Source organism: Bactrocera tryoni, chromosome 4 (genome assembly GCF_016617805.1).
Source record: "Bactrocera tryoni isolate S06 chromosome 4, CSIRO_BtryS06_freeze2, whole genome shotgun sequence".
NCBI classification, from domain to species: Eukaryota; Metazoa; Arthropoda; class Insecta; order Diptera; family Tephritidae; genus Bactrocera; species Bactrocera tryoni.
Genome location: NC_052502.1, coordinates 30,898,738 through 30,970,826, shown reverse-complemented (window position 1 = coordinate 30,970,826; position 72,089 = coordinate 30,898,738). Strand labels below are relative to the sequence as shown.

Sequence of the window (72,089 nt, the reverse complement as noted above, 5' to 3'; positions counted from 1 at the left end):
ACGGCAAAGTAGTTTTGTTATACGACAATGCAAATGCATACATTCAAAATTGGCTCCGGTTTGTCCGGAAAGTAATAGGACTGAGTCAATTAAAAAAAATAAAAATTGAACCAATCGTTACAATTTTTTAAAAACTTTCAAAATAGGCTCCTTCTGCGTCGATGCAGCGCTGCCAGCGGCCTTTTCAGGCAAAGAAACAAAAAAAGTCTGGAGGCCACATCTGGGCTAGAGGGCGGCTTCGGAAGCATTGGGATACCTCCCTTGGTTAGGTAGCTGTTCACAAGACAGGCGGTGCGAGCCGAGTTTTGTCGTAGTGCAACTTCCAATCGGCTGCGATGTCTTGTCGGTCTTTATCAGCGACTTTTTCCCAGCCCTACAAAAAGGTCTGGTGCCACTGAAACACACCACTTCTTCCTAAAGCAACATCTGGGTAAGCCTGCTTGATCATATCAAACGTCTCTGTTGCAGATTTACTGAGTTTCACACAGAATTTAATATCGTACATCTGCTCTAATGAACGCTGCTTTTTCGGCATGCACCATTCACAGAAATACGTCGGACGAAAATGTTTGTCCTTACTCTCCAGGTGCTCGGAGACAACTGATCAGCCGCTCAGTCGGTGCGCGCACGCTCCGAAGTACAGTCGAGGTGGAAGAAAATCAGTCCTACTACTTTCCGGATAAAATCCTATATAATAAAAGTTCTTGGCTGAGAGCTGCCACTCCACCCGCCGTATTCACCAGCAGACCACACGTGTAAACAACAATAAATGCCATATTCTTATATAATGGGTTGTCAAAAAAGTATTGCGGTATTTTTATTGAATTTTTTTTTTTTTATTGAAATTGAAATGAATTTTTGATGACTCATGCCCAGCTCTTGACCGATGCTACGGCTGCTACTATGCCCGTATCTTTCGACCAATTCAGCGATTTTGTCGCAATTTTCGACGATAGGCCTTCCAAAGCGTGGCGCATCTTCGACCACCTCTACACCAGAACGAAAACGTTGAAACCATCGTTGTGCGGTGGAAATGGAAACTGTATCGGGTCCATAAACGGCACAAATTTTATTGGCGGTTTGAGATGCATTTTTGCCTTTATCGTAGTAGTACTGTAAAATATGCCGTATTTTGTCTTTATTTTGCTCCATGTTTGCGACGCTATAACTCACGAACGACTTAAAAGAAACGACAATCAATCAAACACGTGTTAGCGCGTGAAATGAGCTTTCCGAAAAGGTATAGCATGACCCGATGCGACGAATAAAACTAGAACTACGCGCTTTCAGCGCCAACTAGCGAAAATACCGGAAGACTTTTTTGACAACCTAATATAAGACAAGGGTTTGATTTTACCAGACGAGTTTAAATGCTGCTTAACAAATTTACTTAACCATTTGATATGCACAAACGCGAAAGGAAATGGAAATTAGCAAAATACCTTAGTGGTAGCTTGCTGATTCAGCAGTACGTGGTTCCCCAATGGAGTTTCACATGAGTGTGTATGTCAATGGCGAGAACATAACACGAGTTTTATTGCTTTCTTTCAGCAAGCAACATACAAATTAGCTGTAATTCCACTTGCAAAATGTGGAAAATGTCACTTACGGTTGTGCAGCTGCTAAGTGAAAACTGGGAAAATTGCCATTGGCGACCCTAGGGAACTGTGAACTTACGTAATCATATATTCAAACAGCTAGTACACGAACATAACGGTGTAGAGTGGTTAGTTAGCGCATCAAAAGCTTAGTCATCGAAGTCACACAAAAATTGAGCGCGAAATTGTGAGCAATTGCTGTTAAGCAATAACAAATGAGCGCTGCTGCAAATTCTTGCTACGACTTTTCGGTAATGTATTTGGCTATGTACGCGTATGGTGCGCCAATTTAGAAAAACATGTAGACATATATCGACATACATATGTATATATAAGTCTCTATTACCAAATGTGTGCAATTACTGGCTGCAGTGTTTGAATGCCCCAAAAAGGAGGCGGCAGCAGCCAGTGTACACCGTTAACTTAATTGCTTTATCATCAACTCAATCGGCAACTGAGTTAATCAACATCATCAGCAATCTCATAAAATACTGCAGCAACAGCAACAACATCGTCATCAGCATCATCACCATTAACAGTGCTCGCGCTCGATAATCACCATTATTTCAGTTAATAAGCGTTTGATGCCATCGTCGTTAATGTTGTTGTCAGCGAATGGCACACTAAAACGCCCACCAATACAATACTTTTATACAAATGAGGGTTTACATATGTACGATACACACACATATACACATTTGCGTAAGTAGATTGTATTGTCACTTAGTGAAATTGGACTGAATGCTGCTCGCCTTAATTAGTGCAAATTTGCGAAGAAGGCGACGACATTTAACGAAAAAAAGCCAATTAAGTTTTTGCGTACAGTGTGATTTTTAAGTATGCATGTACATTTGTACACATTTACTGTATATGATATATACTCACAGCAGTGATATTTTTCTTTAGCAATTAAGTATGTTTTATGCTCAGTAATGTATGTGAATGTGCAGCTGCATTCGAATATAACTGGAAAGTTGACTTAAATGCTAACGAGGGCAGTTCAACAGATCAATGAAACTTTTCAAGGGTTACATGGGTTTACGGGTTTCAAAAAATCGATTTTTTTAGTGTCTTGTTAAATTGTACAACATCACTAGAATATTCAACCAAATTTTTAAGTTGATCAGAGTTATATTTTCAGAGACACAGTCTTGAGAACTTGTGCGCTCGAGGCTAGCTAGGCTAAGTGCGCCGTCTTTAATCGGGTTTTTCTCGAAACTGCATTTTTGAAGTCGGTTTGGCAAGATTTCTTGAACACTACTCAACCGATCTTCATGGAATTTAACAAAGGTCTTTAAGATACAATTTTTAAAGACTTGAACCATTTGAAAAAAAAAATTAGCAAAAGTTTCCCTGAAATTTTAATTTTTTTGTAAAAATGTCTGCCAAAAATTCAAATTTCAGTTTTTTCCTTGTCCAATTTCTTAGTTAAGGTTTTAACTAAAATATGTATTTTTCCACATTAGAACTTACGTGGGGAGTTTGACAGGTCGGTGAAAACTTTTTAATGACAGAAAATTTCGATTATAGGTCTGTACATTATTATAATCGATATTTACGTAAAAATCTATAAATTTTTTAAAAAGCTGCTGAAAGTTGACGAAAAGTGAGTCACTTTCAACAAGGTCAAGCGAAAACATTCGTGGTTGACTCGATCTGGCGAGCGAGAGCAAATTGTGGCCAAGCCAGAATTGATGAACAGAAAAGTTTTTTTTTTTAGCGTCCTCCTTGTAGTGTGGACCTCTACTATGAGGTGTTTCTCTGTGACTGAACGCTTAATTCGAAGGTGTACCCATTGGACCGTCTGAAAATAGACCAAAAGTGGCCAATAGAAGCGGAATTGTGAAGCGTCAGGCCACTCACATCGATAGTGACCGGGCAGAATCTCCGGGGGCTTGGTTGGCTTCTTTAGCATCCATTTTAGTGTGGACCTGACACCAAGTGTTTACTTGCAGTTGCTGGTTATGACGAATGATTTTGTTGGTGAAAAATTTGACTCAAGAGAAGCTTGTGAAAATCGACTGAAATTATTGAGCAAAACGGTGCATATTTGACCTAAATTAGATCATTCTAACAATGCTCGAGAGCTCACCAATTTAACCATGTAAGTGAAGCAAGTTGGTATATACATATATCCATATAACCGATACAACCACGATTTTAACTAGAACCTTGGAACGACACTGCCTAGCGATAGCTCAACCCTGAAGCTGGACTAGACTCTAGAAATTGTTGCACTGCGACACAAAAAACGATTGAAGATAAATATTTGAAATATCCACATTTTGCATTTTGAGGATATGAGGGTGTTGAGTTCCTTTAAGCCTTTCCTGATAATTAAGGAACCGATTCAATGCATTTTAATTTCATTCAAAATTTCATTTTCTTCACATAACAACCCGTGGTCTGTGTGACTTTGTAACCAATAACTTTCATATACAAGTAGCTGGTTGAACGTCAAAGTATTTTGGAGAATACAAAAGATAGTATGACAGACTGTGGATGTTTCTCTTTTGGAGAATTAATCTGTGCGTAAAATTATCACATTTGAAAATTGATGATAATTATTGGAGGTTATGAATTATTTCGTCAGTGTGGTTACTTGTTTGACTTTGAATAATTGACACGGTGGTAAACTAATTGAGTTAAATAAAGAAGGCATAGCGTTCTAATAATATTTCTTCTTCTTCTTAATTGGCGTAGACACCGCTTACGCGATTATAGCCGAGTTAACAACAGCGCGCCAGTCTCTTCTTCTTTTCGCTACGTGGGCCCAATTGGATATTCCAAGCGTAGCCAGGTCCTTCTCCACTTGGTCCTTCCAACGGAGTGGAGGTCTTCCTCTGCTTCCCCCGGCACTGCGTCGAAAACTTTTAGAGCTGGAGTGTTTTCGTCCATTCGGACAACATGACCTAGCCAGCGTAGCCACTGTCTTTTAATTCGCTGAACTATGTCAATGTCGTCGTATATCTCGTACAGCTCATCGTTCCATCGAATACGATATTCCCCGTGGCCAACGCGCAAAGGACCATAAATCTTTCGCAGAACTTTTCTCTCGAAAACTCGCAACGTCGACTCATCAGTTGAAGTTATCGTCCAAGCCTCTGAACCATATAGCAGGACGGGAATTATGAGCGACTTATAGAGTTTGACTTTTGTTCGTCGAGAGCGGACTTTACTTTTCAATTGCCTACTCAGCTCGAAGTAGCACCTGTCGGCAAGAGCAATCCTGCATTGGATATGTATGGATGAATAATATTTGCTTTAAAAAAATCGTCGTCTTCTCGCACTCAAATTAACACTTAAATTTTTCCAGAGTTTCATGTCGCACAGATAAATCACTTTAAGATTTTTCTTTACTCTTAATCGTATTAAATCGCGTTCGCGCAGCATTATCCCCTCACATGGTTGGCTTGAATCGTTAATTAAATTGAAAAGCGGAAGCAAAATGCTTAAGAAGGCTGGCAACGCTGTAAATTATGTTGACAGTGAAATCATTAAAGCAGTTTACTTTCTTATGCACACATACATATGTATCTGTAAGGAAGGAGCATATTATTTTTTACCCTATGCTATAAGTGAAAACTGGTTTCTTAACTGGGTTCAAAGTGGTTACAAATAAAAAGTTATGAATGGATTTTGTATCCTTTATTTATCTCTAAAGTGTATGCTTGTTTTATTCAATAAATCAAAGTCGAGGTTAACATCTCTTCTATAGAAGACTACATAATCCTATAAACATTGTCATAAATATGTAAATCAGATGAAGGATAAAAAATGTTGCTAGTTGCCGTTTGTTGAAAATAATGATATCGTTCTGAAAAGAACGTGGTTGGAGTAATTCCAACCAATGTATTATACTTCAACTTTACCTTGGTTGGCTGGGTATAATTAAATTTGTGATAGGATACGATTGCGTACAAGAATTTCTTTGGGCGGTTGCAAAGGAATTAACAGAATTTAATTTGATGTCATTCATTGTTAAATAATAGATAAAGAAATTATCTGCTCATTTTAAGAAGAAAACAAATTAAAAACACTTTTTAATTAATTAATCTTTTAATCCTTTCTGAAGGATTTAAATAAGTCAAATTAATACAATTATAATTAATTTTGTTAACCAACACATTTAAGTTTCATGTACATACTCTCGTGTACAAATTGAGTGTCTACAAAAATCTTAATAGTAGAGAGATACAAATTTATGTATGCATATTTTTGTTGTATTTTGAAAACAAACTTAAATTAGAATCGTTTTGAAAAGTACGCAGATGATCACAAGTGATTGACAAGGCTGCATGAAGACAGCTCATATTGCTAAGGGCCTAAATAGGTTTCATGGCTTTAAAAAATCGAGTTTTTTATTGGGTAATTAAGTTTCGCTAAACCTCTGGAATATTATGGAGACATAGCCATAAAGAATTGAGAGCTCTAAGCCAGCTTTGTTGTCATAAAAAAGTTTTATTAATATTATTGAAACTGTATTTTCAAAGACAACGGTCAAGATCTGTCAAGACCTACTTTACTTACTTCGATGAGATTTTATACAGCTGTGTAACAAAGTACTATAAATCAATTATGTTATTTCAAAAATATTTTGAAAACACAGGGTTTGTCCGGAAAGTAATAGGACTGAGTCGATTTAAAAAAATTTATTGAACCAATCGTTACAATTCTTTAAAAACTTTCAAAATAGGCTCCTTCTGCGACTATGGAGCGCTGACAGCGCGATTTCCAGGCATTGAAGGCGACACGGAAGACATTTTCTGGAATAGCCCTGAGAGCCGAGGTGCATGCTGCTTGGATCCCCTCTGTCGTCTCAAAATGCTTGCCTTTCATCGGCCTTTTCAGGCAAGGAGCGTTTGCGTGGTGCAACTTCCAATTGGCTACAATATCTTGTCGGACCCGATCGATCCTTCGTTTGAGCCTCTTAAGGACTTCCACGTAATACTTGGCATTGACGGTTTGTTCAGGAGAAACAAATTCATGGTGGACGGATGCCTTTGATGTCAAAAAAGACAATGAGCATCGTTTTCATTTTAGAATTACCCGTTCTTCCGGTCTTCATCAGCGACCTCTTACCGGCCCTCCAAAAAGGCCTGGCGCCACCGATACACACCACTTCTTGCTAAAGCAACATCTAGGTAAGCCTGGTTGATCATAACGAACATCTCTGTCGCAGATTTACGGAGTTCAAACAGAATTTAATCGGGTACCTCTGCTCTAACGAACGCTGCATTTTTGGCTTGCACCACTCACAGAAATACGGACACGAAAATGTTTGTCCTTACTCTCCTGGTGCTCGGAGACAATTGACCAGCAGCTTGTTCGTTAGCTAGGAACGCCCTCTGCCGAATCCAGTCGGTGCACACACACTCCGAAGTCGCGGCGAAAAAAAAAACGGTCCCATTACTTTCCGGACAAACCCTGTATATTGTTTTTCCGATGAAACCCGTTCAACCCTTAAAGCAATTAAATAAATACATATTTAGAAAAGAAAACTATTCTTTTCGAGTACCTTATAAAGATGTTATCTGCTTTTCTTGACAAAATGCTTACTAAGAATTTCTCTGTAACGAAACTGTGTAAAAATTCAGCGAAATGTGGCTACACGACTTTATTAGCTTCTCAGTTTTCAAATATGCTGCTTGACGAAATAATATTGATCAATGCTGATTGTCATACGAGGTTAAAAAGGGAAATCTGAATAATAATACAATAATACTATTTATTTTAATTAACAGCTTGAACGAAATCTTGTACTAGAAATCGCACCTTTTATAAAGTACTTCGACTCATAGCAGGAACTTTCACTGCTGAAAACTTTTTCGTTAACTTCCAGTTTACGGAAGCAATGTGGTTTATGGCATAAAACAAATAAGGATAATGTCAACAACTTGCTTTGAGATACATATATAAATTTGTGGTAATTGTGTTCAAATAACTCACGTGTTAATATTATACATACATATTTATATAACTAACTCAAAGCCAGACGCTGCAATAAAAAAATGAAGGATAACCAAAAGCAAAAGATTTAATTTCTGCAAAACAGCAGCGAACTCTTTGAAGTGAAACCAAACTTTCTGAGGTAAACAGAAATCGCGCTATTTACAAAAAAAAACAACAACGTTTTCGCCAAGAGCAATTTGCAAACATTTTATTAATGTTCGCAAATCGTGGAAGCAGCGAGCAGAAATCGTTGACTGCTTGAAATAAAACAGTTTTTATTTATTTTGACTGCAGTTTTTCAGCAAGAATTTAAATAACGTCAATTTGTTGTGAAAATTTGACATATCAACTTTCGCTGACAAAGGTTGATAAAGCGCACAGTTGAAATATAAAATAATGGCATTATTGTGATGGAAACTTTTGCACAGGGTGGTGCATATGGAAGTTTAATTGAACTTTACGCTCAAAAAAAGTATAATGCTCGAAAATTCAACGAAAAGATATGCGGCGACTAAACTCCCAGAGGTGCTCTAGTGACTGATGCTCGGAAGCATAACAACAGGAGATTGCGAGGCCGATTCCCCAATCGATGAAGATGGAGCAGACGTTCCATCTGAAGAACAACAAGCATTGCGAAGGAGCATTCATCAGCTTCTTTTTAGGATATTGTCGGACGAAAGCATACCTGACGATTGGAATTTAAGGGCGCTCTGTCCAATTCACAAAACGGGAGACCCCACAATCTGCGCCAACTACCATAGGATAAGCCTACTCAACATCGCATATAAGGTTCAATCGAGCGTATTACTCATCGGACCTTATCAGCGTGGCTTTAGACCAGGAAAACAACAGACTACATTTCCACGGATGTACACCTGCTGGCGTATGGCCGATGATTATTGATATCATCGGCCTCAACACCCGCGCCGTTAGTTCTCCAGGATGGACAAGGAAGCACAGAAAATGGGTCTGGCAGTGAACGAGAGCAAGACGAAATATCTCCTGTCATCAAACAAACAGTCGTCGCACTCGCGACTTGGCTCTCACGTCACGGTTGACAGTCATAACTTCGAAGTCGTAAATAGTTTCGTCTATCTTAGAATCAGTATTAACACCAACAACAACGTCAGCCTCAAAATCCAACGCAGAATATCTCTTGCCAACAGGTGCTACTTCGGACTAAGTAGGCAATTAAGAAGTAAAGTCCTCAGTCGACGAACAAACACAGAACTGTATAAGTTACTAATTATTCTCGTGGTGCTATGTATATGGTGCACAGACATGGACTATGACAACATCTGATGAGTCGACGTTTCAAGAGAAAAGCTCAGCGGAAGATTTATGGTATATTTGCGCACTGGCAATGGCGAATACTGTAGTCGATGGGACGATGAACTGTACGATATACACTACGATATTGGAATAGTTCAGCGAATTAAGAGACAGTGTTTACGATGGCTAAGTCATGTCGTCCGATTGGATGAAAATACTCCAGCTCTGAGAGTATTCGACGCAGTATCCGCTGGGGGAAGTAGAGCAAGAAGAAAACCTACGTTAGAAAGACCAGGTGGAGAAAGTCAAGGCTACACTTAGAATCTGCAATTGGTGCCAAGCCGTTAAGAGGAAAAACAACTGACGCGCTGTTTACGCCAATAAAGAAGAAGAAAAAATGTCTAATCATTCTCGTCCTACTAGATGGCACAGAAATATGAACGATGACGAACCGAGATGAGCAAGCGCTTGTAGCATTCGAGAGAACCACGAATTGTATGAGCTCTACCGCGACATGGATACAGTTAAGTACATAAAAATTCAACTATTCAAGATCCATGGCTGGACGCATCCAATGAAAGCACCAAGTTTAAACAGATCTGTCTCCTCTTGAGATGTACAATTGGCAAAGGTTTGTGTTATCGGCTTTGTTCGAACTACGGTCCAAAAACTTAAACTTACTATTGCCTAGGCTTTGATGATGGTTTAAGATTTTTCCTACACTGGCATACCCAATATTGGCTCAGAACTTTAAAATTCAAAATCATTCATATTTCATAAGAGTCGACAAAAAGTTTCCTTTGTAATTTTCGTTTACACGTCATCTTTTTTATATCGAAAACAGAAAAATAAAGAGACATAAATATGACAGAGAATGGTTAAGAGTATTATTTTTTGCTTATATGACACACTTGCACTTTCAAATACCCATTTACAGTCATGCTTTTGGTATCGCATGTGAATTCGTAAATATTTGAGTTCACGCCTGTTATTTATGCCTTAAAAAAGACAAAAAATGTACACATGCATGTATGTATGTAATTAAACGAGTCCTTAAAGTCGTGTCTAAACACGTGCCTGAATTTTGGAATTTACTTTTCAACTATCGATTTCGCTTATCAACAATTTTTCAGTTTCATTCATTCATATACATATTTGCATTGCTTCAGTGTTTTACTGGTTCTATGCCTTTCCGTTTGTCTGTATTTTCAAGTCAAAGTAGACAATTTAAATTGCTTTTGTCCTCCACTAATCGCCTTGTCTTCGGGCAAATGAGCCATATCTTAATTACGCCCGAATTGCTTCTTGTTGCATTTGAAGATTTTGCTTTGTGCTGTTTTTTTGGTATTATGTTTTTCAGTTGTGTTTCTGTTTTTTGCAGTAAAAATTTGGCTTTCACTGATATTTATTTGCGTTCAGGATTTGTGACCGCAATCGGCTCATGATGAATTGCTTGGCGATGGGTTCTATAAGATAGCTGCAGTAATGTGATACCTACTTTTTTGTTTAAACTAAAGTTACTGAACCAGTGGCTATTTTTTATTGCTTACTGTATTGGTATTAATGACCAGAAGAATTATTATGTCTGCATTTTTTCAAGTTGTGTTGGTAATTGTAATTATTTTGGCATATATCATTTGGAATCAGAGGGATTAAAGTGTCTTTTGGTAAAATCTTTAAACACAAAACAGTTTAAAATGAAGAGAACAAGCAAATTCGTGTACAGCAAAACATTTTATATCATTCTTGTTTGTTATCATTCTTGAATCGAAGCCGGATTGTTCGCATAGACTTTAGAATTTATATATCCCTACAGGTAAAAGTCATGGCCTGTCGACCGTTCTGCTTACCGAAGTATTCTCTCAATAAATCCATTGATTGATACGATGTGTGGGAGTTGGCACCGTCTCACTGAGCTCACGAGCTTCAATTTCAAGCATCAAATAGTCGGCTATAATGGCGCGATAAAGGTCGCCATTAACAGTTAGCAACTCACCGGCATCATTTTGGAAGAAATATAGACCGATGATTACACCGGCTCACAAACCACACAAAAACGTTGATTTTCTGGATGAAATGGAAACTCCTGAGTCTCTTCAGATTGCTCTTCGTTCCCAATGCGGCGATTTTGCTTGTTTACATAGCCATAGAAAACGTCGGATCTTCTTGGAACTTTTCAAGAGCCCATAGAGCGAAACGATGTTTTTGTGAAGGTCGAGTGACTTCAGTCCTCGCACAAGCTATATTTTGTACGCTTTCAATTGAAGCTAAAATGCGCTAAGTCAATCCATACGTCAGTCCGAGTTGCTGCGAACGGTGCCAAATCAACACTCCACGCTCTTCGGGTACATTTTCAGATACGGCTGCAATATTTTCTTCAATGCGTGCCGGACGTGGCATTATCGGTCGAATATTTCCCAATAGTGAATGCTGGCTCTCAAGAAGGGTGATGATGTTGCGAATAGTACACTCAGTAAATAGTATAACTTCTTGGAGACCATTGAATGTTACAATTTCTTCAAAAAATCGAACCTCCAAGCTTTTCTCGCAATAAATCCGTTATTGCACATGCTGTGTGGCACATAATCCCGTCTTGTTGGAGCCAGATGTTGTCAAGATAAACTTCTTCCAATTGCCGCCATAAAAGTAGGTTAATATCGATCTACTTGTATACCGCTCTTCATAAACAGTTATTGTATCACCAGCTTCTATTTGAAAGAAGTACGGACCGATTTTCTTAACAAAATCTGTATTATTTTCAAGTTGTTCCAAGACATTATCAGCAAATTTACGACGGTTACGGTGGTTTAATGGCTACAATTGTTGAGTGAGAAAAACCGTCTCAAAAACCGTCAAGTTGTGGTTGAGACAGTTCCAATTCTTTAGAACGTCTTGGAATCAACAAATCGCGGTCTTCAGCAAAACTTGCTTGAATTGAATGGCAGCAATATTTTCATTACTTCGAAATGTTAGTTTGATGAATAGCGAGTGCAGGTGGTTGAGTATTACGACCATTCAATGGCAAAAGCGCACGAAAAGTTGCAATTGGAGAACGATTATTTTGATAATAAAAATGAGCAATTTGTAAACGTTGTTCTTGCGTTTATCTCTTCAGGAAATTATAAACATGATCATGACATTTTAAAAACGGCCGAAACGACAATAAAAAGAATATCAATCCGAATGGAAAACCCTGTATAAGGTATACAAGGACTAGAGGAGGTATTGGGCTAGGAGTAGTATTGGAAAATGTTCTCTGTGTTTCATTAAGATAACTCACATATTGACCAATAATATACATGATTCATGATTAAAATCAACCAGAAGTTCGAAATTTTAATTTTAGATAATACGGAGGAAAGTATTCACCCGATTTTATCCATTTTTCACACAATGGCACATTATTATGGGAAAGAAATTAGCTCAACGTTTCAATAACGCTAGTATAACCAATATTTTCGATAAATAGTCAGCCATATACATTGGACTCCATTCAGTATCTGCGAGCTTCAAAAGTAATTGCAAGATTTCGAAAATTTTTAAATACATTATTTTTGCAATTTTTTATTTCGATAACGAAATTTACTCTCGGTTCATATACCGTAAAGTGAATCATAGGGAATTCACAAATATGCACTTCTAGTTCCAATAAAATATCTGGGAATTTACCCATCTTTTTGATATAGAACCGGTCTTTAACATTTTGAAACCGTCGCCCGCTGCACGATCTTTGCAATCTATTTTTAGGACACTTTCACCACAAATTTATTTTCATTACAAGACAAAGCGGCTGCAGAAAATGCTAGAAATGATGGAATCAGTTGCACTAATTAGTCGAAACGACGTGCCAAGTAGGCGTCCGTCCTTGCGGGCGTTATACAACGACACCTGCAATACGCAACAAGTCGCCGACACCGCCAAGGCGCCATGTCAAGCACCGGAGGCGGCTCGCCGTACTGGCGCACTGGAAATGGCAGCAGACAAAAAGCTAGCCCTTAAATTGATGAGTACATTCTAGCCTTAAAAATAGCATAAGTATTTGCAGTCAAGTGTGTGTGTGTGCGCAATGACACCGGATGTGTATGGGTGTCTGAACAGTGGCTGGTGCGAGCCACGACAACTAATGGCCACTTAATATATCCTGGCGCGCTACTGTTGCGCAGTGGCAACAACACTTCCGACTAGCAGACACATGCCGTTTGCCTTCTCCGATACAAAAACAAATACAAACAGACTGATGTATATTCATGTGCTTATGGTTATGGTGTGTGTGTGTGCGGTTATGTGCACTTGCACACCTTTGCTTTGCTGGTGGCGACAAGCAGACTGGCACTTCGCGACAGTCGGCTGGCTTTGTGCGTACGTATGTACATGCTGCATTGGTCGGCAGCAGGTAAGTGTGAGCACATAACGCAGGAAATACATGTGGAAGCAAAAAAGGAGAATATACTGAAATAACTTCCCTTACATGCATATATGTGATATATAACTACATACATACAAATGTGCTTAGCAGTATATATACTAGACAGTACATTTGCGCGCAACTGACTTGCTGAGTGCTGCACTTCACATTCTTAGCTGCTTGATGCATCCTTCACTCCGCTTCTTGACAAGTCCTTGTTGCCATTGTATAATTTGTGTCGTTGCACTTGTCGACAATGACCTCTGGCCGGTTTCAAGAGCTCGCCACTCAATGCTCTATTGTCATCATATTGTCGTCACATAGCAGCATTGTTGTTATTGTGTTTTTTTTTTTACTTGTAAGGATAATTGTACGCACCGCAGTCGCATATAATTGCTGCCCACTAGTTTTTTTTTTCAATTTGCCTTTCGTTCGTCTGCAAGCACAATATCTGAGTAGACAATACCAATGTCCTCGCCGCCGCCTTGTAAGCGTTGCGAACAGTTTTGTTGAATTTTGCTGTGACCGCGTCATTTTCCTGGAGTCACACAATAATTTAGGCGATAATTTCTTGGTCTCCAATTGTGATTTATCTATTTAACTACATATTTCTCTGTATTTCTCTGGCGTGTCGTATCAAGCTGCTAATTTTGGTTCGAAAATGAATATGTGTTTTCTTTATGTTTGATTCGTATATTCTTAGTTCAAAAAATTAGAAAAAAAAATTTTTTTTTTTTGTGAAAATTTTCTTGACTAGCAATTTTTTAATAAATAAATTAAAATATGTACATTTGTAGAAGTTAATTAGCGATTCATTGTGAATCACACTGAATTCCAGTGACATCGTGGCTGATCTTTAGGGGGACTTCCGAAAAAAGGAACCTCAAATCCAAAATCAAAAACCAAAAATGATATTACAAATAAAAAATAACTTTGATTTTTGGAAAAAGTACTACTTCCCAAAATCTCAAAATAAAGATTTAACCCGAAGATATTATTTTTCTGCGAAAATTTGCGTATTCTTGAAATTTCGATTTCTATTGTGTTTAAATTTTTTTTAATTCCTAAAAATCGTCTTATGCTCCTTAAGGCAATATTTTCATAGAGGGTCTCATAAACTCGAATTATTTTATTTTTATTACCAAAGAGGTTTTTTTTTATTTTTTTCTATATTAAGGAATTTCATAGGTCGAGATTTTTTATTGTCTTATTAAGTTCAACAATGCCTCTAGAATATTGTCCTAAATTTTCAAAGTTGGTGCGAGTAATAGTTTCGGAGATACAGCCTTGAGAACTTGTAAAAAAAACACGATTTTCACGAAACTGTTGAAGTTTAAAGTTGGTTGGTAAGATTTTTCAAGAACTAGTTAATCGATCTTCATGAAATTTTGCAAAGGTATCTGAGATACAATTCTTCAAGACTTGGACGAAGGACTTTTTTCGATTACAACTATTTGAAAAAAATTTCGCGAAATTTTCATTTTTTTTTGTAAAAATGTCTGCGAAAAATACAATTTTCAGTTTTTTGCCTTCGTCTAAGTTCTAAGTAAAGGTTTTAATTAAAACTCGTATTTTTTCCCCTGATGATATTGTAAGGAGTTATGCCGCCCACTGCTTTGCGTCTTTTTTCCGAGGGGTTACTGGAAATGGCATCGTAATGGTTAAGTTTAAAATACTTTTTTCCAAAAATTTGTAAATTTCATTGTTAATAGTGTATGTTTGTAACAATAAAAAATTCGAATAAAATATTTAATTTTTTATAAGAGATAAAAATTTTGAAAAAATGCTGCTTTTTACTCGAGCAAACCCAAAAAAAGTCCTTCTGAAGCGCGTAATAATCAATTTAAAGGCCAAAAGAGATGAATATGAAGGCATTAATTCTTTAACGGCACTGATTCTGCATCAAAAAATCCATAGTTATTATCATACCAGTACCATACCTCACACCTTCCTTCCTACAGCAGTTCATATTTCAGTGAATTCAAAAGTAAATTAAAAAACTTAGAATCATGGGAAAAAAACAAACACACATGTATGATAAAGTTCAATTATATTCGCAAAAGAAATTTTCTCGGGTAACGCTGAAGTTTCAACCAAAAATGAGACCAAGTCAAGCTTAAGTTGGATTTTAAAACTGTCGTTGAACAATCTGAGTAGTAAAATACATATGTCACTGTCCACACAAGGATTTTAGCACCGGAACCTAGATAAAACCTAGATACCTAGATAGAAAGATTTTTGCACTCACTTTTCCAAATAACCATAAAACTATGGTTACTTGAAACACCCTGTTGTCTAATAAGAATAAATAATAATCCGATTTACAGTTGGCAAAACGTCCAATAAGACTCTACTAACTGGTTTTCCTTACCTATTCTATCCAAATGCTAAATTTACATTTTACGCCATGACAATTTTGATACTTTTTGTGCCAAAGTTTTTGCAACGTGTAAGCTTTGCCTAATATGTGGTTTTGGATACGTAGAATTTTTGTTGACCATTAAATTGCTTTGCAACCAGAAAATTTTCAACCACAAACACCTGTCTCACTGCGGTATTTCGGACATTTTGGTAACAAGCATTTTGGGGAAAGGTGATAATAAAAGTTGCACACTAGAGAAAATCCCAAGCAAACAAATTTACTATTTATATATTTATTCCGAAAACACACATGTTTCTCTGTGTTAGTACGATATGCAGTTACAGTAGAAGTTTTCTGCGAAATTTCACTCTACTGCCACAAATAAAATAGACAATGCAATGCAGAAAGTGTGAAAGGATAACCCAGTAAGCATACAACTTGGGTATAAAATATTTGTAGAGGATGCCTTATTAAAATGGTAACTGTCATTTCCCAATGCTTGAAACGGAAAACAGATAATGTTAATTCGATTTTATATTGAGTAAAATAGGCAAAAAATTTGTTTATAAGCAAAAATTAATTGCACTAAAAACTAAATCAAAAGTACTTAACACTAAATATTATGTAGAATCTGCCCCATTTAATATTTCATTGAGACATAATATGTTTTCTCTATTTTCTTACAGTTATCAAACTGGAGAAACTATTAGCACGGCCAGAACCAACACCAGGAGTTTCAGAAGGTAAGAAATCTCTGTGCTATAGATAGTAAACACTAAAGTGCCTAACCTCGCTTTCAATAGCATCGAGTGTCTTTATAATAAGATTGGAATTGGTGCCAGGCCACAGCGGAATGGCAGGAAATTGTAAGGCTGATGACCTGCAAGGAAAGGCGCCCTAGAACCGCTATCGCTATAATGGGAGCGGGTCGGTTCTTCCGTATGCTCTCGTGTTCTTCTAGTAGATAGTTGGGCTTCACGGAAGTTTAGTCAGCTCTGGGCAACCATCGGTACGGGCGCTGTCGCAAAAGCCTTTCGGCCCAAAATCTATTGCAAAAGATCAGGTGATTTGCCTCTCCCTTGTAATGGGGCTTTAATGGCCCTAACCTCGCTTTCAATAGCAGTAAGGCTGGAAGTCCGCTATCTGCAAAAGCTGAATGAAAGAAGATGAGGTGGAAACAACTTAACACTTCCTTTTTGACTGTCCCGCGTTTGGGAGGTCAAGATTAAAACGTTTGGAAGCGCATACCTTCAGAGATCCTACCGAACTGTGCAAATTTCTACTGGCTACTAAACGTTTTGCTGATTTATAAGTTCGCACACAGGAGTTGTTCTTATCTACGGCTTTACAAAGGACTACATAAAACAGTCCATGTGCGGTCTTTCTAGATCAGCCATCTAACCTATAGAACTCAAAGTAGTAAGAATATGCTTCCATTCGAGAAAAAATTTCTAATAAAAGTGGATTGAGATTGATCAAACTGTTTTAAACTCAATATTATATTTACTAAATTAATGACATTGTAACCTTGATCTAAAGTACTTATAACCACCTGCAAAACAAAACTTTTCCATGCCACTTTCTTTAATATAAACCTCTTCCATGAGTTCGACAATAACCTATACCAAATTTCTGGAAAATAATTTCTCAACTAAAAATTTTCCATAAAATAACTTGATTTTAAGTGGTTAGTTTGTAAGACAGCTAAATCCCACAGTGCTCCGATATTGGCTGTTTCAACAATTGAACAAACTCTTGAGGAAAAAAGAACTTGCACAAAATTTCACACCGACATCTCAAAAACTGAGGAGCTATTTCACATATATACAGACAGATGGTCATGGCTAAATCGACTCAGCTCGTCACTCTGATCATTTACGTACAAGTTATATACAGTCTCCGACGTTTTTTTCTAGGTGTTACAAACTTCTTGGCAAACTCAGTACAAATACCCTATCAAGGCTATAAAATCAAGAAGTTCAAAATCGTAGACTCTCTTTATAGTTGCCTTAATAATCTCAAGTTGTCTAGACAGGAACAAACTCAGGTAAAAAAAATTAGAAATTTAGTTAAATGTTAGACAAAAGGACTCGGTTAAAATGTTTTTTTGTTTCCCTATTTTTCAAACTTATTAAGCATATACTTCCAAAATAACCCAAAGAGATAAAACTCAGGCCATACATCTAACTAATATCCATTTATGTGCTCATTCATGCATAAGAAATGTCGGCTTTTGCCTTTTATGAAACCACTATTTTACACTGATCTAACCTCAAATAGCTTAAGGGGTCAGTAGAGTAATCTGGCCATGTTTTTTCATTTTTTTTCATTGAAATTTTTATTCTACAATAGAACTTTTTTCACATATCATGAGGTATATCGTGGAGTGTAAAAATAAATTTTTTCGGAATTTTTTGATGACAACTGTCGGAGAAATGGCGATTTCTCATGTTTGGATCATCTGAAACACAAAATCCCAAATTCTTAAAAAGTACGTCAATAGTTATCGTCCCTACTAGAATCATGAAAACATGTTGATAAATAAAAAAGTATTTAACGTTTTTTTAATTTTTCCCCATGTTTTTTACATAAATTCCAATGGTAAAAGTGGATTTCTACATTAATTTTAAGGGTATAAAGGAACAAAAATTCAAAAAAAAAAAAAATTCAAAAAATACCCTACTAATATAGGCATCAACTAAATTCAAAAACAATTTCGTAACTTATCTGCAGTAATAAAGATCACCTGAGCTTCTGCTTTTCACTACCTGATAATACTTTTAGGTGTTGAATACTTTTAAAAATTAGTTATAGTAAAATGTCGTGAAATTTATTTGTAATAATGGCATCAAAGCAGAGGTAAAAAAACAACACTCTACTCATTAATTACTAATTTAATATGATAACTTATGAAATTAACGCAATTAATTTGTATTATCTTCAATTTAAGAATGGGGCTCTGGTTGGAATGGTCCAAATTTTATTGTGGAAATCGAAGAGACTGGCTCTGCCTCAGCAACGAACACAGATTATCTCAACAGCAGCGAAGATGTGACCAATTTAGCTCCACTGAATTCCACCCTAGCGGGGAGTGGTAAGTTTAAAACAAATAATTATACCACTTTTGTATGGGAAAGTACATATACATATATAATAGTTCTCAAACGTTTATACTAACCGCCAGAAACTAAAAAACCACAATTTTCATAAACTTATATTCTGGTGAATGCTATACTCATTAAAGACAATAATTAGTAACAGTAGGTATAAAGAGAACTAGGACAGGCTTTAATAACTTTGCAGCTAAATAGGTAACACCGTAAAGTTAAGGTAACCTTTAAGTTCTACCCACGTCCTTTTTTACCTGCGCAAGTTCAATAAGTTAAAAACTAAAACTTTTCCCAACACTACCACAACATTTTTCGGGTATAAAAGTTTCAGTGCTCTCGAGCATTATCGTAGTCAGCTTTCGCAGTTTCTTCAAGTCACATCGTGAAAAACTCAAAACAAATTCTCTAAAAATGGGTATCCAACATTCGAAAAAATGTGCTTCCAATGTTGAATATAGTGCAACATTGCCAAGCCAGTATAATACGGTTATATCAACAGAACCTGATCTGACTATCCTCAACGCAGTACTAAAGGTTGGACCTGTTTCACCTTCGCTGCGTAAATCTAAATCAAAAAACTATTGCGGTGATGAGAAAGCGACAACGTGTCCATCAAATCGGGCCTACACTATATGCCAGGAAAGTGAGTCTGAACCTACGGCCAATAATGGGGAGAAATTGGTTTCACTACGACCGACTACTACTCCGAGGAAACAAAAAACCAAAAGACGACCACATAAAGAGCCCATTTCTTATCCATGGGATCGAGCCTACGCTATATGCCAGGAAGGTGCATCTCAGCCAACGGACAATAATACTGATAATTTAGTTTCAGTAAGACCCACTACAACTCCGAAGAAACCAAAATCCAAGAAACGACCACAAAAGGAATCTATTACGTATCCATGGGATCGAGCCTACGCTTTATGCCAGGAAAGTGCATCTAAATCTACGGACAACAATGGGGAGAATTTAGTTTCGGTACAACCTACTTCACTTTCGAAGGAATGCGGATCGAAGATACAGTCACATAAGAAATCTACAATATGTACTTGGGATAGAACATTCGCTATCTGTCAAAAAAATGCGAAAAGAGATGAGCCACAAAAACAGATTATCTGTAAAACAAGAAAAACACTTCGTCGGATATCATTGCGCCGCCACCCTTATAACAAAGCTTTGCCGACGATAGGAGAGGAGAATTACTAATACAACTGTATCAGGGATGATCCAATTTTTATTCATAATTATGCAGAATTATAATTTAAATTAATTAAATATTTCTAATGTTTTACAATTTATTTGGACTAATACAAGGCCAAGTACATCATTATTCACTCTTTGTAAAATGAGTTATTTCTACTACATTTCCCATTACCTCATTCCCATCTTTTCCAGTGATGACACATGTGACGAGTGTTAACTTAATCGAGTTGTTGAGCCGGGTTTCAGCGGCGTAAGCTCGTACTTTATACACACAAAAATACCAGTTTAGTAAACCCAGAGATCTGTCTGCGCAGTCAATTGGAAAATAGGAGTTATAGATATGCGATAAATATATAATTAAGTTGCTTGAATGAAATCTGTTTTTCATTTTTTTAATTAGAGATATTTATGTATATATTCTGATCAATATTTAGCTGGACATAGAAAGACCTTTCCTCGTTGTTCTTGTAAACATTACAGAATACAATTTAAAAAAATCACAAATTATCACATATTAGAAATGGCGGATACGACAAGTAGAAATCATATATCTGTATTGGAGAATCTGGCATTTTAATACACGTCTTAAATCAGAGAAAAGTCATAGTAGCCAAATATGTCAAGGATAACTTTAGATTCGTATTTGAGTCCAAAAAGTCAGCCCCAATCATGCTAGAATGTGAGGTCGCATTTTGGTAGGGAAAATTCATAAATTTTCCGCCTTGAAATGCGGTCGATTGCGACGAATTACTTTAAGTAGATCCCTTAAAAGCCAAATGGTATTCCTTAATGACCATGTGATAGGGAAAAACAAAGAGAACGATGAGCATCAACATGATTTTTAGCTGACTTTGATGCTATGCGCTCGATTAATGTAAGGTCTTCAGCTATATTGTCAAGCAAGCACCTGCTTTCCGACACCCACACGACGTCGCTTTTGCAAAAGATTCAGGTCTTTTGGTATGAGTCTAGCATTGGCGTACTTCATCACCATAACGTTAACGCAAATATTTTGAGTAACATTGATGCCATCATGACGAATTTCAACTGCTGCTTCTTTGACTTTTCCGATGCTATTGTCATTAACAGAGGTGAATTCACTGAACGCTTTCTGTCGTTCAAATATTATTTATGTTCGTTATAGGGTAGACTGCTCAAAATACTTCTGCAACATTTTTAACGATTCCGTAGCTGTGATTCTATCTGGGCGTTTGAAGTCCAGCACAGATTACTATAAACAAGTTTTCACAATATCTTGCAACTTTATTGTTTTTAACCAGGTTTCGCTTAGTAGACGGAGCAACGCCTACTTCTTCAGAATTGTTAGTCTACAGATGTGCTTGCTACTTCATTTCCCTGTACCAGTAACATATCCTGTATAATAAAATGTCTCTTGCACTTGATATTGGCGATTCTGCATGTACCTAAGACATTCCATTGATCTGCCTGTCAGGCTTTCCGTAATTTCATTATTTCGTAATGAAATCCGCATTTCCTGTACTTGTCCGGTACCTAAACGGATCGTGCTTTCAGCAATCCCTTCAGCTGTTTCAGTCCGATATATGCAGCCGTTACATGTACTGCTTCCTTGCTTCTAAAGGCATTAATGATATGAGTTTATTGCCTTAATTTCCTCCTGGCTATCGATCAAAAAATCCATATTCGCACACCACATATTTTGTATCAATTTCGCATAAAAAAAATTATTAATTAGGCACAAAAAAGGTGTATGTCATTTTCCAAAGCGCTGTATTTGTGGTCGAAGCACTGAAACATCCCCAAACCATCACATATCATACACTGCATTTAGATGAAGTATTTGCCTCTCTCCATATTTTTACCCTTCCATCGGACATGTTTAAGCTGAATTTTGATTCATCTCGAAAAGATTTTCCGTCTTTATGTAAATTTATAAGAATAGATAGAAGTTGTAAGTTCCGTTGGTGTGTCGCAAACTTCTGCGCCATCCACCATCTTTTAGTGTTTGAGACCTGAAAGGATAGAACTTGAACTAAGTAAAAACCTATGCAGACCACAAAGCTATACTAGCGGCGAGAATTTCTAGATACAAACAGTAATATAACGGAGAACGTTTTTTTTCGCTTAGACCTTGTAAATATCTCGAAGATCTGGCTAAGAATCCCGTATGAGCGGTTGAAAACAGTTTAGATACAAATGTGTTTGAAGATTTAAGCGATCTTTCAAGGCTGAATCTCCAAAACCTTCACTAGGACCAATTTAAGCATTTGAAACAATATTCTAGAAATTTTATAGAATTAAATAGGACAATAAAACACAAATATTTGTTAAAGCCATTGCTAGGAATATTTACCGATAACATTACTTTAATGTCTGCACTGAAAGGTGCAAATGAAATTACCTGAAATTATTTCTGAAAATCAAGAGCACACTTTTTAAATACATATGGACCTAAAATTCCCTTTTTAAACACATATTTTATTTTACATACACAAAATAAATACATACAAATTTTAATTTGCTACATCGAATAACTATAACCATCTAATAAATACTCTTAAAGATAGTTTTGTATATCTATGATCTATACATTTCGAGCTTGCATTCTTAATCTAACCGGTTCTGAACTACGGGCTGCAGCTTGGTTTCGGTATATTAGCTTTGGTTGGATTGAGTGGAGGAGGTTGTCTGCATTTTCCGTATTTCTTTTCGCTAGACATTCTCTAAGTTCCGACATACCGCTTGCAATGAGATTAGTTTGTTCTCTCTGTATCTGAGATAAGAAAAGTGGCCTTAGAGATCGACGTACTTCTTGGTCTAAATTTTCACCTTCAGATGCAGTTGGTAACCACACTTGGGGGCATTTCTTTCTCATTTGTTTAGCTATTTCGTAAGGCGAATACCGGTACTGGTGTGTGTTCTCGGATTCAATAATGTTCGGTTTGATTGAAGCTGCCTTCATTTTTTTCTCTAGGGCTCGTTTTGCGATGCGTAGCTCCATTTTTTTGGTGAGTTCCTCTGAGAGTGAGCTTCGCGGAGATATTCCAACCAAATCTTCAGCTCGAGATTTAATTCCGATGTCACGTTTTCTACTTATTCCAGGCAAGAGCTTATTTTTAGCAAGGTGAAGTTCCAGTTTCTTTGTGAGTTCCTGTGATTTCATTTCTTCCTTTTGGGTTGGACTTGAGATGCGTCGTTCCATTTCCTTCGTGAGCTTATCTGAGAGAGAGTTTCGCGGGGGTATCACAGCCAAATCTTCAGCCTGATATCTAATTTCGGTAGCTCGGTTTCTACTTATTTCAGTTAACAGTTTATTCCTAGCGTTGCTAAATTCGAGTTCCTTTGTGAGTTCCTCAGAGAGAGACCTTCGTGGGGATATCACACTCAAATCATGCTGAGTTTGAGCTTGATATATAATTCCAGTAATGCGTTCTTCATTCCTTCTAGAGAAGCAGTTACTGTTAGCAATGTGCCGTTCTTGTTCCCTCGTGAGCTCTTCTGAGGGAGAGTATCGTGGTGATATCATAGCAAAATTGTGTGAGGTTCCCGTAAATTCCTTTGAAAGGAAGATTCGTTGGGTTTGAGCATGTGCCTTCAACTCTGCCATGGCTTTTTCTATATCATACACTTTTTCTTTGATATTAGCACTATAGTGCACTTCTTTCCCGTGGCTTTCTATGGTTTCAAGCTCAGGTGATTTACCAGTTATACTCTTGATATTTTTCAATTTAATATCAGCGAATTCTTGTATTGTGTATTTATCCTCTCCCGTACTCGTGTCAGATTTAAGACGTGTTTTCAGCGGTGAACCATCGTAACGGCTTAAAGTACGTGCACCCCCGGCTGGTGAATCAGATTCTGGTGTATATTTTCTCTTGAAGTTGAACTGTCGTTTAATCTCCATTTCGTCCTCATTGATATAACTTTCGGATTTAGGTGCAAGAGAATCATAATCACATTTTTTCAACTCCATACCACTCATTTTTCGTAGATTTTGTTTAAGATAAGCTATTAGCGATGATTTATTAAAAGTTTGCGCTATTGCTCGAGAGCTGTGAACTAGAGAGATCTACAGGTTGAAATGTTTAAAATCTTCGCTATCGCGCACCTTTTTATACCTTACACAGGTAGCTAACAAGCTTACAATCTTCGTTAAGTAATCCTAAATTAAGGTTGGGCGTGAGGTACGAATACCGTAGGTAGCTCGCCGAGCTTACAAAGGACAAAAGCAGGTACAAAACATGTCAAAGCTCCAGCCGTCTCCCTGGGTCATTGTATATTATTATTTGTTATTAATCCGTATTTTGTTTTTATTGTTTGTTTTCAACCACGTTGAAGGCTGAAGGCATCAAACACTCCATCAGTGGAGAACCTTTTTTAGTAATTTTGCAGATTCAAAATAACATTTTTATCATTTTTTTAATTATTCTATATTTTAACCTGGACTACAAAAATATGACCTCAAAGTTTTAAAACATTTCATGTCGTAACTTTATCTAAAAAATTAGGCGGTCAGACGAAAAATGTCGTTTAATTTTCCAAATTTTTGCAGAAAATAATTTAAGAACAAGTATATACGTTAACTTCGATTGCAACGAAGCTATAGTACCCTTCACAAATACAATATATTAAGTTCAAGAAATTTATAGTCAGTTTGTATGGCAGCTATGCGCTATAGTGGTCCAAAAACGCCGATTTCAACAAATGAGCAGTTCTTTGGGTAAAAAATGACGTGTTTCAAATTTCAGAACAAAATTTTTAAAAACTGAGGAATTAGTTCGCGTATATAGTATGACGAAATCGACGCAGCTCACCACGTGTACTTCTGGGCTTTACAAACTTCGTGACAAACTCATATACCTTGTTCGGGGTATGATTACATTTAATTCAACCCAGTCAAATTCCACATTAAAAAGTAGTTTATTTCTTTGTACGAGATCATTTTGAACTACTAATTCAATATACTCTTAAAACAATTAAAAAATAGCAAACAAAATTATGCTAAACAAATATCTTTAATTACTCGATTCACGAGTTTATCTAGCGGGTTGAGTTCAGGAGACTGACAAGCCTAATATCAAATCTGGAATACCTTGCTCAGGTTTTTTGCTTTAATGGTATATTTTGGGTCATCTATATTGATAAACGAATTTAAATATTAAATATCTTAATGTTTGAGATATCTGACCACAATATATTTCAAAATTAATGCATGGATCCGGACAAACGCTCTCTAGAAAATTCCATAAGTATATTGACTTTCAATGTTTCTACCTTTGTAATGGCAAATTTCTGACATCGAGTTAATTGACCACAATATATTTCGGAGTTTATTTATAGATCTTGACACTCTTCCTCTGGAAAATTTTGTACATTTCTTTATACTCTCACTTGTTTTCGGATAATCTGAATGCAGACACAACATTCATACACAAAACGCATTCAATAGAAATTAAACAATGTGATAAATGACTGACAACTAACTTGAGGTCCAATAAATCCAAATGATCCTCAAAACTCAGCTAGAGGTTTGTAGCACATAATTGGAATGATGTAAGATGTGTTTGCGAGAGATTTTCAGAGATCCAGTACAGATTTTGATATGTACTCCTATATAATACTTGTTAAGAAACTAGAAAAAAAATTATTTTAAAGAATAAGAAACATGAATAATTCTTTTTCTGAAGATATTCTTAAAGTTAGGGTTTTGAGCAATTTTTTTGACATTCCAAAAAAAAGGGAGTTTTAGAATTGGTTTATTAATCTTTCATATAGTATAACTGCCTCAAGTTCTTTTAAAAAGCTGAAATCTAACAAACAACAAAGCAAAACAATTGTTGTACTAACTATCCCCATAATCCCTTTTGAACATGACATCCCTAAATTGCTGATTTTAAGAAATCTTGGTTTTCAGCAGCTGACTTTTCTCAAGCTTTCCTTCTCTTCTCGACTTCTTGCTTTTGATTATAATTTGCCAAACCTTGGCCACTACATCTTTAATATATATAACATTACTAAACAGAATTTGCTGTTATTGGCCTTTGGCCTTATCCCTTCTCTAGCTTTGGTAATACCACTCGCTCTCAAATTGGTTCCAATTCTTTATTTACTGTATATTTTATTATTATTTGCTTTACATATTACAGCACCAAAGAAAAATTGTGCCTTTCGGCGGCTAAGTAAATAGAAATAACTGTAAACCACGAAAATTAAATGTGCAAACGAACGAAAAGTAAAATTATAAAGGATGTATCAATTGTATACACTTCGTGCTTTATATTCGCTTTGTATTTGTATTTCCAACAAATTAAAAGTCCTAGAAGCTGCTTCCAAATGTAATTTTATGAGAAGTCGAAATACAGCCCACTCAACTACTGCAAATGCTTTAAATTTTGCGGATTCGTTCGTTAAAAACTTCAAGCAGCGGCCACCAAAGAACAAAGCAAACAAGGAAAGAAGTAAATCAGTCAGGGAAAATGCAGTAAATACATAAGTACAATGCAGTAAACAGTGTCTGAAGTGTAGAAAAGGAGATTTGAGTGGTACTTTTGAAATATTCCCGAAAAGATATATGTGTCGAGTTGAAAGTAAATAAGAAAAAAAATTAAAAACAATGAGGGGGTATATGCTGGGACATTCAGTTTTGTTCGACTACATATACCACATAATTATAAGAACCTCGCAGGGAATTTAGTATGACACTGCATTTTGAGAGGGTATATATTCCATTTCAAAAGTCTTTGGATACAATTTTTGGAAAAGTTGTATTCATGTACTTGTGAATCGATCTTTTTTTGCATATATGTACATATAATACCATATATCAAATATACATACTGCTATTAGAAAAAATAGTAAGACTTTATTCATGACTATAAAATTCTTAATTTATTCTTCAAAATCTATTTTGTTTTCAAAGAAGTCAGCCTTGGCCTTAATTCGCTGCGCCAACATTTATTCCAATCCTCCAACGAATTGTTAAAGCCAATTTTCGGAGTAGCCTTCAATGCGAGTAGCGATCTTAATGTCGTCAATTGACGCAAAAGGGTTTCCCCAGAGCGGTCGTTTGAGTTTGCTGAATAGCCAAAAGCCACACGGAGCTAAATGAAGCGAATACGATGGTTTAAAATTAGGGGAAAAACTCACGAAGAATCAATGCAGTATGCGACGGTACATTAGCGTGGTGCAAAAACCAAGAGTTGTCCGGCCATAATTCCGGCCTATTTTTACGAATAGCTTCGCGCAAACGACGCATAACGATCAAGTAATTTCCTTGTTGACAGTTTGGCAGGTCGGAAGGAATTCGGAGTACACCACACCACCATAATCGAAAAAAGCTGTTAACATAATCTTGATTTTTGACCTTTGATGACGTGTTTATTTGGCTTCATCTTACCTTTGTACGATATTCAACTGGTTGATCGTATGTTTCCGGGACGCAAGCATAGATCCAAGACTCATCGCCAGTAATAATACGTTTCATGACATCCTGGTATGTAGTCGGAAAGCATTGTTTCATAGACGTTAACGTGACGCTGTTTTTCGAAAAAATTTAGCCATTTTGGAACCAATCGTGCTTTCAATTTTGTTAGTCCCAAATGATCATTCAAAATCATTTTCACTGATCCTTCCGATATTTCAACGATGCCAGTAAGATCTCTGACTGCTAATGGTCGATTCTAAAGCATCAATTACTTTATTTTATTGACGTGTTAATTACCAGTTGATGCTGATGGCTGTCCTGGACGTGATTTCTCGTCAACACGTATTCGACTAATCTGTACCAACCAAAAATACTAGCTTGGGACAAATAATTAACACCGAAGATCTTTTCCAATATTCTAAACGTTTCGCCACCAGAAATTTTATTCCGAACACAAAAGTTAATGGAACTTCTTTGTTGAATAATTTTACTCATCACAGAAATTGCCGTATACCCATTTTGAACTTCGGAGAGACAAGCGTATACTAAACTCTACTGATTGTTTTTATGTGAAGTTTAGCACAGATGTCACTGATAGTCATACCAACCCAGAAAAAAAATATTTCGACAAATAGGAGTATTCTTCGAGATAGGAGTATTTACTGGGGTGAAACAATATGAGGTTTCCAACCGAACTCAATACTATTTCATGGCCTATTATGATTTAGCCTAAAGAAATTGGGGGTCGCAGTCCTGAATCGCCATAAATATGAAGCTCGCGAGGGTGTTCAATGCAGGGTGTTCAAGTTTTCGGAACTCGAAGCTAATCATATGGCATTAATACAATCGAAAGCATATAGATCTGAGAGTGAGTCACAAATAAATTTTGTCGAACATTAAAGAACTACATACCCAGAAGTTAACTTTAACCTTAAATAACTTTTAAAGGAGTGAGTATGTCGAAAAATTGTTAAGACTTTTTTGTAGAGCATTCAATTCTGTACAAGAATATGACCTTTTTATTCCTACAAACGAAAAAGTTGCAAAGAAAAAAAAAATATTCGTAAAAAGTGGCAAAATCCCATGTTATTTAAATGGGAAATGTATCGTGTTTGGGGCAAGGTTTATTATGAAAATTAAGGGCATTTTATGGTCTGATATTTTTTTTAGATGGAAAACTAAAAGTGTAGGGGGCGTCTCGTCAAAAATAATCAATTTGGTAAATAACGGACACCCTAATGTACATGCCACAAACGAACCGATCGTCAATCCTGGCTTGTCCAACGTTTTCGCCGGCTCACAGCGCTTGGATCACGACCATTTACGCCTGACGATGACGTAAAAGATCCACTTTTCCATACTTTAACCATCCGCTTCAGAAATATCAAACAAGATGAAATGTATTCTCATATTTGCCTAATTTTGTGTCAGTGAAGTGGATCTTTATACGGTAATTTCATATGTATTAACTTCTAGTTTTTAATGCGGTAGCTCAAGCATTGTCGACCTTTTCTTTGAAAGGACTATTCAAAATTTTACAATAAAAACTTTCGCTTGCCAACTTACAAGCATTCCGGCAGGGTAACTTTTCATCGCTATGTGCAAGCATGTAAACAAGTCGGTGGCACATATGCGTTTGACAATCGGGTAGTGAAATACACGAAAAAAAACTCAGCGGAAATTATATTCATTTTTCCGACCAAAGGTGAACGCAGGGATCAAAGCCTTAGCACGAGCCGCACGCAATTTCAACCCAAACCGCTGTGGCACGTGATGTGGCAACACATACAATGGCAACGACACACACACATGTGCATATATGGAACACATATTACATTTGCCATGTACTTGCAGTCATATGTTCGAACGTACGCACATACAATCGCACGCTTCTATGCGTGTGAGTGTGCTGAAAGGAAACTGCTAACAAGGAGAAACGTACGTAATGTGATCGGCAACGGAGACATCAGCGGTTGTGCCGGTGACAAGCGCAACGAAGTTCAAGCCATACACATATGACTTTCAAGCGATTCAAGGATATGCTACTGTTTACACGAAAAAACAGACATACATGCACATATGTATGTATGTACATTGAAAGCAGGTGTATATAATGTACATATATACATGTACTGCGCCTCACTGCGTCTCATATTTATCTTCCACTTGGACACGTGCGCATTAACGGTATATATGTATATTGAATTTCATGTAATTTACGATTTCCCGCATTATCCTGCAACTGTTACTTGGCTTGCAAGTAATTAAAACAAATTACCAGTATATCTACCTGCCATTAAGGTAGTAATTAAAAGTCGTCGCTGTGATTTGTGCAGCAATGCGACTCATTGACTTTATTGCTATTGTTGGCTTTAACATCAGCACAAGCTGGATGAGCGACCACTACTCGCTCATTGTCAGCTGTGTGTTTTTCTTTAATGGTGATTTTCATTTCATTTGTCTTCATTTGTCAAAGTGCAAAAAAAGCCACTTAAAAATGGAATTCACAAGTTTCTGGGTAATCTGAACATTTCCGTTCACTTTTAATTAAAAATCGTACACAAAGCGAAGTGCAAGAAAATTGTGAATATTTTTATTCTAAAGCTTGTACATATGTACGATAACTAGTCCACCAGTTTTTGAGATATCAATCTTAAAATTTGCGTGCGGCTTTTTCTCCCCAAGAAGCTGTTTATATGTCGGAATCGCCCATATCGAACCACTTTAGCACACGGCTGCCAGACGAACTGATGGATCAAAATCAAGTCTTTGTATGGAAAAAAATTGTATTTGGGCAGATATCTTCACGAATTGTCTGAAGCAGCGCGGCAATCCACGAATAAATGATTCATATGAGACCACTATACCATATAGCCGCCATACAAACTGATCGATCAAAATCAAGCACTTGTATTAAACATTTTTTATATGAAAAGGTATTTTCACGAAATTTGGCATGAAAGATTACCGGAGACAAAAGTGCAATCACCGAATAAACTCAAATTCCTGTCGAAATCTAGATAACGATTTTTAAACCGTTAAGGGTATTATAACGCTTTGCGCACAAACTGAAAGTATTCCCTTGATTTATTTTTATTTACTGTTAGTTGATATTAAAAAAAAAAATTCTTTATACCCAAGTTACTTGAAGATTGATTCTATATCATTGTATTTATTTTTTAATTTCTGCTTCAAGGTCCCAAAATCGTAGTACGACCGGAAGAGGTGATCATTGTGGGCCTAGTGTTGATGCTTTGGGTTGGCGCCATCGTGCTGTTCTTTAACCGCTGGGGTAAAATACGCATGCTGGAACCCTATCAACCGAAATTCCAGCAACAGCATCGGTCTTCCTGTCCGCTAGTCGATATTGATGCAATACCAACACATGGGGTAAGTAATATGAGGTTGGAAACAATTTTGAAATTTAATAAATATTTATTTTGTGCGTAGTTTGCATTAGGGGGTGTTGTAACCCGATTTGGAAGTCCTCTTAAATGTCATTAATTCATATATATATAAATTTTTTTCAACGATAGCCAAGTTTACTTAACAGACTCAGACATGCAATTCATAACATTCATTCAGAAAAGTTCATTTGGAGAGAAAATATGCATTATTTATGCCAAAAAAATTTAAAAGACATTATATCCGAAACAAATTTTTAGAAATATTTCTGCAAACCCATAATATTCACAATCTAAGCCAAATCTCTAGCAAATCAAACGCTACAGTGCTTCTTATTTCAAAGAACCTAAGAGAATAATCTTTGCATTAAATACTTGTATAAGCGGAGTCCATAGGCTTAATTCATATATTTCTTTACTTATATTTCGTTTCGGTTATATTTCACATATATACATATTTCTTTACTTGGTCTACCACCATAAACAACATCGAAAACTTGTAAACTTTCGTTAATTCTATCTGAAAATTTTTTTTTGACAATTTTTATAAAGAATCTAAACCATCCTACACTGAATATTTTTTTTCCTTTCTTAACCAAGTATAATCTCAAATGGCGCTCATGATACATTCACAGGTACTTGGTAATTTAATCATTTCTTCCTTCATCACTCCGTCCTTCAAAACAATCAATTTACGATAGGTGAAGTTTTGTTTAGATTTCGGTATATCTTCGAGTGGCAGGGTGCTATTCTCTTCCCCAGATCGCTCCTCATTTTCGCACTCCTCCACCAAAACACCTTGCTTATGTTGCTCATATTGCACCACCAATAACCACTTGGCATCCTCTGACATCGCACCTTCGGGATAAATCAGGTTTATTATGGTATTGCAAGGTTTCTTCGCCACCTCTATCTCCATACGTGTCGCTACATTCAGTGGCATCGCCATATCATCTGTGAAATATGCTCTGAATTTTTCAAACTCTTTTGGATCGATTTTGTCAAGACGTGTAGCCTCCATATAGTTTTCAACCTCCTTGCAATATGACTTTCCGGCACGACGTTCAGCGCAAACGATTTCGTCATCTTCAAGTTCTTCTCTTCCTACTCCCGTGTTATATACCATTAGACCTTCGTCAAGTTTAAAGATGCTCTGCAGTTTCTCCATAATGTCTTTAGAAGGATCAGCAATGGGCGCAGGTCTATCGCTAGTTTGAAGAACTATCAGGAATATTTTTAGTATTTTAAGCAATGAACGTAGTTTGGAAGTCATCTTGAATTTGCGAACGTGTAGTTGAATGTTCCGAGTTTTAAATGCGCTGCTGTCAGTTATGAGTTTTTAGCTCTACGTTACACTGTCACCTCAGTGTCAGCGACTGACATTTTGTGTCGATTTGCAGCCCCTTATATAGCAGTGTGCACAGACATTCACTTTTGGGAAAACCCAGTCCGTGCTATTGATAATTTCATTACGAAATGACCTCAAGAATTAATTAACGTATTTTCGCACCTGCAAGTGCTTTAAAATGCAGAACCAGCCTGGCAAAATTTTTTTACTTAAGGTTTTTTATTTGGGTAAGGAAATTCCCACGAAATGATTATGAAAAGATTTGGAACGTTTTGGTTATGGGTTTTTTGCGAAATAGTCGGGAAACTGGATTTATCTTGGTGGGCTTTGCTAAGCCAAACTAAAATTAGCTAATGTCAGCAATGAAGGACAAAATACTTTTTGCGTTCATTGTTTTATTTGATTATAATCATTTGATTAAATTAAAGTTTTGGAAGTATCCGAAAACACGGTGTTATTATAAAAACACGTGTGGCGTGTGGTGAAAATACCGTAGGACTTATTTGCTTCAACGAAAAATAGTAGGTTTTTACTCTTAAGATTTGTTCAGACCCGCAGAACTTTTAAATTATTGTTTTATTATTTTGCGTATGTCCTCTTCTTCCCAAGAAGCTGCTCATTTATCGAAACGGCTGATATCGGACCACTCTAGTACATATATATGTGTATGCCGATTTCGGAACACTATAGCATATATCTGTCATACAAACTAAACAAGCGGAATCAAGTTCTTGTAAAGAAGTTATTGATTTTTATTGTTTTACTCTCGCAACAATGTTGCTAAGGAGAGTATTATAGTTTTGTTCACATAACGGTTGTTTGTAAGTACTAAAACTAAAAGTGCCAGATATAGGGTTATATATACCAAAGTGATCAGGGTGACGAGTAGAGTTGAAATCCGGATGTCTGTCTGTCCGTCCGTCCGTCCGTCTGTCCGTCCGTCCGTCCGTGCAAGCTGTAACTTGAGTAAAAATTGAGATGTCGTGATGAAACTTGGTATGCGTATTCCTTGGCTCCATAAGAAGGTTAAGTTCGAAGATGGACAAAATCGGCCCACTGCCACGCCCACAAAATGGCGGAAACCGAAAACCTATAAAGTGTCATAACTAAGCAATAAATATAGATATTAAAGTGAAGTTTGGCACAAAGGATCGCATTAGGGAGGGGCATATTTGGACGTAATTTTTTTGGAAAAGTGGGCGTGGCCCCGCCCCCTACTAAGTTTTTGTACATATCTCGGAAACTACTATAGCTATGTCAACCAAACTCTACAGAGTCGTTTCCTTCAGGCATTTCCATATACAGTTCAAAAATGGAAGAAATCGGATAATAACCACGCCCACCTCCCATACAAAGGTTATGTTCAAAATCACTAAAAGTGCGATAACCGACTAACAAAAACGTCAGAAACACTAAATTTTACGGAAGAAGTGGCAGAAGGAAGCTGCACCCAGGCTTTTAAAAATTGAAAATGGGCGTGGCGACGCCCACTTATGGACCAAGAACCATATCTCAGGAGCTACTAGACCGATTTCAATGAAATTCGGTGTATAATATTTTCTTAACACCCTGATGACATGTACGAAATATGGGTGAAATCGGTTCACAACCACGCCTTCTTCCAATATAACGCTATTTTGAATTCCATCTGATGCCTTCTCTGTATAGTATATACATTAGGAACCAATGATGATAGCGGAATAAAACTTTACACAAATACGGTATTTGAAAAATATGTAAATGACGGATAATGAAATCTCGATTATCACTTTTTTTTTTAATATTACTATTTAAGAGAAAATATATACATATTCATCTATACAAGTAAATAATTGTAATTACTGCATCTACTCGGCTATTTATTAACAAGTTTTCCTCTGCCTTTTCCAGCGCGCATCTGTATCTCGTATGTCAATGGGTTTAGTTAATAACATAAATATGCCGACCTGTCAATTCGCTGCTTATAATCCGACGATATATGCGAAAGGTAAGCACAGCTTTTATTATATTTATTTAAAACTTTTCGGTGAACTATTATTCATAAAAAAATCGCTATAATCACTTGAATAGTTAAAGTTTTGGATGTTTGGGTTAAATGGACGAACAATCATTTAACTGTTTCTAAATGAACTCGCTTACTTGATATACTTAATTATTTTCTTAGTAATTTCTAAATATATAAGGGACACCTTTGGCCTAAACAAAGATGCTTTTTAAAAATTATCTTAAAGAAAACAATTGCACGAATATTTTTTTAAATTTTCTGCATACCACTACAAATAACGAATAAATACAAAAATTGTAAGACTTTTTGATTTTCGCGGGGAAATCCACTCGTCCAAATATTTTTTTCTAGGTTGCTATAAATTTTAGTGACATCTGTGCTAAACATCAAAATTATTATCAGTGTTTAGCTTACACTTGTATTTCTGAAGTACATAAAGTTCAACCCGCGATTTTTATGTTGAGTGAAATTATTCAAAAAAGTTCCATTAAATTTTGTGATTGGTATAAAATTTCTGGTGCCGAAACGTTCAAAATGTTGGAAAAGGCTTTCGACGATAATTGTTTGTCGCGAGCAGGTGTTTTTGATTGGTACATATTATTCAAAGGAAATTTTACTTGACTATCAATCGGTGATCGGTGAACACCATTTGAAAAGATAATTTGGGTATATAAAAAGTGAAAGCCCGATTGGTTTCAAAATCAGTCAATTCTTTCGAAAAACAGCGTCACGTTAACGTGAAACAACGCTTTCTGACTACCAGGATGCCATGAAACGCGGGGTTTCATCCAGCGATGAACCTTGGATCTATACTTACGACCCGAGCCACGTCAAAGCGGGTCAAAAATTAAGATTATATTAACACAGTTTTCTTCGATTATCGGGGTGTGGACTTCTGGATATTCAGGAAACTTAAATGACCGCTGCAGGGAAACCGTTTTGAGTAAATTGAAGACATTAAACATGAATCCGTACGCGCATTGAAGACTATTCCGGAAATTTACAGCTGTTTGGAGCATTGGAAAAAACGTTGGCTTAAGTGTATCGGGGCCAAGGGAGATTACTTTGACGGGGAGATTTCGAAGAATAAATTAATAATTCTAAAATTATGAACAAAGTCTTACTATTTTCGTTTTTTATTCTTAGTTAGATATAGATTACGCAAGTTACTAAAAACGCACCCACAAAAGATAATTAATTTTTAAGGTTTATTACTGTTACAATGAGCTATGATTAATAAAAAAAATCTGTAAATTAACAAAAGGATGGACTTTGCAAAACAAGTCGAAATAATTTTGTTTTATATTGCATAAGTATTGAAATTATTAATTAAGTCCTATATAAAGTATAATGTTTGACTAAAGCGACCACAAAATAAATATCTAGAGATATCCGCTCCAAATGCACCAAAATAAAAGTTCGTACTCAACACAACGGTACCACACAATATAGATTTATGACTATCACTCGCAAAATGCGCTTAATCCCACTACATAGAACCATCCATTTAAACAGAATCTCAATAACAGACACTGCAGAGCATTCCAATGTATAAAGTATGCAAGAGCTTAGCTAAACGCTGACCGTTACTTACACATAGCACATGAATTGAACTTAAGGACCTACTACGTCCTCGTACTCCTGCATATGAGGCATATACCAAACCATCAATACGGAGAGCAACAACGAAAGTCGCCAGTCGAACAGTAAAACTGCAACTTTCAACGAGGAAATCATGATCCTCTTACTTATATGAAGCTGCTTACATAGCCATATGCCGTGTAGGCACACATGCAAAAATTGCCTTGAAAACATTGATTCGTTTATATAAGGGTGCGGCGAATACGTGGGGTGTAAATTTACACTGCGGTCACCCAAATACAACTACTTCGAAAACAATTTCATGTTGCTAATTTCGTTACTGCTGGCAGGCCATTGTGAACAGTGTGGCCACTTTTAACATATTACTTCTCAACCGCATTAAATTTTCCACACCATACGTAACGGTTGTGAGAATACCTTAACGCTTCATCGCGTCTAATACCAGGTTCCGCAAGAGGTTATATTGGATATATCATGAAATCTCGCACAGCACTGCGGGAGAATTGTCGAGAATTGGAAAATGAGCAGATCATGTTGATAAAATGTTTAAGAATGTAGGATACGGAAGATCCAAAGAGTTAGTTCTAAAATTACAACAAAATAAGATAATCGTTAACTACATTTGAACCTATGTGGTTCTTTTACAAATAATGATCTCAATAAAAGAGAAAGAGAAGCTTAGCTTGGTATCGCTTCGACTGTTTCGATTTGTTATTTAAAAATGGAGTCCAGTGATGATTTGAACAAGCTAAATTTTATAACGAATATTGAACATTCAACTGTACTTTCCACAGTCTGAGCATCACATATAATGTATAGTACATTTCAGCAATAGTTTTTGGGATAGGATTCTATAAAAAATGGAACAATGAAATGGTTAAAGTCAAACCAAAGTGTTGTGGCATTGTGTTAATTACCAGAATAATGACAGAACTAAGTTACAAGCACACACGACTGGGGTTTTCCCAGCCGAAGCGAAATTCCTTAAGTAGCTGGGAATTCCCTTTCTTCTTTGAAAACCGTGCGTAGGTAAAAAAATATTGCATATGCATTACTGCGCGTCCAGCTATAAAATGAGCTGCAAATCGACTCCAGACGTCAGTCGTTAGCGCTAAGTTGACAGTAAAACACACACAGCTAAAAACTCATCACTAAGAACTACAAACAGCAGCGGATCTTAAACTAGGAAACATTAATTTACCTCTTCGAAAATTCAAGATGACTTCGACGCTAAACTCATTACTTAAAATACTAACGATATCCTTGACAGTCCTACAAACTAGCGCCAGACCTGCGCCCATTGCTGATCCTTCTAAAGACATTATGCACAAACTGCAGAGCATATTTAAACTCGACGAAGGTCTTATGGTATATAACACGGGAGTGGCAAGAGAAGAATTTGAGGATGACGAAATTGTTTGCGCCGAACGTCGGGCCGGAAAGTCATATTGCAAGGAGGTTGAAAACTATATGGAGGCTACACGTCTTGACAAAATCGACCCAAAAGAGTTTGAAAAATTCAGAGCATATTTCACAGATGATATGGCGATGCCACTGAATATAGCAACACGTATGGAGATCGAGGTGGCGAAGAAACCTTGCAATACCATAACAAACCTGATTTATCCCGAAGGTGCGATGTCAGAGGATGCCAAGTGGTTATTGGTGGTGCAATATGAGCAACATAAGCAAGGTGTTCTAGTAGAGGAATGTGAAAATGAGGAGCGACCTGGTGAAGAGAATAGTACCCTGCCGCTGGAAGATATACCGAAATGTAAACAAAACTTCACCTATCGTAAATTAGTTGTCTTGATGGACGGAGTGATGAAGGAAGAAATGGTTAAATTACCAAGTACCTGTGAATGTATCATGAGCTCCATTTGAGATTGTGCTTATATTTTAGTTATAAGACTAAAATAATAATATTTAATTTAGGTTAGCGCAGGATTTTCGAGAGCTTGATGTAAAATTTTTAAGTTGTGTTGTAATTTGTATCTTAAATCGTATACAATATACCAAAAAAATTAGATAGTGTACTGGAAATCACGTTTTTTTTGTCCTTTGTTATTTATGGTAACAGATGTAATCACATAAAAATAAGTGAAATGGGCGGAAGTTTACAGAGCGATCCGAAAACGTCTATTTTTTGAATAAATTTAATTATAAAGATAAAATTATCTATAGGATGCCAAAATTTGTCTGCTTCGGTTTTATAGTTTTTTGCCAAATAAGGTCAAATGGATCTGGATAACCATATGACATAGATGACAATAACTAGAATTACATTCGCGTAGCTAGATCGCTCCAAACTTACTCTTCAGTAGAGTTTAAGAAAACAAAAAAAGATAAAGTTCCGAATATTATACATCTTTTGTTGGTTGCCTTTCACAAATATATTTTTGCCCTCTGCACTATGTAGCTTGGTGTGAGCTTTCATTTAAATACAATTTGACGGGATTTCTCCACACAGGAATCAAAGATTTATTAAACGAACAAGAACTATATGTACAATCTTACCTTGAAAGTAGTTCGTAAGAGAATTATGAGATATTTTTAAAATAAAATTTTCAATAGTAGAGACTGAGTTCTCTCAAGGCAAATACTAGCACTTACTAGGGGCCGAACTACTTATAAATGGTATCGAAGCGAAGACCGCCGTAAAACTTACAGTGAAGGGCTCTTAACAACGGAAAATAGTTTTAGTGCCTATATTTTTCCTGATAGTTATAGAAGCTGTTGGTGGAGTATCGGCAATTGCAGATGATTTAATGACCTTCGGAAAACTAAAGATTATTTTCCAGATTCGACAATATGTTATAGTATTAATCACGGCAATAGCAAAGACCTAAAGGACGACGAAAGTATTTACTCTGAAAGTAGAAACCGGAAAAAAATCTGCTGAAAATTGTATGGAGGATAAAATCTATCCAAAAACAAAACTTTAAATAGAAAGATTTTAAAAACTAGATTCTTAAATATTAAGAAATTGTGTTAAAAATAGTTTACTGTGGAAATATGCGAAATTGTTGCACGGTTTTACATACATATATTCATATAAATAAAGAGAATTATAGAAATAAGTTAGTTAATTTAATATTTTACATTTTTTCTCTCTTGCCAAATTAATGCTTCCAAGGAATAAGATAAATATATACTCCTAGTCCTGGCAACCAGAGGACTCGATCGATAAAACTTTTTGCCAAAAAGATTGAAACTATCTCTTTAACTTAGTAGTAGTTGTAAGATTTGAAGAGCCAACACATTAACATTATTTATGAAGCATCTCTGGCACAAAGAGGTGCGTGTTAAATATACTGTCCCTTGTTCTGGACTTCGCTCAACAGGTACAATAGCACACACCATGTATTGAATTCAACATCAATTTTTGAAGGCGTTGTTCACAGTAAAACTACCTGTCGTAATTTACTTGCTGAGGTGAGTGGAAATTTCAGCTCAGTAATATTGAAATTTTCAAAGTGAGACGTCGCTAAAAATGGCACAATAACTAATAAATACTGTGACTAGTTAAGAAAATACATTAGAGTACTATGCTAACGAAAACACGTCTTTGAGAACCAGAGTAAATTGCTGTTGAAGAGGAAATACGCTGACAAAAGGTCACTTGGCAAGAGATATATGGCAAAATGTTACCCAAATATTCGTTTAAGGTACAGTACATAGCTTGTGACCGACGAAAGGATTTATCACAAGGGATAAAATGCATAATCTAAGAGATTTTTAAATTAATCAAAAAAAAAAAATAATATTGAACAAAAATATGAAAAAGTAAGAATTTAACTCCTCACGTACGGACTTTCTTTTATATTTTCAGCAGTGTAATCAGACATTTGGACTATCAAACGAAAGCTACTAAAAATCACTTCGATAAATTCACATTTCTGGGTTATTTTTGAGCATTACGACCGCCTTTTTGCGCCGAGAGGCACTGCGTCATTTTTCTTTTGGCATACAAATGTAAAGCTTATTGTGCAATTTGTGAGGTTCTTTTGAAAGCGTCAGTTGCAAATTCATTCGAAACATATGGTAAATGCATGTGATATGTGGCGAATGGGCAGGCAAATGAATGACGGAATTGCATGTTGCATGCAAATGTGCACATAAAAATTTGATTCATTTTACAAATGTTGAAATGCAAGAGAGCTTACATGTGCTATGCTATGTAGTACATATATACTATACTGATACAATGGATTGTACAAGAAGGTGTACGTTATGTGTATGAGAAAATGTGTAAGAGGGAAGTGCCTTGAAATTTCAAAACTGGGAGTTTCTTAAGCTTTCATAATATTTCACTGAAGTGATGGTAATTTGCACGCTAACTTATTCTTACGAGTACTAACTAATTTTCTTGCACATACCTATTGTGAATCACTTTTACAAAGATGTGGAGTGGTTGTGTAGAAATAATAACGAGTTTTGTACATTTAATTATTGTAAAGTAAAATTATGGCATTGAGCGGAAATTACTTCATAACCATTGTAGAGCTCAAGAATTCTATAGATAATGGATTCATGAGATCTATAGGTATGATTGAAAATTCTGAAAAACAAAATATCATGGAAAGTCTGGCCTATGTTTTCGGTAATGATATACAAATAAATACAGCAAGATTATACTTTTATTTCTTGCTTGAAAATAACCTATAAAAAATGTACTTAATCGGCATCAGAGTACTTCACTAGTATATAGCTGGCAAGATTTCATGATAAACAATGCCAAATCGTATCTCTCTACTTTATTACCAGTAAACATATGGTACATATATGGCAGTGTGGGCAAAACAACACCGAACATAAGAATTTTGTATAATATTTCATTCACTTGATGGTTTTTTACAGGAACTTTAAATCCCGAACAATTTCGGAATCAGCCGGAATTACCAGCAAATTATGTTTCTTATAACATGATGGCTAAAAGTCGACTGTGCAGCGCATATTCTTGGGTTACTATCTACTAGTGTGATTAAATCTATTGGCAAACAGTATTTATTTCAGAAAACTAACAGCTGAGAAACTACAACAAAAACATGGCGAATAAAGGCAAATATATTTCAAAACTACCCGCCGTGGTATCATTGAGGCAATTTACAGGTGCTGTGTTTTAGGCGTGTAGTTTTTAAAACTTTTTGGGAGTTGGTTTTTTGGCAGCTGTTACTTGACTTATACTGAATTTGGTGTACATTTTCATAATACACAGACTAACGCCGAAAAAACGTTTAACGCATCGCGAACAGCACCTAAAATTCGTACAATAAATCGCCCAGCAAAATCGGTAATTCGAACAATCACATATCGATTTCGTACCACACATACTCTAATGGATAATGCGTCACCTCACAGAATATAATAGCATACTCAGTATAGGGCTCACCGAAGACACTATCGGCATCAGAGTACTATTGCTGTGGATTAGAGCATCGAAGAAGATCATCTTCCATCGCTCGCAATAATTTGAGCTGTTGTGGTTTTCGGGTTCATAAAATTCAACTCATCCAAGAATTGAAGCTGAACGACTCTCAAGCGCGTTGCACATTCCTGGGATGGACCCAAAACGACTTGGCCACCGATCACGATTTTCGCAAGAAAATTTTGTTTAGCAATGAAGCTCACTTTTGGTTGAATGGATACGTTACTAAACAAAATTGTCGCATTTACAATGATGATAATCCACAAGCCATTATTGAGACGCCTTTATATTATTAAAAAGTCAAAGTTTGGTGTGCTCAATGGTCTCAGGAAATCATTGATCTACATTCATTCATAAATGTTGCCGGCCATAACGTTGAAGCCAATGGGGAACGCTATAGAGCCATGATTAATGACTTTTTCGTGACTGTATTGAAGGATTTTGATGTGGACGAGCTTTGATTTCAAGAAGAAAGCCAACAAAACAATCAATTTATTGAAGAAAAAACTTTTGGTCGTCCAAAATCGTGCGTTTTAACATCGCTGGACTATCTTTTGCGGGGTTATGCGAAATCGCTTGTCTATGCAGTTAAGCCCGAGGCAATTAACGTTTTGGAAGAGAATATTCGAATGACATACTATCCCAATTAGTGTAAAAAGTGGTCGAAAATTGGGTTTCTCAATCAACCCAGTTTTGAATGTATTTGACGCAGTACCCGCCGGAGGAAGCAGAGGAAGTGTAAGACGTTGCAAAGAACCGGTGCTGAGTACCTTTGGAATTTCCAATTGGCACCAAGCAGCGAAAAAGAAAAACGAATGGTGTTGTAAACTCGCTGTAAAGAAAAATAAGAAAACGTCTGTCGCCAGAAAATAATATTTTCTTTTAAAATTGAATGATCTGCAGTGGAAATGAGTTCACAACCTTGAAAACTGGATTGGATGTTTATACAAACCGACGCTGCTATTAATATTATGTTTATAAATATTACATTGTCGTTTTTTACAACTTTCATTTCTTTTGCATTCTTTTCAATTTTGAAAAAACAAAAAAAAAACCAAAAAAGAATTAACGAAGCAATAAAAATGTTTATAGAAACCGTTTAAAAATGTGTCATTATTTCTGAAGGTAGTACAAGGCATTTGTTTGCAGACAGTAACTGTCTCCACTCATAATAATTCGCAGTCGTAATTCCAAGAATTCATAACAAAAGCATTTTTTTCTCAATTCAAGAATGGCTAAGGTTCATGCACCTGTTAAATTTGATTGCATCATGATCAACAGCTAAGGTCGCTTGCTACAGCAAAATACATGCAAATGCAGAGTGAGAAAGGTAAGCCGCCGTAAACGCTATAATGGCGGTACCTGCTCAGGCAAGCTAAACGCGTGAAAACGCGAAATCCGTAGGCTTGCCTGTACGGGCTGGTATAAAAAGAAAAATTTTCACACAACTCATTCAGTTGTGGGAAAAACCCAGCATTCAGCGACACCTGACAATTAACTGAGCGGTGGAAATTCCCAAGTTTCCACAGATTTTTGCAATAAACTCAACTAATTCTGGTCAAAAAACATTCAACTAACGTGGGGAAAACCAAGTGTACCGGTCCTTGGAGTAAACCATACACTTATAAGCGTAATTAAAGAGTCAACGAAGCAAAAACACAATAATGATGAATCCACGCTTGCGATTAGAGATCACGCTCGTGGGCGTTTTATTGATAATTAAATACACTGGCAGTCGTCCAGTAACGGATATCGAAACGGAAATCGTGTTGGACGATCTCTTTGAGATGGGAACTGGTTTTTATGTATTCAACACAACGAAAGGCGAATCAAACGATGATGCGATCAATTGCCCCGAACGACTGAAAGGACAAACATTCTGTACCGAGGTGACAAATTATTTGGAAGCAACGCAATTGAATAAATTTAGTAGAGAGGAATTTGAAAAGTTCAAACCATATTTCAAAGATGATTTCGTACAACCAATAAATGTGACGAATCGCATGAACGATGACAGTGATGATAGCTACTATTGTGAGAGCAAAACGCGATTGGTTTACCCGAAGGTAGCCGAAACTGTGGAATCGAAATGGCTGATGGTTGTGCAACACGAACAATACAAGCAAGGCGTTCTGGTGGAGCAATGCGAAAATGAGGATGCGCCATGCAAATTTGACGAGCTCTTGCCGCTCGGCGTGAAATCGCGATGTAAGCAACATTTCGTTTATAGAAGTTTGGTGGTGCTGGTGGATGGCGTCATGCAGGAGAGCATGGTGCGGTTGCCCAACGCATGCAAATGTGCGCTGCGCGATTTGAGGAAGAGTTGAAGGTGGCGGAATTAGCTTATTTATTAATTATTGTTCATTAAATAATTCTGAGAATTATTTGTACAGTCATGTGGTAGAGGAGAATTCATAGAATGCTTTGTTAATTTATTAAATAAGTATGAAATAAACTATAAATACAATTAATATGTAGCAGTAACATTATTATTTGTTTATGTTTATGTTTACAATATGGTTGTTTAGGGATATTTTGACAAAATGTGGTTTGTGTAAGTAAGGGCAATGGTACTCTCTACTCAAAACCATAAATTAGCTCGGCTAATTGTTTGACATATTGTTTAAAGGGCAAGCATTATAGTCAATTTTAAACCTAAATTATTTTGGTAAACTCCTCATAGATCGTTGCTTTCTTTAAATTGCATAACCCTATATTATTACAGCATAAATTACTTTGAATTTAAATTTATTTCAATTAAAGTAATCCTATAGAATTGAACTTACAGGCCTAATTACATTGTGACAAAAAGTAATGGGAAATTGTAATTTGAACTCCCTGGTAAATGATATCTCAAAAACATGTATTTTGCTAAGTTGGTCAGTCCTAAAACACAAGCTTACGAGTGGTACAAATTTACAAAGACGATCGAGACATCGTTGCCTCATTTTGAACGACCTTCGACCTCTTCTGAACGGATAAAAGTATTAAAAACGTGAAGAATATGGTCCTTGAAAATCGTCAAACAAGTGTTAGAGAGATGGCAATGCCACCTCGCGACTCCGTTCAAATAATTTTGGTGGGTATTTTGGGTATGAAACGCGTTCTTGCTCGACTCGTCCTGATAAAGCAGAATTTTTGTTCAAAAATAGTACCCTAAAACATGCTTGATATTGCAATCCTCCGATCCCACATTCATGGAGAGCAAGAGCCGAAACCAAAAAAATCCACGTCAAAGCCGTTTTTTCTATCATGAATTCGTTCCGAATGGACAGACAGTCAATAAAGAGTTCTATTTGGCTGTACCGAGTCATTTGCGTGAGAATATCTGTCGAAAACGGCCGGAATCGAAGAAGAGCAATTCATGGATTTTACACGATGATAATCCACCATCGCTTTGCGGTACTTTTGTGACTGAATTTCACGCCAAAAGCGCAATAAAAACCATTGGTCAACCACCGGAATTTACTAGATTTGGCTCCTTGTGACTTTTTTCTTGTTCCCCAAACCGAAATTGCCGCTGCTTAAAACCCGTTTTTATTCGATCAAAGTGATAAAACAAAAGTCGCTTGCTTAAGGGCTGGCTATTACAAAAAGTACTTATGAAAAGTGTTTCGAAGACAGAAAAATCGTTGGTATAAGTGTATTACATTCGGTGGGGATTACTTTGAAGACGGCAAAAGAACTTTTGATGAATAATTAAATATTTTGCGTTTTATTCACAATTTCCGAGTACTTTTTTGTCACAGTGTAATTTTCCAAAATTTCACATAACGTGTGCTCCTTAAATTTTTATTAAAAAATAATTTATATATTTAATATAATTTTAATTTATGTTCGATGCTATTAGTTAACAATTTGGGTACAAAGGGCGCTTCGGGTTTGGTGTAAAATATTAAATTATAAAAATAATCATAAATATCTAAATTCAAATATCGAAAATTTTTCTTACTCACCCGAAATAGCATTGCCAGAAATCGTATCCATCTTCCGCCTTTCCCACATTATTTATCACTCACAAACACATACACAAAAAACACTTATAATTGTACATCACTTTACACCGGTTTATTCACGAATATTTCTGTCTATTTTCGACCAACTTTCCACACAAGCACTGTTATTCCATCGTAATAATTTTCATTTAAATGCAAAAATCATATGAGAGCATACGGCAAAATTAAGGAAGTCGTTTATTTTCTTTGTTCTCGGCTACGTTTGCTGCTTTAGCAATATATGTGGTCGACAGGCAAAATATAGAGCTGTTTTCTTATAGATCTGGAAGTAAAAAAACAATATGAGAGATTAATAGAGACTACCTTAAGGACATACATATTTAATTGTTCAGAATACTTAACGTAAAGAAGGATAGATGTTTATAGTCCAACAAAGCAATCTTAACGCGAAAAAATACACAAGAAAATAACATAGATACCTGCTTTTATTCCATGTAAGCTCGTTCATCTACCTGCGGTATTCTGAGCTCACGCCCAACCTTAATTAACGGCTATTTAACGAAGATTATTGCACCTACCTATGAAATCTTCTACATAACTGACGTAAGGTATAAAAAGGTGCACGATAAAGAAAATTTGAATCTGTAAATCTCCTTAGTTCACAGCTCTCGAGCAGTAGCGCAAACTTCTAACAAATCATTGCCAATATCTCATCATCAAAATCTACGAAAAATGGGTGATTTGCAATCGAAAAATGTGATTATGCATCTCTTTCATCCAAATCCGGACGTTATATCAATGAAGACAATGAAGTATCTAAACGACAGTCCGATTTCAAGAGAAAATATAAACCAGCATCTGCTTCACCAGCTGGAGCCGCTGCGGGTGCACATATTTTTAACCGTTACTATGGTTCACCACTGAAAAAACGTCTAAAATCTGATACGATCACAGGAGAGGATAAAAACACAACACAGGAATTCTCTGAAATGAAAACCACGCAGAAAAATAAGAATAATATAACCGGTACATCACTTGAGCTTGGAACCATAGAAGGCCACAGGAAAGAAGTTCACATTGCAAATATCAAAGAAAGCACTAAAAACAAATCATATCACCATTTAGTACACAAAATATGCTTACGTGGTGGCCCATATTTTAGAAAAGTCTTACTAAAGCCAATCGTTGCAGCAAAACCTCTTCTGATTCTTACAAAAACAGAAGACACAGTTGTCAAAACTAATTGTCAGACAGACCTTAGTACTATCGCTAATACAAAAGGTCACGACGATATATTGGCCCAAATTAAACTCGACAAACTGAAATCGCAGATCTTATCAAGAGTTCCGATGGAGCAAGTGATCATCATGGAAAAACTTATGGCCGAGCTAAAACAGCGTTTAGCTCAAAGATGTAAGGAAATAGAAAAAAGTGCCACCTCGCAGCAGCATCAACCGAAGAAAGACACTAAAAATTATAATTTGAAAATTCGTCATAGTTATTCTAGAAGCCGATACACGCCTTATGAAAGATTGAAGCAAAAACGAAAAGAATATTTAGGAATATCAGTATTAGCCACTCAGCAATACGTTTCATTTCCAGAACTACGTCGAACTTTAAAGCCACGCTTCTTACTCGAGATACCAGAAGAACAAGTCAAACTTATGGAAAAAGTCATGACGGAGTTGAAGGAGCACATTGCTAAGAGAAACTTGAGAAAAGAAATGCAAACGTTATGCCAGACAAAAAAGAGTACATGCTTGAATGAAAAATACAGAAATGACGTTAGATCCCAAGCTCAACACCAGCATGACTTGGCTGTGATATCTTCACGAAGGTCAGTCTTTTTTGAAATAAGTAGAAACCGAACTACGGATATTAAATCTCAAGCTAAAGATTTGGACATGATAACCCCGCGAACCTCCCTCACGAAGGAAATGCAGCGACGCATCTCAAATCCAAACCTAGGGAAAGAAATGAAGTCAGAGGAACTCACGAATGAACTGAAACTTCGCATAGCTAAGTGTAAGCTCTTGAATGGAATAAGTAGAAAACGAGACACCGGAATTAAATTTCAAGCTCAAGATTTAGCTGTGATATCCCCGTCAAGCTCACTCGCAGAGAAACTGATGAAGGAAATGGAGCTACGCATCGCAAAACGCGCCTTAGAGAAAGAAATGAAGGCAGCTTCAATCAAACCGGACATTATTGAATCCGCCAACACACACCAGGACCGATATTCGCCTTACGGAATAGCTAAACAAATGAGAAAGAAATGCTCCCAAGTGTCGTTACCGACTGCATCTGAAGGTGAAAATATAGACCAAGAAGTACGTCGCTCTTTAAGACCACTTTTCTTATGTCAAATATCCAGAGAACAAGCTACTCTCACTGCAAACGTTATGTCGGAATTAGAGGGATGTCTAGCGAAAAGAAGTGTGGAACATAAGGAAAAAAAACTCTACTCAATCCCGGCAAAGCTAATAAACCGGCCTCAAGCTGCAACCGGTTGCTTACAGCCGACTAAACTAAGGATGCAAGCTCGAAACTTATATGGTAGATCACCGATCTGCTAAGCTTAGTAGTATAGTGTTTATGGTAATAATAAATATTATTCGATGTTGAAAGATAAAAATTTTATGTAAAATAAAATATACATTTCAATAATTTAATAAAAAAAATATGTTTGAATATTTAAAGAATAAGCTTTGAATTTTGAAAAATTATTTTAACTTAAAATAACTCGAAATCTTTTTAATTTCGCTTGAACCTGTTATTTTGAAATATCGCTAACAACAGTTAATTCGTTCCGGCACAAATTACACCAAAATGTTTGTAAAAATACCAGCTGATTTATTATTAAAACTAGTTCATTGTGAGGCGGAACAAGATTACGGTTGTTTTAAGGTATTCTCGTTTAGTTTGATAATCATATGCTTTAATGGTCCTAAATTTCAAAAGCAAAGTCAAATTCTAATTAGTTATTTTTAAATCAGCAGAATATCGTAAGTATCCCTCTATCGTCTGAACCAACAAGAATTGACAATTTATTATTAAAAAAAAGCACGGGAATGTTTGATATGTACATAATTGCTGAATAGCTAAAATAGTTTTTATGAAGATAGAAAATGTGATGACGAAAGCAGGGAGTTTTTTTTCCACTCTATTATAAGAACACATAATGCTAAGGAATATATTTTTATATATTTGCAACATATTGCTACGGCGTACAATAGTTTTGTTGACCTAGCGGTTGTTTCAAGTGACTGTCTGCCATTTGATAAATTTAGTATAAAGATGTTATTTGGTACAGGGAAATGCAGTACTAAAGGACACCTATGGATTCTATTCAGATAAGAATTTCTACCAACAGTGTAAAAATGGATGAAATGGGATTATAACCCCGCCCTACTAAATTTGATATATGATCTTATCTTGCTTAATAATACCAAGCTGAAAAGTTTTCTCACTGTTGGACAGAGTTACAGATAAATCGCTGATCAAGTTCTGTTAAGCCGACTCAATATATGCATAAAAGGCAGAATGTTAAACCCCGCAATAAAAACTGGAATAATCACCTGTTGGGATATAACAAAAGTTTAAAGAAGAAATACATTCCAAAGTTGGAAGATAATGCAACCTTTTACAGTACTGCTAATGAAATACATATGTGATGAATTAGTGTGCATCTGCTCATTTGAGCGATCATACTACTAAACCTGAAGTCGATAATTTTATCCTGCCACTTAACACAACAGTTCATAGGTCTTTCGATAGTTTTTACATCAACTCTGAAGAAATTACTACAAAAGACCTACAAAGCTAAAAGGTCTCCTTGCATTGACGGTATTAATAATAGTTGTCTAAAATCTCGACCCAAAAAAGATTGCGTAATGCTTCCTAAAACATGGAAAAATGCTAAATCATAGAAAAACCTGAAAAACAATCAGGGGACCCTTGTTCTTACTGTCTTATAAGCTTACACTCATCGATGAGTAAATTACTGGAAAAGATTGTTAAAGAAAAATTAACCACTTTAGTTGAGGACAATGAAATTCTTCCAACCCAACACTTTGGCTTTAGAATTGAACCTAACACTGTTCGCCCACAAGTTAAAATAAGAAAAGTTATAAGGAGCAATTTCACAAGAAACTAAGCTTTGGGCGTAGTATTTATGGACATCGAAGCTGCTTTTGACTTTCAGATTGAATTAATTAAAATTGTGCTTTCTGAAAATCTAAGTTTCTCATATTGGTAGTAACCAGTCCCTATATCTCAAAATACCAGCTAGATGTCCTCAAGGCGCTTGTTGGACTTCTCTGTAGTACAATACACATATGTACTGCAGATATTCTCCAATCATATGAGTACACTACATCAGTATTTGCTATTTTGAGTTCTTCCCTTAAAGTTTTGTATAATTATTTCTCTAAATGGAAAATTCTTTTAACTCCGCAGAAAACACAAGTCGTTTTGTTAAGTAGAAAACGAATAGAATATTCAGGGACAACTGTTTTGTTTCGTGGAAAGAAAAGGTAATATATCTCGGCATTATTCTTGATACAAAATTAATTTATAAACAACACCTTTCGTATAATATTAACACAAATACATAAATGTACCCTCTAATTAGTCGTAAATCCGGTCAAAACACTTTCATGAAACCACTATAAAAAATAGCTGCCATACAAACTGAACGATCGGGATAAAGTTCTTGTATAGAAAACTTTCACATTTGACAATGTATCTTCACAAAAGTTGGGATAGGTTATTTTCTAAGCTAATTATATAATCTCCGAAGAACTTGTTCAGATCGGCTTACTATAGCATATAGCTGTCATACAAACTGAACGATCGGAATCAAATTCTTGCATGGGAAACATCCTCATTTGAAGACATATCTTCACGAAATTTGGTATGAGTTATTATTTATAGAAATAATGTAATATCAAACTAACGCAAAATTATAACTCCAAATGCTGTCATTCAGTTTATCAACATATATTTCTTAAACTTGTTTCATAAGCATAGCAAACTGTACATATTCTTATTTTTTCTCTTTAAAAGGGTTTTATTATTTAATTTTTCTCTTTTATTATGCATATATTGTCATAATTAAGCTTATATCATAACAATCATTGTTATACTTAAGTAGACAAGATAATTATATCTAAATTCTTATTTTAATTATTAGTCGACACCACTTTTATGTACTTGAATTTGTCAAAAAATAAATAACTTATTTATCCAATAAACTACGTCTTCGTATAAATCGCAGTACTCTTTAACATTTTACCCTCGTCCACTGTAATCGTGCTTGGAAAAGTAGTTTGTAGAATATCTACGTAGCGGATCAATGATTTTCAGAATTCAAACCAAAGAAGAAACAAGAGAGTATGAGAATTGTACAAAATTTTCCAGAGGAAGAGTGTCAAGATCTATAAATAAACTCCGAAATATATTGTGGTCAGATAACTCGATGTCGGAAATTTGCCATCACAAAGGTAGAAACAGTGAAAGTCAATATCTTATGGAATTTTCCAGAGAGCGTTTGTCCGGATCCATGCATTAATTTTGAAATATATTGTGGTCAGACATCTCAAACATTAAGGTATTTAATATTATAGTAAATTCGCTTTTTTGACCCGGCAATATACCACTGCAATATCAATATAGATGACCCAAAATATAACATTAAAGCAAAAAACTGAACAAGGTGTTCCAAGTTTGATATTATGCTTGTCAGTCTCCTGAACTCAACCCGCTAGATAAACTCGTGAATCAAGTAGTTAAAGATATTTGTTTAGCATAATTTTGTTTGTTATGTTTTAAGGTTTTAAGAGTATATTGAATCAGTAGTTCAAAATGATCTCGTACAAAGAAATAAACTACTTTTTAATGTGGAATTTGACCGGGTTGAATTAAATGTAATTATACCCCGAACAAGGTATATGAATTTGTCAAGAAGTTTGTAAAGCCCAGAAGGATATGTGATGAGCTGCGTCGATTTCGTCATAATATATACGCGAACTAATCCTTCAGTTTTTAAGACTTTGTTCTGAAATTTGGAACACGTCATTTTTTACCCAAAGAACTGCTCATTTGTTGAAATCGCCGTTTTTGGACCACTATAGGCCATAGCTGCCATACAAACTGACTATAAATTTCTTGAACTGAATATATTGTATTTGTGAAGGGTACTATAGCTTCGTTGCAATCGAAGTTAACGTATATACTTGTTCTGAAATTATTTTCTGCAAAAATTTAGAAAATTTAAAAGACAATTTTCGTCTGACGGCCTAATTTTTTAGATAAAGTTACGACATGAAATGTTTTAAAACTTTGAGGTCATATTTTTGTAGTCCAGGTTAAAATATAGAATAATTAAAAAAATGATAAAAATGTTATTTTGAATCTGCAAAATTACTAAAAAAGGTTCTCCACTGATGGAGTGTTTGATGCCTTCAGCCTTCAACGTGGTTGAAAACAAAAAATTAAAACAAAATAAGGATTAATAAACAAACAATAAAAACAAAATACGGATTAATAACAAATAATAATATACAATGACACAGGGAGACGGCTGGGGCTTTGACATGACGAAGTTAAGAAAACTTGTAAATTATCTGTTTAGCACCAGCCTTTGTCCTTTGTAAGCTCGGGGAGCTACCTACGGTATTCGTACCTCACGCCCAAGCTTAATTTAGGATTATTTAACGAAGATTGTAAGCTTGTTAGCTACCTGTGTAAGGTATAAAAAGGTGCGCGATAGCGAAGATTTTAAACAGTTCAACCTGTAGACCTCTCTAGTTCACAACTCTCGAGCAGTAGCGCAAACTTTTAATAAATCATCGCTAATAGCTTACCTTAAACAAAATCTACGAAAAATGAGTGGTATGGAGTTTAAAAAATGTGATTATGATTCTCTTGCACCTAAATCCGAAAGTTATATCAATGAGGATGAAATGGAGATTAAACGACAGTTCAACTTCAAGAGAAAATATAAACCAGAACCTGATTCACCAGCCGGGGGTGCACGTATTTCGAGCGGTTACGATGGTTCACCGCTGAAAACACGTCTTAAATCTGACACGAGTACGGGAGAGGATAAATACACACTACAAGAATTCGCTGATATTAAACCCACGCTGAATAATATCAAGAGTATAACTGGTAAATCACCTGAGCTTGAAACCATAGAAAGCCACGGGAAAGAAGTGCACTATAGTGCTAATATCAAAGAAAAGGTGTATGATATAGAAAAAGCCATGGCAGAGTTGAAGGAACATGCTCAAACCCAACGAATCTCCCTTTCAAAGGAATTTACGGGAAAATCACTCAATTTTGCTATGATATCACCACGATATTCTCCCTCAGAAGAGCTCACAAGGGAACAAGAACGGCACATTGCTAACAGTAAGTGCTTCTCTAGAAGGAATGAAGAACGCACAACTGAAATTATATATCAAGCTCAGACTCAGCATGATTTGAGTGTGATTTCCCCACGAAGGTCTCTCTCTGAGGAACTCACGAAGGAACTGGAATTTAGCAACGCTAGGAGTAAACTGTTAACTGAAATAAGTAGAAACCGAGCTACCGAAATTAAATACCAAGCTGAAAATTTGGCTGTGATATCCCCGCGAAACTCCCTCTCAGAGGAGCTCACGAAGGAAATGGAGCGACGCATGTCAAGTCCAAACCAAGAGAATGAAATGAAGTCACAGGAACTCACAAAGAAACTGGAACTTCACATTGCTAAAAATAAGCTCTTAACTGGAATAAGTAGAAAACGTGACATTGGAATTAAATCTCAAGCTGAAGATTTGGTTGTAATATCTCCGCGAAGCTCACTCTCAGAGGAACTCACCAAGAAGACGGAGCTACGCATCGCAAAACGAGCCTTAGAGAAAGAAATGAAGGCAGCTTCAATCAAGCCGAACATCATTAAATCCGACAACATACACCAGGACCGTTATTCGCCTTACGAAATAGCTAAACAAATGAGAAAGAATTGCTCCCAAGTGTCGTTACCGACTGCATCTGAAGGTGAAAATTTAGACCAAGAAGTACGTCGATCTCTAAGGCCACTTTTCTTATCTCAGATACAGAGAGAACAAACTAATCTCATTGCAAGCGTTATGTCGGAACTTAGAGAATGTCTAGCGAAAAGAAATACGGAAAATGCAGACAACCTCCTCCACTCAATCCAACCAAAGCTAATATACCGAAACCAAGCTGCAGCCCGTAGTTCAGAACCGGTTAAATTAAGAATGCAAGCTCGAAATGTATAGATCATAGATATACAAAACTATACTTAAGAGTATTTATAGATGGTTATAGTTATTCGATGTAGGAAATTAAAATTTGTATGTATTTATTTTGTGTATGTAAAATAAAATATGTGTTTAAAAAGGTCGATATGTATTTAAAAAGTGTGCTCTTGATTTTCAGAAATAATTTCAGGTAATTTCATTTGCATTTTTCAGTGCAAACATTAAAGTAATGTTATCGGTAAATATTCCTAGCAATGGCTTTAACAAATATTTGTGTTTTATTGTCCTATTTAATTCTATAAAATTTCTAGAATATTGTTTCAAATGCTTAAATTTTTCCTTATAATGGTTTTGGAGATTCAGCCTTGAAAGTTCGCTTAAATGTTCAAGCACATTTGTATCTAAACTGTTTTCAACCGCTCATACTGGATTTTTGGACAGATCTTCGAGATATTTAAAAGGTCAAACGAAGGAGCAATTATTTAAAAAACGTTCTCCGTTATATTACTCATATTCTCGTCGCTAGTAGTAATAGATGTGTGGTCTGCATAGGTTTTTACTTAGCTCTGGTTCTATCCTTTCAGATTTCAAGTCACACTAAAAGAAAGGTGCATGGCGGAGGGAAGGGAGGGAAGCAAACACTTCATTTAAATGCGGTGTATCATCTGTGATGGTTTGGGGATGTTTCAGTGTTTCGGGAGTAGGGAATTTGCACTTTATTGGTGGAATAATTAATGTTAAGAAGTAGATAGACATTTTAAAATGAAATCTACACCAAATTTTTGAAAAATTGGGTTTAGGAAGGACACTGACCCCAAAGATAACTGTCCAAAATACCTTCTTCGAAGCCTTGACATAAACTCAATTTTCTGTGTTGAAAAATTTAATAAAAAATTATGGTATTAAAAACCTTTAGGACCTTAAAAGAGCTTCAAGTAAAATACACCCTGCGAAATATTTACAAAGCCACCGTCAAATTTCATATTTTTCTTAGAAAAATTGGTGTAAGTGTTCACAGATTCTGTATTTTAAATTTACGGGATGACGTTTGAATTATTTCATAATCATTTAATATTTTAATCACAGTAGGCGGTGAATATTTAACAAGAACCGTTATCTCTATTTATAAAGCCAGAGGGCGCTTATTTGATTCCATTTTTATTTTAGTTGTGACAAATAAGACTACATGTGAGTTATTAATTATTATTGCATAAGTAATTTAATTAGCTATTTAATTTTATAAAGAATGTCTCGTGGAAAAGCTTTAACGGAAGAAGAGAAAGGAAAAATTATTGCATATCATGAAGAGGGTTTGTCAAATCGAGACATCTCAAGGCTTTTAAATAGGTCGAAGGATATTGTAAGAAATTTTTTAAAAGTAGGGACCAATTATGGAAAAAATAAGAGAAGTGGGAGGCCTCCAAAAGTGAACGAAAGGCAAAAACGTAGCATTAAACGACTTATCATGCAGGAAAATGTAAGTGCGAGACAAATAAAACAGCAAGTTAATTTGGAGATAGGAGTACGACGAGTACAACAAATACTTAAATGTGAATTAGATTGTATTTATGATAAAAAATGCGCCAAACCGTCATTGACCGAAAAACACAAATTGGCCAGGCTTTGTTTCGCCGAAAAATATCGCTTTTGGGACGACGAGTGGAAAACCGTTATTTTTACTGACGAAAAAAAATTCAATTTATATGGCCCCGATGGTCTCCAAAAACATTGGAGGCCCATAGAGTCTACTAGGCAGAAATGTAAGCGACGAAATTTTGGTGGCGGATCACTTATGGTTTGGGCTGGGATAACTTACAGAGGAAAAACTCCAGTTTGCTTTGTAACAACAAAAATGGACTCGGAATACTACATTAAATTACTGGATGAAGTTCTTATTGATTTCGGAGAGGAATTTGTTGGAAATGAATTCATTTTCCAACAAGACAATGCAGCGATACATCGTTCCAAGAAAACAGTTGATTTCTTGCTGGCTCGGAATATGAAATTTTTAGATTGGCCTGCAAATAGTCCCGACCTAAGCCCTATTGAAAACCTTTGGTCCGTGTTATCAGCCAAGGTTTTCGAAAAGGGACGACAATTTGATAACGCCAAATGTCTAAGAAATGCCATCGTTGAAAAATGGGAAGCAATTGATCAAACCGTTATCCATTCTTTAACTAATTCTATGCCCAGACGATTGGAAGAAGTTATTGCTAACAATAGAGGTCATACATCATATTAAACATTTTATTTTTCTCTTAATTACTAAAAATATAATGCATAATTAAAGTGGCTTTATAATTATTTCGTTCGGCTTATTTAAATTATGTTTGAGAAAACTTGCATAATTTATTTTTTTTTCCTAAAACTAAGCATAACATTAATTGAGTTAAATATTTATTCGAAAAAATAATAAATAATAGCAAAATTATAGATTTTTCTTTCATTATTGAGCTCAACGAAAGTGGCTTTAAAAATATTTCGCGGGTGTATATCCAAAACTCACCATAAAATTGATGAAATCGATTTCATGTCGCTTACATTCAGTTTTAAAACAAAGAGCGTATCCAGCAAAATATTAATTTTTATATAACATTCATTTTTTTGTACTTTAAATATTGTACGAATATGAAAGTTTCTTTAAAATACGAAATTTTTTAAGAAAAATAAATTTGTTTAATGAAATGCAATATATATACGTTTATACTTAAATGACATACACCTTTTTACACCTTGTACCTAATTGATAATATTTTTTTATGTGCAAAATTCATATAAAATATGTGGTGTGCGAATATGGATTTTGCATACTGTACGTCGATAGCCAGGAGGAAATTAAGACATTAATCTCTATCGCATTACGTCAGATAATGCCTTTAGAAGCAAGAAAGCAGTAGATGTAGCGGCTGCATATATACTGGGTTCTCGAATTTGCGGGGACTGAAACAGCTGAAGAGATTGCTGAAAGCACGATCCGTTTAGGTACCGGACAAGTGCAGGAAATGCGGATTTCATTACGAAATAATGAAATTACGGAAAGCCTGACAGGCAGATCATTGGAATGTCTTAGGTACATGCAGAATCGCCAATATCAAGTGCAAGAGCCCTTTTATTATACAGGTATAAACCTGTTATTTGGTACAGGGAAATGAAGTAGCAAGGACATCTGTAGACTAACAATTCTGAAGAAGTAGGCGTTGCTCCGTCTACTAAGCGAACCCTGGTTAAAAACAATAAAGTTGCAAGATATTGTGAAAACTTGTTTTATCGTAATCTGTTCTGGACTTCAAATGCCTCCACAGAATCACAGCTACGAAATCGTTAGAAATGTTGCAGAAGTATTTTGGGTAGTCTGCATAATGTACATAAGTAGTATTTGAGCGGCTAAAAGCGTTCAGTGAAAGTCTAGAAGTTATCGAAGACTTACACTTTTTCATGGTAAGAAAAAGAAAAAAGTGGAAAGGTTTTTTGTGACTCCAGGTAAAATTTGATCAGAAGTTATAATTAAAAAAAAATCACACAAGCACTTATCGCTTCAAGTCCATAAATATCTAGACCCGACGCTGCTTTTCTATGTAGTTTTAATTCTTAGAAGTATAAAAGCAGAATTTATCTGGGTTAAGGAAACCGAAAATAATAAGCGATGTGTGGCTCATTACTTGGATCTTAATAAGATTGAATGGGAAACATTTCTATTTTGCAACTGACATATTTTATTAATTCAATGCTGTTGTATTTGTATAAGTTCAAATATAAGCGTTGTTTTCTTAAAAATATTTAATGTCTACAAACAAAATTATTAATTAAAAGAAATTTCTGAATTCTACACTTTTATTAAAAAATACTGGATCATTCCTAAAAAAATTGAATTATTTGTTCTCCTCTCCGATTGTCGGCAAAGTTTTATTATAAGGATGGCGGCGCAATGATGACCCACGGCGCGTTCTTCTAGTTTTACAGCTAATCTGTTTCTGAGACTCATCCCTTTTCATATTTTTTTGGCAGATAGTGAATGCTCTATCCCAAGTACATATAATAGGTTTCTTATGTGGCTGCACCTTCGATTCGCATTCCAAATTCACCGCATTGTAGTCCGTGGGTGTAGATGCACTTTCCTGGCATAATGCGTAGGCTCTATCCCATGGATACGAAATGGGTTCATTATGTGGTCGTCTTTTGGATTTTTGTTTCTTCGGTGTTGTAGTGGGTCTTACTGACGTTAAATTCTCATCATTATAGTTTGTATTTTTAGATGCACTCTGCTGACATAAAGCATACGCTCGATCCCATGGATAAGAAATGGGCTCTCTGTGCGGTCGTCTCCTGCATTTTTGTTTCTTCGGAGTTGTAGTCGGTCTTACGGAAACCAAATTCTCTGTATCATTGTAGGTGGATTCAAGCGCACTTTCCTGGCATATAGTATAGGCCCGATGCGGTGTATAAGTTGTCGGCTTCTCAGCACGAATATAGGTTTTTGATTTAGGTTTACGCAGCGAAGGTGAGACAGGTCCATCGGTTAATACTGGATTAGTGGTTGTCAGATCAGGTTTTATTGAAGTAACCGTATTATGTTGGCTCGGCAACGTTGTACTATTTTCACCATTGGAAGCACATTTTTTCGAATGCTGAATACCCATTTTAAGGAAGCTTGTTCTGAGTTTGATACGATGTGACTTGAAGAAACTGCGGAAGCTGACTATGGCAAAACTAGAGATCACAGAACCTTTTATACCCGAAAAATATTGTGGTAGTGTTGGGAAAAGTTTTGGTTTTAAATCGTCTTTTAAAAGATATTGAACCTTCACAGGTGAAAAAGATTGTAGGTAGAACTTAAAGGTTACCTTTACTTTATTGTGTTACCTAGTTACCTGCGAAGTTATTAAGGCATTGTTCTTTTTACTCCTGCTTTGTTATTACTAATGATTGTCCGTGATAAAAATAGCATTCAACAAAATTTAAGTTTACGAAAATTGTGGTTTTTAGGTTCTGAGTATTTGGTTTTCCACTTACAAGCAATTTAATATTTTTTTTCTTTTATTAGCATTGGCACACGCCAAAAATGTGATACGCTGTTTGTTTGCCGGTGCCAGTTTTTCCCTTCTGAAAATATATGATTTACCTTGAAGAAGTTTCCAATATTACCCAGATTCATCTGAACAGTAAATTTATTATTTCAGCACTTTTTGCTAAGGTCAAAATATTCTTTGTCTCATTATGCAATAAAATACACTAATGTAGTATAATATATGTTTTCGTTTATGAAATAATATAAACATTTTGTTCGAGTTTTAAAATAGCCACTGAGAAGAAAAGATGTTAAAGTTTCCGAACATTCGAGTTATCGTGTCTTCAAGTTTTCAAGAGTTCACTGTATAGTATATCGATACATTCCTTATAATTTTACTTTTAGGATTAGACATTTAATATTTAACCGATAAAGGGGAGGAAAGGAAGTGAGTTGAGAAAAGTAAGCTTCTTCTTTGCTTCAGGGTGTCAAAAAATGCTCAAAACTGCAACTCCAAGCATAGTTTTCATTAATGATTGATTCTAAATTCAATCAATTTGTGTTTTTAAGTATATAGGTTAAATGAGGAGCTGAACATTTTGCATATATTCAATAGTATTGACTCAATACCGATGCATATACATACATTATATGCATGTACATTCGAGAGGGTCTATACTTTTCCATAAAATTGCGCGTGCGGGAACTGTTCTACGGGTCATTCTGAGCAACTTTGCTTAAGAGAAATGGGTGTAAAACCGGTTTCAAGCCAGCCATTTTTAGATAAAGTTTAGTTTGGGAAACCCTTTAAAATATCTACATAAATGAGCAGTATGATAAGCTGACTCGATTGCGTCATTTTCGCCTGTTTGCAATCCTTCTGTATATACGCGAACTTGTCCGATATTTTTTTAAAATTCATTCTAAGTCTTGGAATACGTGCTTTTTTCCAAAAAGCTGCCCATTTGTCGGATCCGGCGATTTCGGGCTACTATAACATATAGCTCCTATAAAAACTGATCCATCAAACTCAAGTTCTTGTAAAGAATCTTTTGTATTTGGGAAGGGTACTATAATCTCGATGCAACCGAAGTTAACTTTTTTTCTTGTTCTTTAATTATTTTCTGCAAACATTTGAAAATTTAAATAAATAAAGTCGATTTTTCGAAATTTTTTGGAGAAAACTACTGCACGAAATGTTTTCAAACCTCCGGATCTGTATATTTTAAGGTATATACTATGGAAATATGTCAAAATATATATTAATATCTATATATATTTTTTCCTACATTGCTACATTACAAATAATTGCATGACTTCTATTTTTAAGAGTTCACTACTATTATTTTGTAAACAAATTATATAGATTCAGTTTAGTATTGAAAATTTAATTATAATATAGAATATAAAATAATTTTAAATATTTCAATTAATTAAAAGTTCATTACCTCAAGTCATATCATTTCCTCAACATTGCACCATATTCAGTCTTTGCCACATGATTTATCATTCACAAACAAATACACATCACTTTACACCGGTTTATTCACGAATATTTCTGTCTATTTTCGACCAATTTTTCACATAAGCACTGTTGTTCCATTGTAATCATTTTCATTTTAATGCAAAAATCATATGAGAGCATATGCCAGAAATTATGGAAGTCGTTATTTTCTTTGTTCTCAGCTACGTTTGCTGCTTTAGCAATATATGTGTAGGCACGCAAAATATTAAAGATCTGGAAATAAAAAGAGAATATGTGAAATTAATAAAGATTACCTTAAAAACATAAGTACACATTTAATTGTAAAGAAAATCTAACGGAATAATGCATAGATAATTAAAATCGAAATATTTTTAGCAAAAGTCACCTGTACAGGAAAGAAACACTTTAATACAAGGTAATTACATAGACAAGTAAATGATATGTGTTCTACCTGCATTTATCACATGTTTGGTGAGCTGCCTGCGATATTCGTATCTCATGCCCACCTTAATTAACGATTTCTTAACGAAGATTGTAAGTTGGTTAGTTACCTGCATAAGGTATAAAAAGGTGCGAGATAGAGAAGATTTTAAACAGTTCAACCTGCAGATCACTTTAGTTCACAACTCTCGAGCAGTAGCGCAAACTTTTAATAGCTAATATTGCTAATATCTCATCTTAAACAAAATCTAAGAAAAATGGGTGTTCAACAATCGAAAAAATGTGACAATGAATCTATTTTACAAAAATTCGGAAATTATATCAATGAAGACGGAAAGGTGACTAAACGGCAGTCTGATTACAGGAGAAAATATAAACCAGCATCTGCTTCACCAGCCGGAGCCGCTGCGGCTGCACGTGTTTTGAGCCATTACTCTGTTTCTCCACTGAAAAAGCGCCTAAAATCCGATAAGATCACAGGAGGGGATAAAAACGCAAAACAGGAATTCTCCGAAATGAAAACCACGCTGAAAAACAACAAGAATATAACAAGTACATCACTTGAGTTACGAACCATAGAAAACTACGGGAATGAAGTCCACACTGCAAATACCAAAGAGCGCACTACGAAAAAATCCTATCACCGTTTAATGCACAAAATAAGCTCGCAGATCTTATCAAGAATTCCGTTGGAGCAAGTGATCATCATGGAAAAACTTATGGTTGAGCAAAAACAGCGCTTGGCTCAGAGATGCATGGAAACAGAAAAAAGTACCACCTCGCAGCAGCAGCTAAAGAAGAAAGACACTATAAATTATAGTTTGAAAATTCGTCATAGTCAGAGTTAATTATTTTAGTAATAAAATAATATATATCCGTTTTCTGCAGAGTATTTGTTTATATCTAATTTCACTTGCACCTTTGTGTGTATGTAGAAATGAAAGTACTGCCATTTGGAAATATCGTTCAGCAACAAATAATATGCTAACTGTATCAAAAATACCCGTTCATTAAAATTCGTTAAAACTCGTTCACTGTGCGAACTAAGAGTATCTTAACCCTTTACCTGGTCATGTGACAGAAATGTTACAAAACCTATTTTTAACTGTAATTTTACCATTCTTATTTAATATAGTCATATTGGTTTTTGTAACACAACCGGTACAAACTGTGAATAGTATAAAAGTAATAAGATAGAGCGAGACATCCCTATTGTAACGTATTTTTGTGCCAAAAGTGTAGTGCATTATGTTTGGTGATTTCACAACAAGTGCTGAAATTGGTGACGAAAAGCGGTTTTTGTGAATGTGAAAAACGTGTTTGTTTGTTTAAATTCATTGGGTGAGCATGTAATTTAGTGATTTTACTAAGTGCAATCGAAAAAAAAAATCATTTGTCTTTTCTATATTGTATTTATTGTTTGTTACATATATGTCACATTTCCTTACAGCGCGAATATATTTTTAGCAGAATGTCTAAAACTTTGAGCAAGGGTGAAATTCGAGAAATTCTTGACGAGAGTGAAAATGGACTCGATTTCGATGATGATGATGATGTGGATGATCCTAATTATAATGAAGAGTTGCTACATGCTGATTTTGATGAAGTGGTTGAGAATATATTAGAAGATATTGAAAATGAAAATATGGAATTGTGTGCAGATCCGTCGAACGATGTTCCGCCCATTTTGGCAGAGAGAGCACAAAAACAAAAAAACGTTACAATGACATTCTCTGGGAAAAAAAAGAATTTAGTTTTGGAAGAGCACCAATTGCGTTTTATAGGCAATACATCATTGCCCGATGATATAAAGATTATCGAAACGCTAATTGAATATTTCTTGTACTTATTTCCAAAAGAATTGATAAAGTTTATTGCCAATGAAACAAATTTGTTTGTTGTCCAAAAGGACGTTAATGATCCATTTAGTGTATCAGAAATGGATATTCAGCAATTTATTGGAGTAGTTTATATGATGTCCTTAGTACAACTTCCTAATGTACCCAGTCACTGGAGCAAAATTGGTACATCCATGATACAAGAGGCGATGCCGCTGAAAAATTTTGAAAATTTACGACGTCACATACACTTTAACGACAACAGCAAAAATTTGCCGTCGGCTGATAAAAATGTTGACAGAATGTACAAAATACGCCCGATCCTGGATGAGTTAAATAAGAATTTTGCAAAAGTGCCTCTTGAACAACATCTATGCGTCGATGAACAAATATGTTCCACAAAAGCCCGAAACCTTTTGAAACGCTACCTGCCAAACAAGCCTCATAAATGGGGCTACAAAATATTTGTTCTCTGCGGGACAACTGGATTTGCTTACAAAATTAAACCGGAAACTGGCAAAGAAAATATCGTTGGGGATAACGAGCCGGATTTGGGTGCCTCTTCCAATATAGTCATGAGACTGTCACGTATGATTCCACGAAACCAAAATTTCAAACTTTATTTCGACAATTATTTTACTTCAATTCCACTGCTCGTATACTTGGCAAATGAAGGTTTATTCAGTGTGGGAACAATTCGGAGGAATAGAATTGTAAGCTAACAAGCGAAAAAGAAATGATGAAAAAAGAGAGAGGATCTGCCGTAGAGTACGTGTGTCAGACTGAAGGAATTGACATTTCAACAGTTTCATGGAAAGATAGTAAGATTGTAAATCTCGCATCGACTTTCCTTGGTGAAATACCAAAACGTAAAGTAAAAAGGTACGATAAAATTCAAAAGAAGTACGTTGAAATTGATCGTCCGTCTATTGTTGGTGAATACAACGTGCATATGGGTGGTGTAGACCTTATTGATTCCATCATGGGAAGATATAAAATAAAACTTCGAAGTACAAGATGGCAAGTTCGAGTATTTTACCACCTATTAGATTTAGTGATGGCAAACGCTTGGCTTCTATATAAAAAAAAATCGATCCAATAACACAGAAAAGTTGTTGCTTGCGGCAGAATTTCGCTTACAGATCGCGGAAACACTTTTAAAATACGGACAAAAAATCAACGTCAAGAACACTAGATACCTCGTGCCACAAATACAAGCGAAAAAACGCAAAGGACCAGCGCAGCACGCCCCTCCACAAGCTTTACGACTTGATTAAGTTGGTCATTGGCCAATATGGACGGAAAAGAGGATAAGATGCAAGATGCCTAATTGCCAAGGAGTTACCCAAACAATGTGTGAAAAATGCGGAATTGCATTGTGCTACAACAAGCATAATAACTGTTACCGTGCATACCATTTGACATAAATTTAATTTTCCCTTGCCACGCAATGTAACATATCTGTCACAAAAGATATTTTCTTAAATAAAAAGTAAAAAAAAAATTAAAAAATAAAATCTAAGAAAGTTGTATTTTTATTTCGACTGACGCTACCGAAAAACAAAAAAATATTCAAAATTTGTGCCTTGCCCGATTAAGGGTTAAGGTATTATTGTCTAGAAGTTTACAAAAATCGAAACATTTGTAAATTTCGACAGTTCATATTTTCGAATCAAGAAACACTGTAAAGGTGGTTACATAGAAGTTATAAGCCCTGTACAAAGAAAAAGTTTTTTTAGAATGTACAAAGAAAAGGTTTTCTTACTAAAACTTGAAATTATCATTTAGCTTGTATGGCATTGATTTGATCTGACATGCTGCCATGCCATGATACATCCTTGAGAATTTGTGCGCTCGAGGCTAGCTAAACGCCTTTTTCTCGAAACTATGTTTTTAAAGTCGTTTGAAAAAATTTCTCGAGAAATACTCGACCGATCTTCATGATATTTTACACAAGTTTTTGAGATATGATTCTTAAAAACTTGGATGAAGGATCTTTTTTCGATTACAACTATTTGAAACAAAAAAAATGTCGCGAAATTTTCACTGAAATTAAATTTTGTTGTGAAAATGTCTGCCAAAAATCTAATTTTCGGTTTTTTTACTCGTCCAAGTTTTATGTTAAGGTTTTGACTAAAACAATTTTATTTTTTTAATGCATTTATTTTTTAGAGCATTCTGGAGGAGTTATCCTGCCAACGCACATTTTTACGAAGGGTCAGTTGACCGGGGTTTAAAATGTCAGAATTCTAATAAAATATTTAATTTTTTTATGTGAAAAAAAGGTTGAAAAAACTGTATTTTACCTGAGGAAATCCATGTAAGCCCTTAAGCAATTTCCTTTTCTTTTTATTGAATTTCAAAGTCTTTCACCGGATATCGGATGGCTGTTATAAAGAAATGTAGCAGCAACTCCAGAAAATCGATTATCTGCTCATTTCCTCTTCTATAATTTTTCATTACCCTTCCTTATTTGTTGTTGATTAAATGCAAAATACGTGTCAGAGCAACAATGTATGTCGCCAATGCAGATTACGTAAATACAACACTGTTCACAGTTCATTGAAATTACAGTCGTAATATGCTTTAATTGTTGTTGGTGTTATTGTGCAACTTGCAACAGAAGCCTCGAAGTGCAGTTTAAAATTAAATGCAGCAAAGGTCGTTATACACACTTTACAATTACATCCCTTTTAAATTCGAATGCTGCAAGCGTCTATAGACCCTTTATTTCAGTGCTATTGTTTTAAAGTATAATATAATTTACTCCCTTGATAAACTCAATTTATCCCTTTGTCTCTTTGCAGGTTATGCTGTGAATATGCGCCCTCGGCAAAACTCGGTGTTCGTTGGCTCCAGCCCCAGTCAGTTTATGATGCCCCGACCGCCGCGTAAAACACGCTCCGCCATGGACTTACATTCGATGGTGCTGGATGAAGCGGCGGAGCAGGTTTAAACACATTTCCATGTTTACTATGAAGCACACCAACACTTAAGATCAACACTAAAGTTTCTTATGTAAAAGATATGAATGCTTTTGCTCACTATCACTCTCAAACTATATGAATGAAGTCAATAGAATATTTACTCTAATGTAATTAATTGTTTGCTCTCGCACTTGTTATTTGCTACAAGTCACTACTATTTACCTAAACAATACTATATTATATATATCTTTTAAACAGTATATATACTTACGAACATATTTTTATGCTTAAGAATTCTTCCTACTATAATGAAATAATATTATATCAGTTGCGTTCTTATTATATATGTATGTGCGTGGATTTCATGTTTCTATGACAACTATCGAAACTTCGTCTTATTCTAAGCCACCTACTAACAAAGAGAACTATGTATATATAGTACATATATCTAGTATATTATATAAGCAATTGAGTGTTTTATACATTTTATATATATGTATATGTTATATGTATATAAATACTAGCTATGAACTCTTCACTAAAAATGGAACGGAAGATACATTGGCTTCGAGTCGTTATATTTTTATATACACACTCCTTGATATCATAATCCAGAGTTGCCGCTGTTAATTTTTTTCAATATCTTCTGCGTAAAAAATATGAAATGAACCGAATTCGAAAGTAAATTTATTTGCTCGCATACCCTTGGCTGTCGTTGCTCTCCAATCTCTACCAGTTTGGTATTTTATTTGCTTTTTAGAAAATACTATATTATTTTCATATCCTTTATTGTGCTGGATTTAAGAAATGCTTCTGATAGTATCTTCACAATATGAGTAAGTATTGAAATATACTATAAGATGATCAAAGAGAAATTTGTCTATTGAACTAACTGCAGTAAAATAAACTTAGCGGATTGGCTTCCGTCGGAATAATTTTGGCAAACCTTTGAACAAGGCTCTATTTTCATATAAGTTATTATTAAGTGGTACCCTTGGTCACTTGATTTGGTATTATTAGAGAAATTGGAAGATTTTGGAAGTCGACATATGTATGTATATGTATATGTATATATAACATATTTCGTATTACGAATGTTACATATGTATGTATATATCATCTAAAATGCAAAATGATGTAATAGAAACACTCATATTGAAATAAAATTTGAGCTTTGGTTACAAAATAGTTATATGCTGGTTATATATTGTTTATATCTGACAGTGGGAGGTTAAAATCTTATAATACATACATATATGTATATTGTATAATATGATGTAGCAAACCGAAAGCAATAAAAAAACTCAATCTAGATTGTTTTTTGGATGATACGTAGTTTTGCATTTCAGGTGACGATATACAATTTCAAGAACCAATTAATAATAATACTCGGCTTTAGGATAGGCTAGATTAAAAGTTCAGGAATGCACTGCGAGCTATGGTCTATTGTTTTCTCGCCTACTAACATGACAATATACTTAATCCAGTTGAATCAAGCTTCCTTGATTAATGGTACTGGATTAATTGATGTGATGTTCTTTCACCGGATTTACTTCCCCAGTAGCTTGACTGACTCAAAGACCTCTCTAATGGTCGCAGAACCGACATATGTACATAGATTTATAGAATAGCATCCCAGTCTATTGCAAATAACACCTTAGCTTTCAGTGACCTGTGTAAAGTCCTAATAGCTGTGTCACTTTGTTTCTGGGGTCAACAATTAGTAGCTGAGCAAACGGTACCCCTTGAGTATTACTGAGAATGATAATAGGTTCAACTACCACTATCTTTGTATTGAGTTCTACTAGTAACAGTTTTTTTGCTGCAGGTAGGAATTTCTACAAACACTTTCCTCCACCTCACGTAATATGTGCGGGTTTACAAAGTAAAACAGCTCTGGTGCAGCTTCACCATGATATTTTTTCTCTAGAATAATCTCTACACATCAAATCTCAGCTTGAAAAATGCATGGAAACTTGCCCATTGGCACTGACAGCTTGGAACTACCCAGCACCCCTTTTCCAACTCCAATTAAATCTGCGTTTTTAAACAGTCTGTATACCCCTCAGAGTGCTTCTTTGTAAATACACTATTTTTACTAGTATTTCCAATGGAATTCTAGATTAAGTCTAACTCCATACTAGGCGCTTAACTAAAATGTTTACGAAAATCCTAAATCGAATAGTGTGCAGTTATTTTTTTTTTTGTGAAAAATTAATATTCCAATTCGTTTTTCGATAAAGTTTAGCCGTTATTCTTAAAATCTTGTAGATTAAGTGTCGAAATCAACGAACCTTTCCCGTTTCAGAATTAAAAAGGCTTTCTCTTGCTAACTAAAAGTCATAACAATTTACTAGAACGTAATCTTACATTATAGCTGTAGAAATTTTTGTTTCCATAGCTGATGAATTAAAGATATCGGATAGCGGCGGTTGGGCGGGAGCAAGATAATCGTTGGGTTATTTTTGAGATCTCGAACTGGAATTTTTCACACGTGCTTTTTGTGTTAAGTTGTTACCCATTTATCGAAACCGCTAAAATCGAGCAACTACGGGATATAGCTGCCCAACAAACTAATCGATCAAAATCAAGTCATTGTACGGAAAACTTTGACAAACTATCTTTACAAGAGTTGGCATAGCTTATTGCCCAAGACAATGAAGAATATAATCTCCGCAGAAATTGTTCACAACGGATCACTATAACACAACTGAAGGCTAGCCAACTGAACTAGAAAAAAAATCGTTTTATAGAAAAAAATTGAAAATTCGTTGCCACCTGTCTAAAAAGTTAGTATAAACTAATGAAAATAAAGTGAAATTTTACAAAATTAAATAGATTCCACAAATTATGTTCTCAGCTAACCGAAAACCCCTTCAGTAGATAAGAACAAATCATACCTTTCCTTAAATATATGTATGAAAATTTAAATTATGAATAAACCTATTTATAAAGTAAATACCTTTAATACTTACATATGTCATTTTCTATTTAATTCAATGGCAAGTTTCTCTGCCGCTAGTACTTCAAATTAGATTTTTATACCCTGAACAGGGTATATTAAGTATGTCACGATGTTTGTAACACTCAGAAGCGTCGGTGACCCTATAAAGTATATATATAAATGATCAGTATGTTGACCTGAGTCGATTTAACCATGTCCGTCTGTCTGTCTGTCCGTCCGTCCGTCCGTCCATCCATCCTTATTATCCAGATATCCTTTTGAAATTTTGCAAACGTCATTTTCTCTTCAAGAAGCTACTCATTTGTCGGAACGGTCGATATCGGACCACTATAACATATAGCTGCCATATAAACTGAACGATCGGAATCCAGTTCTTGTATGGAAAACTTTCACATTTAACTATGTATCTTCACCAAATTTGGCATAGATTATTTTCTAAGGCAACAATGTAATCTCCGAAAAAATTGTTCAGAAATGAACCTGTGAAGGGTATATTAGTTTCGGTGCAGCCGAAGTTAACTTTTTTTCTTGTTTTGTTAAACGTTAACTTCTATTTTTTCCTAATAGGTATTTTCATAGAAAGAAAAAATTGAGCAGCATTTCCCTTATGAAAGTGGTTAAGTTGTACATTTTAAACAGATATTTGACCGAATTAAAGACAAACATCTTTCTGCTGGGAATTTATGTAAGAAGTTATTCAAAGACACAATGACTAACATAAGTATCAGCACGACAAAAACTGAAGGATAAATTCTGATATGGTTATCAAAGGAATGTTAAATAGTCAATATACAAAAAGGAAATACATACAATTTAGTGAAATTTTAGAAATTAAGTTTATGGAGGCTGCTGAGAATTAGTGACATTAATAAAGAGCCGATGGGTAAAATAAATATTAATAATTAAAATCATTAAAGACATACTCGTAGAGTCATAATATAACCTGAGCCTGGCACATTAACTAAAAGAAACCTCTGAGTTTGATATTTTTGGGAGCTTAAGAAGGAAAAACGCAGACTATAAAATCGAAAATATAAAAATCAGGATAAATCCTGTTATACTGTAAGAATTGCAGTTGTAAACCATTCACATTGTAGCTTCGGTGCAATCAAAGTAAATGTTTTTGCTTTCTTATTTTATTGTAAAAAAACGCTGTATTTGACAGTCGAGTGACTCAGTGTACATTCAGTTGAGTGTGTATATAAAAATATTTTTTTTTTTTAAATTGCAATGTAAATATGCTTTGCAGCAAACTACTAATTAGTAAATAATTCAGTAAATTACGCGTAAGACGTTCCTTAAGAGAAACGCTCCGACATACGTATACAAACGAAAATGAAAATGTATTTTCGTAATAATTTAATTAAGAAACTTCAAAGAAATGAAAAGCTTTAATACAAAACAACAAAAGTACTGGCAAACGAGTAAACTAGCGAAGATTTGTGGTGGTAGTTGTGTAGAATTAAATAAAAAAAGGGAAATATCAAGCAACATAAGCAAGGGTTACAACAAAAACAAATATACTAAATAGATCTAAGTGTAAAAACAAAAAAAAAATAATAATAATAATAGAAATTGAAATTCAAAAATAAACTATTTAACACAAAGAAAATATATATTTCTTAATTTTTGTGCTATTTTACACAAACGTTTCAAATAAATACTACTAATACTAAGCAAAAGCATATAAATACTTCTGTATTTTTTACAATATATGTACACATGTAAACAATTATATATAAATATATATGTATGCGTGTAGCAATTGTTTGGCCGTTGAATTTTTCTACTTGAAGTTTTGTTAATTAAAAAGTTTTCAAAAGTAGTTTGTTACATAAAGTTTATAATATGCGAAGCGTAGATTTATATAAGCACTTAAAAACATAAAAAAATAAAATTAAATAAACAAAGTGGCCAATTATTTCGATAAGTCTATGTAGTGGAATTATTATAGTAGTATGAAACATAGAAAAATCAAAGTTTTCATTTTTCAAATAATGACTATTGTATTCTATTTCTATTAAACAAAAAAACTTTATAAAAGTTTTGGTTTCACACACTGAAACCAAAACAAGAGCAATGGCAAAAAAGCTTTATGAAAATGTATAAAAACTAAGAAATAAGCGCAACGTCAGAAGGGGACTTCGGCGTTGTCGTCAGGCAATGAAGTTAGCATAGTCGGTATATTATGTAATAAGAAATAACAACAAATGTATGTATATAACTATTACACAATAAAATTTTAAATCAAATTGTAGCATAAATCATAAAGATTTATAAAGTTCAAAAACAAATATTAAAAATACTATATAAAAAAAATATATTTTAACATTTTCAGCTTAGTAAAGAAAACTAACAACAAGTAAGAACACCGGTCGACAAGATTTTGTGTAGATCTTCACTTTGGTTTCTTTTACTTTTTGTTTAGTAGGAAACAAATTGACGACTTTCGACAATTTTTAATACTGGGTAGGCGAAAAAGTCTCTTCGTATTTTATAGATGTCGTTGCAGTCGCATATCTCCAGCGCTAACAATTAAAATTCTTGGGAAATTGAAAAAAAGTTACACCTCTGTTCAAAAATGAGTGAAAATAATGAAGAAACTCGCTATGTTTTCAACTTTTTTTTTCATAAAAAGTGAAGTTTGCGGAGACGATGCCTGTATCAGTTCGTGTAGCACAACAATGGTTCGCCGCTTTCGTTTTGGAAATTTCGTTGTGAAAGATGCAGCTCGCTCTGGTCGACCTATCGTTAAAAAAGTCGATGAAGTTATGGAAAAGTTTGACCGAGACCATCACATAACCAGCCATTACATCGCTAAGGACGCCTTAGCTTCATCATCAAACAGGAAACGAAAAGTGGATCAAATACGACAATAATGTGCGAAAAAGATCTTGGTCCAAGCGTGGTGAAACTCCACAAATGGTCGCAAAGCCAGGATTAACGCTTCGAAAGGTTATGCTGAGTGTTTGGTGGGATTGCAAAGGAATCATCCACTTTGAGCTACTGCAGCTAGGTCGAACGATTGATTCTACATTTTACTGTCAACAACTGATGTGAGCAATCGAAAAAAAAACGGCCAGAACTAATCAACAGACCAGGCTTTGTCATCAGAACAACGCTGAACCACACACATCTTTGATGACTCAGCAAAAACTGGGAGTGCTTGGCTGGGAAGTTTTGACGCATCCATGATGGATTACCATTTATTTTGGTCAATGCAAAACTCCCTTAATGAAGTAAAAAGAAACCAGAAAGGTTTTACACTGTTGGAATAATGTTTCTAGTGGAAAAATTGCAAAAAGTGGTGGACGACAATGGTAAATATATTGGTTCAATAAATCATTATAAATATAAAAAAATATGTTGAAGTTTGATTAGAAATACGAAAAGACTTGTTCGGCTATCCTAATAATTAGAATAACTTTTGGTAATTTTCTTTATAAGAGTCATTTTAATACCAATAGGGGAATCAAAAAATTCTTTGGGGGTTTGTAGAAGCTGGATCTGAATGTGTGAATTTTATATTGCACCAATTTTTTTGTTATGCTTTAGAGCACTTTCAATTCAGAATACTCCAATTAAATCTTAATAATCCCCTAGTTGAAAAGCGCTTGGTTCTTTTAGTCGTTCAAAGTCCTTGGAAATTAACTAAGAACTTTAACCTGGTTTTACGAAATAAGGCTTCAGCTTACGCAGATCATGGCGATTTATAAAGGTCAAAGCACATTCTCCATGCAATTGTATTCTTTTTGCGCTATTATCGACTGTAATATCACTATAAGGATATGAAATATATTATATTAAATATCTAAAGAATGTTTGTTTATATTGAGAAATTTGTTCCCGAGGAATTATCTATAAAATTCACCTCTAATGGTATCGTAAAAGAGATAGAACTCGTCGAACAAATCTTTTGACATTGTCACAATAAGCAAATAATTTTATTTACCGTAAGACAGATTCGGCTTTTTCAACACCATTTCGTAGAAAATTAACTTGCTTCATTCAAACGTTTTTTATATCTTTCTTCTGGAGTTGCCTAATAGTGTTTTGTTATAGACTTTTATAAATTATATTCATATTGTATAACTACATATTAAT

General features: G+C 35.3%; 1 protein-coding gene across 1 annotated transcript; it reads left to right on the top strand.

Annotated features, from left to right (window-relative positions):
• Nucleotides 1–16,276: 16,276 nt before the first annotated feature.
• Nucleotides 16,277–65,243, top strand: LOC120773375. The gene is made up of 5 exons (XM_040102204.1): nt 16,277–16,332; nt 18,540–18,683; nt 30,504–30,697; nt 33,950–34,046; nt 64,901–65,243. Exons 3-5 carry the CDS (start codon nt 30,557–30,559, stop codon nt 65,047–65,049), a joined length of 387 nt encoding a protein of 128 aa, XP_039958138.1. The 5' UTR covers nt 16,277–16,332; nt 18,540–18,683; nt 30,504–30,556; the 3' UTR covers nt 65,050–65,243.
• The last annotated feature ends 6,846 nt before the right edge of the window (nt 65,244–72,089 follow it).

What these genes read in the sequence shown, in the direction of transcription:
- LOC120773375 (XM_040102204.1), top strand. Translation starts at nt 30,557, where the DNA reads ATGCTTTGGGTTGGCGCCATCGTGCTGTTCTTTAACCGCTGGGGTAAA. An exon ending in ATGCAATACCAACACATGGG is followed by an intron (nt 30,698 to 33,949) that starts GTAAGTAATATG and finishes TGCCTTTTCCAG; the next exon opens with CGCGCATCTGTATCTCGTAT. An exon ending in TCCGACGATATATGCGAAAG is followed by an intron (nt 34,047 to 64,900) that starts GTAAGCACAGCT and finishes GTCTCTTTGCAG; the next exon opens with GTTATGCTGTGAATATGCGC.